The following is a 72,089-nucleotide window of genomic DNA, read 5'->3' on the forward strand; positions in this document are numbered from 1 at the left end:
GGAGAGTTTCTCCACCAACCGTGGTGGTCATAAGGCCTCCTCTCCATAGGAGACCTTAATCAAGCATAGGAAGAATCAAGGAGTTCAAGATCTAGGGAGGAGCTTGAAGGAAACTCAACATCAATCCGGGTCTCCAACAAGTCTTCCATCAAGTAGTGGTTGAGTGGTATCGCTCGTGTTGCGAACATATGTGTCAGTAGTAGTGGACGAAGCCTTGTGCTAGCCAACTAGAACTATTAGAACCTTGGATGTGGGTGAGACATTGATTTGTTGAGTGTATTAAAAGTTTACGATTGGTGGAGTTTCTAACATCTATAGTTGTAGCAGTTGAATCCAAGGTGGGGTTGTATGTTGAGAATTGGAGTTTTGATATTCTTGATGAGAGATTGGAACGTTGGTAATTTTCTTGAGTGTTTGTGTTTGCATGTTAACCTTTTATGGTTTAGGTAGCATGTGAGTTTTATTCTCTAAGTCTTTTGTGATGAATATGTGAGTTGTTTTGATTTAGGATTTTAGTGGGAAGCTTGGATATGAATTTGAGGTGTGAGTTTGGAAGGATTGAGGTATTTTTGTGGCCTTATATGTTGATACACAATTGTTGTCTGGTGTAGGGGATGTTTGCACTACAATTTTATTGTGCCAGTACAAGTGTTATATTGACAGAATTAGATTTTGTGGTCTTCATAAGAGTTGTAGCTTATTCTCTTAACTTTCTTTTGATATAGGTTTAGGCATAGCAAGGATAAAAAATGATTTGGATATGATGTTCTGAGGTGTTGTCATTGAGAGGTTGTTTAAGATGGTATGATGCTATGTGGTAAGGTTGGTTCATGTACATGCTATATGGTGTAAATGGTGATTGATTCGTACATGCTTAGGGATGATATATATGAAGGATTAAAGTAGGTATTCTAATATGATTTGATATGAGGATAGATGACCTTATGGATCAATTAGCGAGTGTTTATGTGTTTAGTAAGATTGACCTTAGGGTGTTATATTATCAAATTGGAGTTGAGAGTGAGGTTATATCCAAGACAGATTTAGGCTAAGTTATCTAAGTATGATTTTTGATTGTATGAAGTGAATTTTATAGGTCTTGTAATTTCTAGCGGAGACATAATATAGATCTATTTAAGGTAGAAGTTATGCTTAAGTGGGAGATACCTAAGTCAGTTAGTGAGGTTAGAGAGTTTTCTTTGATTAGCTCATTGTTATTGGAGGTTTATTGAGTAAATTTCTAATATATCATTACCTTTGACTAGATTGACTAGGAAGGAGTTGCATTTGTGTGGGATGGCAAATGAGAGATTAGGTTCCCAAATTCTTAAGGAAAGATTGACTAGTGCACCAGTGTTACCATTGGCCGATCTTAGTAAGCCTTTTGTGGTATATGTTGATGTTTCTAAGATAGGTTTGGGTAGAGTGTTGATGCAAGACTCATAAACCATAACTCCAATGTAGAAATTACAAAAGAAAAAAAACTAAGATTTTCAAAATAGTTTAATGGAACCAACATCCTAAGCTAGTCCTAACTACATCCTGTTGTCACATATCCTATCAGAACACGCCCAACTGAAGCCTAAGCTTCATCACCAACATCCTCATGCTGATGATCACCTGGAACATAATTTAAACACATACAAAGAACATCAAGGGAGTGAGAAACATCTCACTCGGTTTCAGGTGTAAAAATAATAGTTAGGCAACACACACAAATCATAACAAGCATAGCCATAACTACACATTAATCAGGTGCAAATTCAAATTATACATACAATAGTAACAAATGCACAGTCATTGATCATGCAATGATGTCATGGACTCGACTCGTAAATGCATGAATGTTGCGCCAATCACTATCACATATCACTGGTGTGTTGCCTAAACAACACACCTAAGGTAGTCTAGGAGTACATGTAGGGAGCTACCCATACACTCTCAACTAGAAAGATGTACTGCTAGGGTCTGGTCGGGATAGTGAAGCTGCACAAGTTACGTCTCGTGCTCAAAAACGGGCGGAATCGAGACATCCAGACCACACTATCCCCTAAGACTCCCTCAAGTTGTTACACAAGGAAGGCCTTCCCTAACGGTGTACTCCATATCGTACCCTTCACATAAATGCACATGATGCATGTCACATACATTCACACTTCATGGACTCATCACTTTACTTGTCATAGTTCCTCATACATCATGTCTCATTGTCACATATCATCATATTTCATATCTCATATTCATTTTTCACATTATCTCATTTCATCACGTTTCACATTCTCATAGTCATAGTGTTCATAATAGCACGTCATTCATGTCATGTCTCATGTCATTTGTTCACATTTCACATAGTCATACTCATAATTGTTCCTCATAGGGTTTCGCACAGGAACCCACAGAGCACTCTAATTCATATCAAAACTTATCTAATTTTGAAATCAAACACATACTTACACTCAACATCACACAAGGAACGCAATAGAACATTCAGAAAGCAAAATAGAAAACTTTCATATTTTGCCTGTTCCTAGAAGCATGCATCAGGCAAGGAATTGGGGGCCAATCCTGTTACCCAACAATTATTCTCACACCCTCGAGCGAGGTTTCTCACTTTCCCCTTACTTGGATAAGTAGAAGATGAAGTTAGAGAAGAAGCAGTGCCAGAGTCTGCTATTTATAGATGTCAAAAGTGGCCAGAACGACCCGTTTCAGATCCAGAATGGCCCGTTCTGGATTCATTCAGCATGTGTTAAATTCGCATCTAGAACGACCCGTTATTAAACCAGAACGGCCCGTTCTAGAGTTGAGTTTTAACTCATAACGACCATATTTGGAACGGCCCGTTCCTAACTAGGATTTATAGGCCTTTTTAGTAGTTTGGAACGACCAGTTCCAGTTTGGGAACGGCCCGTTATGGGTTACTAAATCACCCTTATTTGGGCTTTGAGCCTTCATGTAATTTGTAAAAATTAGGGTGTTACACTCATCACCCTCTTTGATTCTTATTTGAATCTTCTACCTTATGATATTTGAGACACTTGTTTTATCCATGAAAGATTTTATTTATTCAGAAAATTATAGTTTACATTTATTGTGTATTTATGTTGGGGTAGAGGGTGTCACAATGAGTGGAAAATTTCTTTTAAGACCAAATTTTGACTATATGAGTGGTTGGTAATGCCTTTGGTCTTACTAATTCCCCAAGTACATTCATGAGGCTTATGAATCATGTCCTAAGGGATTGCATTGTTAGATTTGTAGTTATTTATTTTGATGATATTTTAGTTTATAGTAAGAGCTTAAGTGATCATTTAGGAGAATTAAGGCAAGTTTTGTTAGTTCTTAGGAATAACAAATTATTTGCTAATGTAGACAAATTTAATTTTTTGTGTGGATAATGTTATCCTTTTAGGGTTTGTAGTTAGCAAAAATGGGGTTCATGTGGGCCCCAAGAAAATCAAATCCATCCAAGAATGGCCTATTCCTACTAATGTTAGTGAAGTTAGAAGCTTCCATGGATTGGCAAGCTTTTATAGAAGATTTGTTCCTAACTTGTCAATGTTAGCTTCACCACTCAACGAGTTAGTGAAGAAGGATTTGGCTTTTCTTTGGCAAGAGAAACATAACTTAGCTTTTCAAGAACTTAAGCAAAAGCTCACCCAAGCTCCTGTTTTAACTCTCCCTAATTTTACAAAAACTTTTGAGCTAGAATATGGTGCTTTAGGTATCGGCATAGGAGTTATGTTGTTGCAAGGTGGCCACCTTATTGCATATTATAGTGAAAAACTCCATAGGGTTACCTTGAACTACCCAACCTATGACAAAGATCTTTATGTTTTAGTTCGAGCCCTTCAAACTTGGGAACATTATCTTGCTACCAAGGAATTTGTCATTCATAGTAACCATGAGTCACTAAAATATTTGAGGGACTAAGGTAAATTAAATAAGAGACATAAAAAACAGGTTGAGTTTCTAGAACATTTCCCTTATGTCATCAAATACTAGAAGGGTTCAACTAATGTAGTGGTTGATGCTTTGTCTAGAAGGCATACTTTGTTGATAACCCTTGGTTCTCAAATTTTTTAGGATTTGATGATATAAAGGAATTGTACGAACAAGATTCTGAATTTTCTCACCTTTTTAAATTATGCGTTCAAAAACCTTGCCAAGGTTACTATATTTCCGAGGGGTTTCTTTATAGAGAAAACAAATTGTGCATTCCCCAAGGATCTATTAGGAAACTTTTGGTTAAGGAGAATCATGAAGGTGGACTCATGGGGCATTTTGGAATTGAGAGAACTCTTTTAATCTTAAAATAGAAATTCTTTTGGTCCCACATGAAAATAGATGTCCAAAGGTATTGTTCTAGATGTATAGTTTATCTTCAAGCTAAGTATAAAACTATGCCTCATAGACTTTACACCCCCTTTCCTATATTTATTTCTCATTGGGTTGATATTTCAATGGATTTTGTCCTAGGATTACCTCAAACCCAAAAAGGAATGAATTCCATCTTTGTGGTAGTAGACTATTTTAGCAAAATGGCACACTTCATTCCATGCCACAAGGTGGATGATGCAAGTAATATTGCTATATTACTTTTTAAAGAAGTGGTTAGGTTGCATGGGCTACCTAAGACTATAGTATCTGATAGAGATGCTAAGTTCCCTAGCCATTTTTAGAAAACTTTATGGTCAAGGCTAGGAACTAAGCTTGTATTCTCTACCACTTGTAACCCACAAACTGATGGGCAAAAAAAGGTGATAGATCTCTTGGTACTACGTTGAGGGTAGTCCTCAAAGGTAATAAGAAGTCATGGGATGACTACCTACCCCACATACAATTTGCATATAATAGGGTAGTGCATAAAACCACAAAAATGTCTCCATTTGAAGTAGTATATGGTTTCAATCCTCTCACTCTTTTAGACTTGATTCCTCTCCCCAATATTGCTTTTTTCATTCATAAAGAAAGATCATCTCAGGTTGAGTTTATTAAAAAAATTAAAGAGAAGGTTGGAGACCATATCCAACTTCAAAAAGAGAAATACACTAAATATAATAATAAATGAAAGAAAGAAGCTATCTTCAATAAGGGAGATTGTGTATGGCTTCACCTTAGAAAGGATAGATTCCCTTCTAAGAGGAAGTCCAACCTCAATCCTAGAGGAGATGGTCCCTTCCAAATCCTCAAAATTAAGATTAAACAATAATGCATATATCCTAGACCTTCCTGGGGAATATAGAGTGAACCTTAGTTTTAATGTGTTTGATCTATCTTATTTTATAGGGGCTACTGATAATGAGGAGGATGAGTCTTTGGATTTGAGGTCAAATCCTTTTCAAGAGGGAGGGTATGATGGAGGACCATGGACCAAGGGTCCCATTACTATAGCTATGTTTAGGAGGATGCACTACAAGAAAAATCTGTTAAGTCAGACGAAGCAATTCCCAACAAGGTTTTGAATGAGACAAATATAATACATGTTGTTATTTCTAACAAATGTATTAGTGTTTCAGAAAAACATAAGTATAGGCAATATGAAGAATAGAGCATGTGCCACTTCCTACACTAGACCAAGACAAAGTGTAAAAGCTTCAAGCATCAGATGGAAAGATCAAACGAAGCCAAGCCTAGCACAAAAAGGAAAATGATCAAGCTTCAGACGATATAGACCACAGACGAAACTTCTTCGAGTACAAGACGAAGATTAGTTGAAGCAAAGCATCACGAGGATCAGACAAAGCAAGTCAAATGATAGATGAAATATGAAATGTGCGCCAGACAATAATGAATCAAATATCAGACGAAGGTGTGTCAAGGACAACCTATAGCGCAACATAAGAACTCAGACGAAGGTTGGTCAAAGATCATAAAAAAGTAAACTAAATATCAGACGAAGGACAACACAGACTGAAAAGTATTCCAGACAAAAACAAAGTCTATCCATCTACAATGTTGACCAGACCAAAGAAAGTCAAAGCATTAATGATAAATGCTCAAACGAAGATCAAGACTTGAGATGCATATGGACTACCAGACGTAGACGAATACTTCCATGAAAGCATTTGAAGAATCAAGTCTCAAGGGACAAATCAGGCATCGTCTACGATCATATGAAAGCTGTCAACATGATCGCGTGATTAAAAGAAAAGAAAAAGAAGAAATACAAGCGCAAAAGCAAAAGCATGCATGTGTCAGAAAAAGTACATTACTTTCTTAGATAAAGACAACGCTCTACAGCTACGCGACCAGAAAAGGAAAAAAAGTTCCTAGGTCTCAGCTAAAGTCAGACACTACTGCTAATAAAATGAAGAAGACCACGCAATGTCTATAAATAGGAAGCAACATTTAATGCAAGATCTTGTGCATTAAATGAAAGATCGAACTAGTCATGAACGACTACATTCTGCTTCAACAAACATTTGCAATGGACAAATTTTACAAGACTATATATATGTCATAACTTCAAACCTAGAAAGGTTAACGTTGGTAAATAGTGATATCAAGCCCATGAAACAATGAAACCAGATACAGAACTTATAGAGTCAAATGTGCCATAGTGTATTTATCTCTGTAAACTGAGGAGTTCTAAATGTAACTTATGAACATGCACCTTAGTGAGTGTATCAAATATTTGTATCCTCTTTGTGAGAGTAAACTAAACACTCAAACCAAATCATCTATCTATCATTTGTAAAGCCTAAAGAGGCTAGGGAAAGAATACTTGTAAAAGCCTGGAGAGGCTTGTCAAAGAATACTCACTAAGAGCCTGAAGAGGCTGAATAAAGAATACTAGTGCTAATGAGTGAAGTTAGCGGGTCAAGAGTGGTCGACAATCCTCACTAAGAGCCTGAAGAGGATGAACAAAAAATACTAGTGCTAATAGCCAATAAGGAGTGGTCGAGAATAATCATTGAGAGCCTAAAGAGGATGAACAAAGAAAACTAGAGCTAATGAGTGAAGTTAGCCAACCAGGAGTGGTTGATAATACTTGGGACCAAGAGTGGTCGAGAATACTCACTGAGAGCTTGAAGAGGCTGAACAAAAAATACTAGTGCTAATAGACAACCAGGAGTGGTTGATAATACTTGGGACCGGGAGTGGTCAAGAATACTCACTGCAAGCCTGAAGAGGCTGATCAAAGAATACTAGCGCTGACGAGTGAAGTTGGCAGGCCAGAAGTGTTCGATAATACTCGGCAAACCAGAAGTGGTGATAATACTTGTGCTTCATTGAATATCTAGTGGAACCCTTCAATTGAAGGAGACTGGACGTAGCTCAGTTTGAGCGAACCAGTATAAAAATCTTTGCACTAATTTTTTAATGTTTCAGACGCAATTTCGTTTTGTCAATATATCATACTAAAAAATTTGTCCAATGCTTATTGTTTACTATAACTATCTTCATACGAAAAATACATTTGTTTAATTTATTATCTTAAGAAACAGTTTTCGTTTAAGAAACATTTTTCTTGTGCAGACGATAAACTCTCACACGCAAAAAGCTTTTGTTGAACCAATCCTGCACAGTTTCTATTAAGCATTCAAAATAGTATTTTTATTAGACGAAAAAGAATCTCCATGTGAAAACATTTTTAAAATTCCTTTGTTCACACACACACACACATATTCAACCCCCTTCTATGTATTTTCATCTAACTTCAAAATCAGGATTATCTACGGAAGAAATCTGTAGATAAGCATGAAAATCTGTAGATAAGTCTTAATTATCTACGGATTATCTACGACCAAAAATCCATAGGTAATAAGGTCGTAGATAATGTTACCTACGAAAAATTTTCTGTAGATAACCCATGAAAGTTGTTATCTACGAATATCCATAGATAACTTCGAAAATTTTTTGTTTAATTTTAATAAATTTATTAATGTAACAACTCTCATATTTGGCATCTATGTTATTTCATGACACTTCACTTTTCAACGTGTTTTGTTCTTACTGCACATTTTCTAGGAAACTTCCTAGAAGGTCACCCATCCCTATATTACTCCAAGTCAAGCATGTTTAACTGTGGAGTTCTGATGAGATAAGCTACTAAAAAGCATATGCATGTTGTCAGTATAAGTAGTACAAATTAATTCATTTAAGTCATCCTCAACTATATATACAATATCATACTTATACTATTTTTGGATCTCTCTTATTTTGGTGTGTCTAGACCGCTATAAAAATATAAAAAAAATTATATAATAATTATATTACCAATAATAATAATTATATTATATTTAATTAATCTTTACTTATATATATATATGTATGTATATATATCTATATACTAACTTGTATAATTAACAATGTACTTATTTATATTTAAAATTAATATTATGATACAATTTAAATTATTTATTATAAATTTAAAATTTTAAATAATAATTTATATATTTTAAAATGATAAGGGTTATAATAACACTGGTATAACTTTTACTATGTATTACACCGCTCAATAACTTTATATTAAATGTGAATTTTGTAAATCCAATCGTTAAATTGAAAGTTCATATCACTTTATATGTTTATATCAAATTTTGTTAAAATTGAACAACAACTTGAAGGTAATCAAAGTGTTCATATTTTAGTATATTTTGAAATGTATATATTACGTCAATTTTGTTTTACAAGAATGAAGTATCAAATCATCTTGAATTAATATAAAACTTTGTATATATGAGCTAAGAGTAAAAAGTTTTCAATTTAACGGTTGAATTTATAAAATTCACATTTAATATAAAGTTATTAAGCGGTGTAATACTTAGTAAAAGTTACAGCGATGTTATTATAATCCTTCTCTTTTAAAATATTATTTTTATAAATTAAATTTTAACTTTTAAATAAATTATTAATTAACTTAATATATTTATTCATCTTAAATCTATGATATAAATATCAGAAAATGTATTTATTCTTGTTTTATTTTCTAATTATCAACCATTAATAAAATACTAATTTAAAATTTTATCTAATTATATAATAATATTTTCATATTAAATTTAAAACCAGATATTAGTAAGTTATTTTTTTATCATCATTAATTTATAAAAATAAAAAATTTAAAATGATAATTTTTAATAATATTTATTTTTTACCAAATATTCTTTACATCACTTAGAGCATAAAAAAATTTTCCCTACATCCCGCCAAGGTTATCTACGGAAAGTTTATCCATAGATAACGTTATCTACGGAAAACTCATGAAAGTTGTTATCTACAAATAGTTTATTCGTAGATAACGTTATCTACGGAAAGTTTTCTGTACATAACCCACGAAAGTTGTTATCTACGAATTTTATCCGTAGATAACGTTATCTACGGATAGTTTTCCGTAGATAACCCACGAAAGTTGTTATCTACGGATTTTATCCGTAGATAACTAAACATTATCTATAGAAAAAATTTCGTAGGTAATATTTCGTAGATAACTAAAAATTATCTACAGAAAAAATTTCGTAGGTAATATTCTGTAGATAACTAAACATTATCTATGGAAAAAATTCCGTAGGTAATATTCCATAGATAATAACAGTTTTTCTTGTAGTGATGGAGGAAGAGTGGCTAACACAGAGGAGGTAAAGCCCAAGACACCTTTTAGTTAGGCTATGCCTTGAAGCCCAAGTAGATTAAGGTTTTAGCCCATGCGGGCTTGTACTAGCTTTTTTCTAGACCTTATATTTTGGTAATGTAGTTTATGTTTCCTTTAGGATTATATTAGGGATTCATTATTGTGAGAATTACATTACATGTCATTTGAGTTACATTTAAGGTGAATTTAGAGCACATGTGGTCGACCAAGGGTGGCGCACATGGAATGATCTAAATTCACCTATAAATGCAACTCAAATCACATGCAAATGTAGTGATCACATGGAGGCACATGAAATGCATAGTAAGCCAAGGATTTAGGACCCAAATTTGAATTTTGAATTCAAACTTGGGCACCTAAGTTTGAATAAACCATACCATGGTTTATTTTAACCTTAGGTTTAACCTAGCTTGCTTAGCACACTTCCTATGCCTATATATTCATTATGGTCGTGTAGATTTCTCACTTTGAGCATATATGAGAGTTTCTTACCTTGAGTATTCTCTCTAGCCGAAGTCCATTGTGAGAGTTCCCTTCTCCATTTCGCCTTGAGTTATCCTCTTTGTAGCTTTAGCCTTTAGGCCTTGGCTCCTCCTAACCAAGGAGCTTGGTTTAAGTTTAAGCAATACTTCTCTTCTTCTTCTTTGGTTCATCTCCTTGAATAGTCCTCAAAGATTATAAGAAGGAGTTGCGTGAAGAGTCCATGAAGGTTATTTTTCCTCTAAATAGTGAAAAGGTTATAAGAAGGAGTTAAATTCTATTTGCTCAAACTAGTTAGATTAATTTCATAAAGGTTAGTTTTTCTCTTAACAGTAAAAAGTACAGATCATCATTTAGTAATATTTTTATCTTCTAATCATATAATTTTGTAATTAGTACAATCTTAAATTGCATTTATTCAACAGTTATGTATACCAACAATAAAAAGGATTGTTTTATCTGGTATCCACTTTTTCTCTTTCCTATTTTATCCTCAATAACTAAAAAAAAAACTTTTAATAACCGTACAAATTATTAGAAAAAATTCTTTTTGATCTTCTCTCTTTTAGTGAAGGTACATAATACATCATTTTCCGCTAATATATTCTTAATATTGATACAATTAACAGTTAGATAGAATTGATTATGCTGATTTGAATCATCTAATAATAAATCAATAATATTATTAATTTTTTAATCATATAATTTTGTAACTATTACAATATTAAATCACATTTTTTCAAAAATTATATTTTACAATTAATTCTTAATTAAGATACGATTCATAATGCTATTATAATTTGAAACATTTCTTATGCTTATTTGAACCGTTAATAATAAATTTCTAATACTTTTGATTTTCTAATCGTATGATTTTGAGATTTTCTTTTTTAAACGTCAATACACTTATTATTAAATAGGTTTAAATATATTTTTAGTCCCTCAAATTTAGGGTAAATTTATTTTTGGTCTCTCAAATTTAAAATTTTTGTTTTAGTCCCTTTAATTTCAAAAAATGTTATTTTAGTCCTTATATTCAAATTTTGTTAATAAATTTATCAAAACATTATTGCATAAAATCTATCTATTGGTATTCTTATTAGTGAAAATATCACACTAAATTTAATTGATATTGCATAACCGTCTTAGTTTGTCACTTCAGATATGTTATTGGTAATCTAAGGGACTAAAACAATATTTTAAAAAAATTATAGGGACTAAAAACAACTATTTTAAATTTGAGGGACCAAAAAAAATTTTGTCTTAAATTTGAGGGACTAAAAACATATTAAAGCCTATTAAATTTTTATTATTATAATAAATGTAACACCCTATTTTCTAAAATAATGATATTATTATATATTATTATATTATTATATTTTAGTTAGAATTATTTTTATTTTTATAGGTGGGAAGATATTTATATTATTTATTTATTTATTATAATGGGAAGAAGAGAAATGGGTTGGGTTGACCCGACCCAATGAAATTTTAAGAAAGGGGTTGACCCGACCCAATGAAATTTTAAGAAAGGGGTTAAGCAGAGTTAACATTCTCTACCTCATTTTGTGTTCTAAAGGGTTAGAAGAGAAAAGGAATGAGAGAAGGGATCTCTGAACAGAAGTGTCTAGAACCATCTCAAACTGTGTCAGATTATTCCTATTGACACAACAAGGTACAAAGGGGGAAATGAGTGATGTGAGATTATAAAAGAGAATGGATAGTAGAAGAAATGCCTAAATTTCTAAAAAAATTCTATTTCTTTTCTGAAGCTGAAATTAACGATTCAATTAAGTTTTATATTTATTTATGAATGTGATTGTTATATTGTTTGGTAAAATTGATGATCTAGATGATAATTGAATTCATTTCAGATGTGCTCTAAGTTAGGGTTCTTATAAGTTAATAAACACCCTCAATTATACAAATGAGTAATTGAGAGATTTTACTTCTGGATGAACCTTAGTATTTTTGTAATATCTTTCTATGTGATTAACCAAATCAATTTCTATTTGTTGTGTTAGAAAGTAGACACTTGGGGTTATAATTTAGACTCTAGAATCATGTAAAAATGTTAAGAATTGATTGAGTTATTCGAGTTATCAAGTTTTGTGTTGTCAGCCATGCGAGGTGACCTTAAAAACATTTTTAGGCTTCGTATTCTTCACAAAAGTTGTAGACTTGGATGTTATATTTCCAATGGCGTTGGAATCACTCAAAAAGGATGTGTATAACTCAAGTTATGGTCAAAATAGTGAGTAGAGGTCAAGTTGTTAAGATTTATGGTGCCCAGCATTGGTATTCTATTTTAGTTTGCGTTTTTTTATCTTTTGGGACCCCTGTAGACACCCAATTTCTTTTTGGGTATCCAAAACAAGGAAAAAGAATTTGAAAGCTCAATAAGACACTTGAACAAACCAAAATAGCATCAAGAGGCCCAAAAGCACAAAGGGCTAAAATAGGAGCTCAAAATGGGTCGTTCCCAAACTGAAACGGGTCATTCCAAATCATCAAAAAGGCCTAAAAACCCTAGGTTAGAATGAGTCGTTCCAAATTGAGAATGGGTCATTCTGACCCAGGTTGTTATGCAAAAAATAACAATCTAGAATGGGCTATTTCAATTTCAGAATAGGTCGTTCCAAATTCAAATTTTGGTCATAACAAACTAATCTAAAACGGCCCATTTCGGTGACTAGAACGATCTTTCCAATTAGATTTGATTCTTATAAATAGGCATCTTGAGCATAGTTCAAGAGGATCGAAGTTGGACTAAAAATCTTGCCTATTTTTAATTGTATAGTTCAGAATTTCTCTCTCTCTCTCTTTCTCTCTCTCTCTCTCTCTCTCTCTCTCCTTTTTGTATTTGTTGAGTTTGTGAGGATATTTGTTAGTGAGAAAGGCTACCAAAACGCACCTACAAACCGCATTGAAGGATTTTTATTATAAAGTTTTCTTTGACGGTATCTTCATCAAATTCTTCTCTTCTTCTTTATCATTTTTTATTCACATTATATATATTGCCATAATAAAAAGAAAACATTCAGATATATTCGTCTCAAACGTGTAAAATTGATATGTAAATAATCATTAATAAAGGGCATTAAATATTTAAACTATTATTCTTTATTATACTAATTTCATCATAGGGTACCTCGATTTAGGACATTGAAAGGTGCCTAATACCTTTCCTACATGTAACTAACCTTCGAACCCAATTTTGGCTATAAAGGTCATTTTGGTACCTTTTAAAAATCTTTTCTTTTTTCGATGTTTTGAGTAAAACATCGATGACAATTCCTTCAAACTAACCGATGAGACTTTTAAAATGGAAGTTCAAACCATCTATGGGTAAGATTAGAATTTTTGGGGTTCCGACAACCCCTTTTTGACATGTTTGTGATACTTTATGATTTCTTAGTGATGCTTTATAATACTTATGATATGATTGAATGAGTTTGATGTGGGATTGTGAAATATGGTATTATATTGATGGATTATTTTGATGATGGTTATGAATTGTATGATGTCCAATAATTACTATTGTATTAATAGATATAAATGGTGTGTATTTGGCTGACTATATTTGAGTATGAATGGTTTGTATTTGAATGAATGATGTATAATTGTGGTTATAAGCAAATTAGTTAATAATTATGCATTAGCATGAATGAGGAAGAGGAATGTGTTTGGTGGCATTAGCATGAGCATTAGGGCATGTACATATGCATTACCCTGGCCTTTGTAGTGATTAACAGGGAATGTATTATGCTGACCTGTGTGGTGATTAACAATGTAGCCATGTGTGGTGGTGCCTGAGGAGATTGATAAAGTTCACCTATTGTGCGACGCTCTAAGTCAATACTTCTTAGGAGGTTGCCATATATAAGCATTGGTGTGAGCTTGAGCATGGTGCATAACAATATTGCAATGTGGTGATGTGGATAGCAGTGGATGGATTTGAAAATTGATAATAAAGTAGTGATTAGATATTATTATTGATTATATGTTGGTTGACTTTGTATTGGGTGAAAATTATTTCTTGTATCTCACTTATGAACGCTTATTTTTCTTACCCGTATGTTTTGTAGTTATTTTAGGTAATGATGATCTTGGTGGGTGGCACTCAACGTGCCAAGAGTTGAAGTTATGGGTTGTTTTGATAGTGTGACATCGGAACAATGAAATTAGATCAAGAGCTTATATATTATTTGAATATACCTTTTCTTTTCGATTTATAAACTATTGTAAAGTCTATATAACTTCGTTTCAAATTAGTTGAATGTTAGAAGTTTTCATGTGACCTATTTTACATGTAGTTTTAATTGAAATTTTCACAAAGATTTATATTATTTTTTGGAGGTAGAATGGGTGTCACAATAAGTTATATGATATTATTGCAATTTATATTAAGTAATTAATAGTTTAAAAATATATTTAATTAATAGTTATATATATATTAATTAGTTAATTAATTAATAATTAAGATAAAAAAAATTTGGTTTCAATGTGGGTTATAAAACTATAAAACAATAAACAATGGGTAATTGTTATTAATGATAAGGAAAAAAATTTGGGCCAAGACTATAATGACATAATTTGAAATTATGTTAAGTAATATATATATATATATATATATATATATATATAGGAGAGTTATAATTGCACCGGTGTAACTTTTACTAAGTATCACACCACTCAATAACTTTATATTAAATGTCAATTTTGTAAATCCAACCGTTAGATTGAAAGTTCATATCTCTTAGATCATATATACAAAATTTTATATATGATCTAAGAGATATGAACTTTCAATCTAACAGTTGGATTTACGAAATTCACATTTAATATAAAGTTATTGAGTGATGTAATACTTAGTAAAAGTTACACCGGTGTAATTATAACCCCCTTCATATATATGTATATATATATAGGATGGATCTTTTTACTCTAGGAGTAAGTCTACCTAGATTTACTCTGTTCAATAACTCATGTTCTACATCAAATTTCAACGATCCAACCGTTCAATTTAAAGTTCTTAATGCATAGATCAAATTTGAAAATTTTTAGAAAATTTGAAAATCATTTGATACTTCATTTCATTAATTTGAATCAATGTATAAAATGATTTTATGATTATCCGTCAATTTGAATTAATGAAATGAAGTATCAAATGATTTTCAAATTTTCTAAAAAATTGCAGATTTGATCTATGCATTAAGAACTTTAAATTGAACGGTTGGATCGTTGAAATTTGATGTAGAACTTGAGTTATTGAACGGATTAAGTCTAGGTAGACATACTCTTGAAGTAAAATGATCCTTTCCTATATATATATATATATATATATATATATATATATATATATATGTATGTATGTATGTATATATGTATGTATGTATGTATGTATATGACAAGTAGGGATGTGAATAAATGAGGTCATGTCAGGCTTTGAATATATAAGTTGGATATATTTTGCAAAATTAAAGTCTAAGTCTGACCTTACCTTTTTAAAGTTTGGTCTAGCCTATTTAAAAGCCTGTTTAAATTATTAATGTTAATTAGGCCAATAAATTTAATTTTTAAAAATCAAAAGTTATTTTTAAAATATAGTTTGCTCAATATTATTAAAATTTCAATTTAAAAAAATATAAGAGAAAAATTGAATCATTTTCTTTTGAAGGGACAATTCATGTGTAGTCATGTATGTTAATGTACACTCCTACTCAATTCGTAAACTTATAAATCTATAATAAAAAAATAATTGTATAAAAAAATATTTTAAATATTGGTAATTTATTATTATTTTATATAAATTTATTTGTTTATTTATAATTTTAATAATATATTACTTTTTATTATATTATATTATATAAATAAATAGGCTGACCTACCAAATCTAACAGACTTTTCTATATGCCTAAATTTGACCTTTTTATATAAATAGATTTTTAAAAAAATTTAAACTTGTTGACTTTTGTATTAAATAGGTTAAGCTAGGTCAGACTTTAAAGAAGATAGGCCATAGGTCCTTATTTAAAGTCTGACCTATTCTTATCCCTAATGAGAAGGGATATGAAAGTCTAACTAGACTTACTTGATTCAATAATTCATATTTTACATCAAATTTCATCGATCCAACCATTAAATTTAAAGTTCTTAATCCATAGAACAAATTTGTAAATTTTTTTAAAAAATTAAATTACTTAATACTTCATTTTATTAATTTAAATTGATAGATAATTATAAAATTATTTTACATGATAATTTAAGTTAATAAAGAAAAATATCAAATAATTTTCAATTTTTTTAAAAATTTGCATCTCAATCTATACATTAAGAACTTTAAATTCAATGGTTAGATCATTAAAATTTTATATAAATTATGAGTTATTGAATGAAGTAGATTTAGTTTAACTTACTATATTATATATATATATATATATATATATATATATATATATATATATATATATATATATTAATAATTTTATTAGTTTTAATGATATGCTCGATTTCAAATAAATAATAAATGTGTAGTCATTTGTATTAATTATAAACAACAATGACATAATATAAATTAATATTAATTGTACTACGAAGTATCTGATAACTTTAAATTACATTTAATTAGTTTATATATATTAATTATTTTATTAATTAAGAGATTGAAAATCTCAATTTCAAAAAAAGTAATAAATATTAAAGTACCTAGTATTAATGTTAATTAAAATTAAGTAATTTTTTTCTAAAATAAAATGATTTATTATTATTAATTATAAACAAAAAAAAAGTTATTGTCTTCGATGTCTAACACAATTAAAATTAACATTTTAATACATATTAGTTTACGTTGTTCAATTTTATTTGTCTATATATATGCATATTTTTATTTTTCTTTAAAAAAATTACATTAGTCATAAAAAAGAGTTATTGATAGATGCACAAAAACTTTTTTCATAATTTCTCTTGAATCATATTTCTTTTGGTTACATTAAATTGTATTTTTTTTTTCAAAAAAAAATTTACTATGCAAAGAAAAAATTTAGTTTTATTAACTTGTGATTTTATACAAAACTTAATGTTAACTATTACAAAGATATTACAAATTATACAAATATTAAAAATCTTTGTTTACATTTTAATTTATTTATTGACACATTAATGAAGAATATAAGATAGTTAAACGATAAATTTTTAAAATATTAGTATTAAGACAAATAATATTAGTTTAGAATACTTGAGAATATAATTTACATATTTATTATGAGTTTCTAATTTAGAAATTTAAAATATATTAATTAACTAATAAAATAATATACTTTTTATTTTAAATAATTTAATCTTTTATCCATGTACCACGCAGGTATAATGTCTAGTTATTATTCATTGATACTTTCTTATTAAGAAAAATTATCTACAAATTAAGATATTTCAAAATTTAGTTAATTTTCCAAATCATGTCATAAAAAAATCAAACATAAATGGGCACATAAATTTGACTTTATTCTCACTCGCACACTTAATTGTGGAGCTCTTAAGTCATGAGCTACCAACGTAGGCAGATACAACATAACCTAAAACCTTAAGACATTAGGTAAGAGGGTATTTCTCACTTATATATTACTCAATATGCTCAATTGTAACCAATTTGGGACTTCACTTCACACTTGAAGTGCAACACTCCCCCTCAAGTGTGAATTCTTTCCACATGGTTATGTTCCCCCTCAAGGGGTAGCCTTTCCTCCACGAGTATTTAAAGGTGACCTTACTTGCACTATCGTTGCAATTCAATAGCACAAGTCCTCTTCACACCTTTAAGGCGACTTACCTCTAGGGAGACTTTCAGTACAAGGGATGATCCCACTTTTGGATCTCCTGTCAATTCCATTCAGGATCCTTCTCTTGGATCCATCCATTGTCAATTCTATTGACTAATACTCGTCTGAGCCGATAACCTAAAACCTTAAAGCATTAGGTAAGTGAATTTTTCTCACTTATATATTACTCAACATGTCCAACTCTAACCAATATGGGACTCTCACACATAAACAAATCTCTAGTTCTTCTCATTCTAGTGTGTTTGGACTATTACATCATGGATCATTAGAATCATATAAAAAGCTGGTAAAAACATTGGAAATAACAAATTGAATAGAGGTTGTTTATTCTTTATTGAGCATCTTAGTAATCTCAACGATGTCACATTCTTCAACTCTTATAGTTGTTTTATGTCTTTACAACCTCTCTTTCTCAAAGGCTTTTAATGATGGATTTAGTTTGGAGATCATCCATCGTGATTCAACAAGATCGCCATTCTACCGTCCAACAGAAACTCAATTCCAACGAGTTGCCAATGCTGTGCGTCGCTCCGTCAAACGTACCAATATGCCTTATGCCATCATAACACCAGATTTGGGTGAATACCTCGTGAGCTACTCAGTTGGAACCCCACCATTCAAAATCTTTGGTATTGTTGACACAGGTAGTGACATTATTTGGCTACAATGCCAACCATGTAAAGCTTGCTACAAACAAACCGCTCCATTAATTATTCAATCCTTCAAAATCCAAAACATTCAAACCCTTCCCATGTTCCAAAACATGTCTTTCTGTGCAAGGTGCGTATTGCTCCAATAGGAAAACTTGTGAATATTTTATTAGTTATGCGGGTAGGGCATACTCCCAAGGAGATCTTAGTGTAGAAACCCTCACGTTAGGCTCCACTAATGGCTCTTCTATCCAATTTCCTAAGACTGTGATAGGATGTGGACATAAAAATTCAGTTTCCTTTCAAAAGATGAACTCTGGCATAGTTGGCCTAGGTAACGGACCTGTGTCCCTTATATCTCAATTAAGCTCTTCAATACGTGGAAAATTTTCTTATTGTTTAGTACCAATGCTTTCACAATCTAACTCATCTAGCAAACTCAATTTTGGAAATGTTGCTAAAGTTTCTGGGCATGGGACTGTCTCAACCCCAATATTTCTACGTCAGGGACAAGTGTTTTACTACCTGACAATAGAAGCATTGAGTGTAGAAAACAAAAGAATAGAGTTTAGAAGTCCTTCATGTAGATCTAGATGGAGAGGGAAACATCATAATTGACTCAGGTACAACCCTCACTTTTTTGCCACCTGATGTTTACTCAAAGTTTGAATCAGCAGTAGCACAAGTGGTTAAATTAAAGCGCGTTCAGGATCCAACTCAATTGTTTAGCCTTTGTTATAAAGCTACATTGGATAATCTAAATGCACCAATGATCACAGCACATTTCAGGGGTGCAGATGTTGGGTTAAATTCTATCAACACCTTTACTCAAGTGGCTATGCTTGGCTTTCCAATCAACTCAATCAGATGCTGTCTTTGGGAACTTGGCTCAGCAAAACTTCTTGATTGGCTATGACCTCCGAAAGAAAACAGTCACTTTTAGGCGCACAGATTGCACAAAGTATTGATTGGTTGTTGTATGTTTTACTTATAAAATTATACCTTTTATTTTCGTGATTTATTGAAAATATCTACAATGACTCAGAAGTATCATCGTTCACAATAATACTTTAGTAAAAGGATTAGTTATTTTCCGTAAAAATATACTAAATTCTTTTCATTATATGCGCAAATCAACTTGAAGCCATTACTAAAAAAATTTTATTTTCTTGCAAATTTTCTTGTAAAAAAATATTCGCAGAAATTTTTTGCAAATTTATTTGCGAAAAATAATTTATAAATATTTCTTACAAATTTTGCTACAATTTTAATAATCATAGAAATTTTTTCCATGGTAAAAATTTGCAGAAAATATTGTAAGAATTTTATTTTGTTTCTTGCAGATTTTCTTGCAAAAATAAATTCGCAAGTAATGTTTACTAAATGGTAGAAAAATTTTGCAGGTAACTTTTCCTACGGATTTTCCTGCAAATTTTAATCTGCAGGAAAAATAAAAAAATATTTTAATTTATAAGTTTAATATTTTAAAAGAACTTCAAGTCCCACATCGATTGAAAATAAAACAATTAAAAAGTATATAAGTTGGGATAACACTTACCTTACAAGTTGATTTGTATGGTTGAGTGTTAGGCTTCTAATCTACAATCTTAGAATTTAAAAGATTATGTATCACATGTTGGAGGATGGAAACAAATGCTTCGGATGAATTCATTGTGAGCATTTGAAAGTTGAAGAATTATTGATAGAATTTATAGTAATTTCTTTAATTTTTTTCGTAAAAAATATTCCTGTAGAATTTCTTGCGAAAAAATTTGCAGGAAACTTCCTTGCGATTTTTTTTCTGCAGGAAACTTTCCTGCGAATTTTTTTCACAAGAAAATTTCCTACGAATTTTAAAATTCAGAAAAATATATTATCCACGAAGGTATTACTTGCAGATAAAATTTCGCAGAAAAATTTGTAAGAACAACATTTCCTGCGAATTTTTATGAAAAATTTGCAAGAAAAATCGAATATAATAAGAGAAATTCTAGTAGTGAGCGCGTGCACATTATTTGTGCTCTAAAAGTCCTTAACGCATTTTTACCCAACAATCATTGCTATATCGATCAGTAACAATTTAATTAATGCGCCTTGAAAATCAATTGATGTATAGATGCAAAATTAATTTAGGTAGACTAAACAATGACTGCTTGTAATATAAACCATGACTAAGGTTAATTTTATAACTCAAATGGCCGACAAACTCAAAAGGGGTTGAATTGCAGAAATTTATTATAAAATTTTGAGTCAATTATCCTTCCCTCCCTATAGATATACAAATATTACCCTGCCTTTCTCTCTTATGTTAAAATTATAATCTCCTCTTTCAACTTAATTTTATGTATGACACTTTATCTATTATTTAAATAAGTTTTCTAAAATTATTAAAAAGATATTTTAATTAATTAAAGGATTTTGTAAAATATTTTAGAGGATTTTAATAACCATGAGTATTTTAATTAAATAATAAATATTTATGAAAATTATTTTGTATAATATTTATTAGAGAAATATGTATTTTTATGATATTTTGTTATAATAGATATTTGGAGAAAAATACGTGTTTGTGTTATAATTGTTTAATATTTATATACTTTATTTTAATTATAATGGTGTTGGAAGAAATATATTTATTTTATATATTATATATTAGTTAATTTTTTTTGTTTTGATTATTTGTGTTGAAAGAAATATGTTTATTTAATATATTGTATATGTATAAGTTTTAATATTGAGGGAAAAGAAAAGCTTTGGTTAAAGTATTTTTTACCACGCGTGGGTTAAGATTTTTCAAAGGAGGTTACAATAGTTCTTTTATTTATGCTTTTCATTTTCTATATTACACATACGCTCTAAACGGGAAGGATAACTAGAGCTCGTATGGGAACAAACCAGAGATCCACATCCTCCATCAAGTGTTCATCAAGGTATGGGGGAAGTAAATAATCTCGTTCTAGATGTGGGATAGTTGTTGAATAGTAAGATTGGCTCCCAATCACTTTTCTATTGTATGTGTTGTATGAAGGAGAAATCAATTTCTATCCCTTCCTTAAATTTTTTCTTCTATATGATTCTTCATTGCTCTAATTGATTATATTTATGTTTAATTCTTTGTTTTGAACTAATCTTGTGCCTTTTGGTGATTGTATGACAAGTTGAATGAGTGTCTAATTATGTGCGTTATATGTGATGTTTGAATTATATATATAATTAATTTTATATATTTTCAGTTGTTTGAGAATCTGTAAGTGACTATAGTTCTTATAGTAAACCCTTGTTTATAGAGCAAAGTGAAGATTGATGTTAATTATGTGAATATATGAAATTGAGGTTGGATTTGAGAAATTGAGGGTATAATAGAGTAGTATTAGGCTTTAATCTATGCTTTTACCTATTGGAATGGAAGAAGAGAGTTTGGGTGTGAGTTGAGCCTTGTTTTGAAAATTCTAGTATAAATATACTTTGGTATTTACATGATTTTTTTGCGTGTGATTCATAAAATTGAGTTTAGACTCAAGAATCATAAAAAAAAAATATATATTAAGGAATGACCGAGTTAAGTCACTTAAAAGATGAACCTTATATTCTACATGTGAAATGTAACATGTGTATGTTGTAAGCATTTCGAGTAGACTTAAGTGGTAGAATTAGGTTTTATAATCTTCATGAAAGTTGTAGTCTTAGATGTTAGACTTCAAATACCATTTAAATCACTTAAAAAGGAGGTATAGAACTCGATTTATGGTCAAATTAGTGAGTCAAGGTTAGATTGATAGATTTAGGTTGAAATGTTTCAATTTTGTATTTTTTTAAAAATAGTATATGGAAGAATTAGCTCTTGAGGTCAACATAGAAGTTGTATAAAATTTTCTTATCTTTCTATGAAAATTAATATCAAACTTGATAACATATGTATAGCTCTAGATAAAGGGTTTGGCCAACACGATGCCTTAGAAGATTAAGTTATAAAAATATAGTTAGTGAATGATGATAATGAATAATTTTACCCTTTAGATGCTTGATCTTATAAATGGTTTGAGGTACCTATAACAATATTTAGGAAAGAGAAATCATGAGAGAGAATAATTGTGAATAATTCATAATGTGAGTTGATTGTTATAATGACTTGACGTGTATCGGGTATTCGGGTTAAAGTGTGTAAATGTGTGTTTGAAATGTGAACGTATGACTCGTGTGTGATACAATGTGTTGTGTGTTGGTTATCTTGTCCAAGGAATCAATCTTGTACTAATTAATGGATATGATTAAATCTGAAATTGTGAATGTGACACCTTCTACCCCACATTCCATAATACATATAAATAATGAAAATTGTATAACATAACTCTTTATAAATAAAATCAAATGTGTCCAAGTAGAAAGCATCACATTCTTAACTTAATAAAACAACATAATCAATTGAAATTACAAGGAAATAATAAAACCAATGTTTTCCAAAATAATTCAACAAAACAATATCCAAATCTAGTCTTAGCTACGTCACGATGTCACATGTCCTATCAAAGCAAAAATCAACACTAAAGCCTAAGCCTTACCACCAACATCTTCAACCTCATGTTGATGATCACCTGCATAACAATCAAGGAAAACAACACAAAGCAAAGGGAGTGAGAAACATTTCATTCTAGCTCACAATGTAAGAATGCAAACCGGATAGTCAAACCCAAACAAGGCATACAACAATACCTAGTCATGCACACTTCCCACTCTAGCTCATGACATGAAAAAAAATAATGAATAGTCATACACACTCCATTCATACAATAGCATGATATTCAAAAATGATTACCACGGTCAATACAATAACTCATTTATCATCATTGACATAATTACCCATCCATGACACACTAATCATAATTAATTCATTTACATACAAGTATGGAATGCAAATGACATGGACTCTTGATTTGCGTGCATGTGGTATCAATATCAACATATGAGTAGTGCATATTAAACGACTTGTCGATTTACATACATATGATGCATGTTAAATAGACTTGATGCAATAACGTACACATGTTCTCACTTCACATATCACATATTCCTCAATTATCATAATCAATTCAATAATCCATTTACCATCACTTATGCAATTACTCATCCATTACACACCAATCATAATTAATTCATTTACATGCAAGTATGAAATACAAAGGACGTGGACTCTTGATTTCCATGCATGTGGTACCAATCTCAAGATATGCATAGTGCATATTAAATGATTTGTCAATTTGCGTGTATATCATGTATGTTAAATAGACTTGATGCAATAATACACACATGCTCTCACTTCACATATCACATATTCCTCGATTATCACAATCAATACAATAACTCATTTATCATCATCTACACAATTACTCATCTATGACACACTAATCATAATTAATTCATTTACATGCAAGTATGGAATGCACATGACACGTACTCTCGATTTGCATGCATATGGAACCAATCTCAAGATATGCATAGTGCATATTAAAGATTTTTCGATTTGCATGCATATGATGCATGTTAAACGGGCTCGATGTAATAATATACACATAATCTCACTTCACATATCACATAATTTTCATATCACCTCATATATCCCATGTACATTCTGAAATACATTAGCTAGGCATTAGTAAAAGGGTGGTATCAAGATCACAAAGGTAAAACAACCAATTAATAGTCAATGTCCAACATCTAGTTGAGCCACCAAAATCTAGCTAAGCCACCAACATCTAACTAAGCGAGTTGACATATCTAGCTGAGCAAGCTGACATCTAGTTGAGCGAGCTGACATCTAACTAAGTAAGCTAACATTTAACTAAGCAAGTTGAGCATTCTTGCTGAGCAACGAATTATCTAGTTGAGTGAGCTGAGCCCCCTAAGACTTCTCCCTAAGCAACCAATCACCTAGCTGAGCAAGTTGAGCCCATTGAGGCTTCTCGTTGAGCGACCAATATCTAGTTGAGCGAGCTAAGCTTCATGGAGCTTCTTGTTGAGCGACCTTGCACATCTCTCTAAGAGAGAATGCAATCTTTCTTCATGAAAATCTCATCTCCTCAGCGTCTACAAGTTACCCACATCCAATTTCATGCATAAACACATATACAATCAATAAAATTACTCTATAACATGCAATTAACACTTCAAACCACTCAATTTATACATATCAATCAATAGTTTCACAAATTATCACAACAAGTTCCTGTTGTGAATATGATGAATCTATTGAACAAAATAAAAACACAGCCAAGGCAAAGAAAAGCAGAAACAGAGTAAACAAAAACAGTGAAAGGGAAAGAAGAAAATCACACGGAGAACTTTACGTGATTCACCCAATACCAATGGGCTACATCCACGGATGGCAACTGATCTTTTCTTACTTTATTCAGTATTCAGAATTGTGTGTGTGTAATCTTTGTTTTACATTCTAAGGAATATATATATATATATATATATATAATCCAAAGAGTATCCAACGGACCAAACAAGATTACAGCTAGGGTAGGTTCAAAAGCATAACTAACAATCCTCCACCTTGCATTTGAACCTCCTTAGTAGAGAAAGCATCAAATTTTATTACCAAGAAAATTTCAGTTGCCACCTATCTTAGAGAGCTATTTCCAACAATCAACATTGAGCAAGTTCAGGCAGTGAAAGAACTTTATCTTACGGACAATTTTTGTGAACATGTTAGTTGGGTTGTGAAGAGTGTTAATTTTCTGAACCTTGATTCTGCTCTCTGGTCTGATGAAGTGGTACCTTACATCTATGTGCTTGGTCCTTTCATGATGTACTTGATCTTTAGCAAGACAGATAACACTTAAGCTATCACAAAAAATCAGTGCATGCTCATGTTTAACACCTAAATCAGATATCAAACCTTTTAGTCATATCCCTTCTTTCACAACTTCAATTAAGGCCATGTATTCAGCTTCAGTTGTAGATACTGCAACTGAAGATTATAGAGTTGCTTTCCAGCTTACTAGACAGTTTCCAAGTGTGAAATCATATCCAGTGATAGATTTTCTTCCATCTAAATCAGCTGCATAATCTACATCAGGGTATCCAGTTAGGCAATAATTTGTGTTTTCTCCATAGATTAGGCCTATATCAGATGTTCCTCTCAGATATCTGAATATTCTTTTAACCACTTGTCAGTGCTCCTTCTATGGTTGATTCAAGTATCTACTTACAAAACTAACTGGCATAAGCAAGATTAGGCCTAGTTCATACCATAGTATACATTAGGCTTCCAACAACACTTGCATAGGGAACTTGTAAAGCATTGTTCTGTTCAGTTTGGCATATAGACTGAGCAACATTCTTCAATTTTTCTTTGACTAACATCGGTGTACTCAATGGCTTTGCATTATGCATACCGAACCTATGTAGAATCTTTTGAATATAATCTTTCTGACAGAGAAAGAGTTTCTTTTGAGATCTGTCTCTGTAGATTTCCATTCCTAGGATCCTATTGGCAGCACCTAAATTCTTCATGTCAAATTCTCCACTCAAAATAGCCTTCAAATTTTGAATTTCAGATTTGTTCTTGGCAGCTATGAGTATATCATCTACATATTGTAGAAGATAAATCATAGAGCCATCCTCCACCTTCTTATGGTAAACACAACAGTCATATGGACTTTTGTTGAACCCTTTATTGATCATGAAAGTGTCAAATCTCTTGTACCATTGCCTAGGTGATTGTTTCAGACCATAGAGTGACTTTTGTAGTTGAAACACAGTCTTCTTTTCCTAATTTCACAAAGTCTTCCGGTTGCTTCATTAAGATATCATCTTTTAGTCTTCCATGTAAGAAGGTTGTCTTTACATCCAATTGCTCAAGTTCTAAGTCTTGACAAGCTACAAGGGCTAGAAGAACCCTTATAGAAGTGTGCCTCACAACGGGTGAGAAGATTTCATTAAAATCCAAACCTTCCTTCTGACTAAAACCCTTTGCGACTAAACGTGCTTTGTATCTTAAGGGTTCAACTCCAAGGATTCCAGGTCTCCTTTTGAAGATCCATTTGCATCCTACTACATGTCTTCCTTTTGGAAATTTTACTAACTTCCAGGTTTGGTTTTTCTGAAGTGATTCCATTTCTTCCTTCATAGCAAGGATCCATTTATCTACTTTAGTATGATCCGTGGCTTCCTTATATGTGGTTGGTTCAGATGTATCAACTTCTTCTGCTACATGCAGTGCATACGTCAGCACGTATTCAAAACCATACCTGGTAGGAGGCTTAGATATTCTTTTAAGCTTTTGATAGGCTTATGTATCAGATTTAGTTTGAAGGCTTGATCCTTGAGGACTTGAGGGATCACTATCATCAACTTTGGATTGTTGCTATTGTGACTCTTAATTAAGATCTTCTGATTTGTCCTTATCTTGTGTGGTTTCTGAAGCGTTATCATCCTCCACCTATTTGAGAACTTTCTGATTTTTACCTGAAACAGTAAACTCCAAACTTAGGTGAAGCATGTGAGATTCATCAAATATAACATCTTTACTTAGAATAACCTTTCTTTCATAAGGTGACCAGATTCTATACCCTTTAACTTCATCACCATATCCCATGAACAGACCCTTCTTAGATCTAGGTTCTAACTTACCCTCATTAACATGATAGTATGCATTGCAACCAAAAACTCTAAGTAAGGAATAGTTTGCAGGTTTATTTTGACCATACCTCAATAGGTGTTTTACAATCTATAACAGTGGATGGTGATCTGTTTATCAAATAACAAGCTGTGCTTACTGCTTCAACCCAAAAACTTCTACTCAATCTAGCATTTGATAGAAGACATCTAGCTCTCTCCAGTAGAGTTCTGTTCATTCTCTCGACAACTCCATTTTGTTGTGGAGTGTTTCTCACACTGTATTGTCTAGCAATACCTTCAGCCTTGCAGAAGTCATTGAATTCTTTTGAGCCGAATTCTAGACCATTATCAGTCCTCAATCTTTTGACCATTTTACTTGTTTGTTTCTCCATCAAAATCTTCCATTCCTTAAAGCATTTGAAAGCTTGATTTTTGTGCTTCATAATGAATATCCAAGTCATCCTTGAGTAGTCATCCATGATTGAGAGAAAATACATGCCTCTTCCAAGCGAAGGTAATTGAGAAGGTCCCCAACAGTCTGAGTGAATGTAATCCAAAGTAGATTTGGTTGAATGTCGAGCTTTTGGAAACTTGATTCTGTGCTGTTTACCAAAAACAAAATGCTCACAGAACCTAAGTTCTTTGACAGTATGATTTCCAAGCAATTTTTGCTTGCTTAGAATCATCATTCCCCTTTAATCATCATTCCCCTTTCACTCAAGTGACCAAGTCTTGTATGCCATAGGTAGGAGAGATCAGGTATGTTCTTTTCAGCAACAGAAACAGATTCTGATATAGAACTAGTTGATCCTTGAAGCATATAGAGATTTCCCTTCTTAAAACCTCTCATCACAACTGTAGAACCCCTCTTGATCTCCATTACCCCATTTTTAACATTGCACTTAAAGCCTTTAGAATCAATAACTCCAACAAAGATAAGATACTTTTTCAGATCTGGAACATGTCTTACTTTTGTAAGAGTTCTGATCACTCCATCATGCATTCTAAGTTGGACTATACCTATACCAACTATTTTGCAAGGCATATCATTTCCCATGAAAACTCATCCTCCTAATCTCTCTTCATATGTGAGAAACCAACTCCTAATAGGGCACATATGATAAGAGCAGCCTGAATCAAGTACCCATTAGTCAACTAATTGTTGGTGATTGTCAACAATTGAGAGTACAAGCTCATTATCTGATGAGGTAGTAGAATCTTGGACAGTTGCAATAATTGGTTTCTGAATTTTCTTCTTTGGACAGTTATTCTTCCAGTGATCGGGTTCTTTACAGTAATTGCATATATCTTTTGGGTTTATGTGATTACCCTTTGACTTTTTCTTGCCCTTGTCTTTCTTCTTCTTGCTATTCTTTGAAAGATTAGTAACAACAAGTCCTATGGAATTTGGTTCCTTAATACTTGCAGAAGCTTTGTGTCGTAGTTCCCTCAAGTGTAGACTTGATTTTACTTCCTCTAGAGTGATGAAATCCTTTCCAACACTTTAGAGAGTTCACAAAACTCTCATATGAAGGTGGTAGCGAAGCTAGAAGGATCATTGCAGAATCTTCATCTTCAATCTTGACATCAATGTCTCTGAGTTCCATCAAAATTGAATTGAATTCATCTAAATGTTCCTTTAGTGGAGTACTTTCCTTCATGTGCAAGCCAAACAAGGAACGCTTCAGCAGTAGCTTGTTACAGATGGATTTTGTAATGTAGAGCTTCTCAAGCTTTAACCATAGACCACAAGCTGTTTCTTGATCTGCAACTTCATAGAGCACTTCATCTAACAGAGAAAGTAGAATCAAGGAATGAGCTTTCTCTTCTTGTTCTGCAAGATCTTCCTTCTTTATGGAGGTTGATTTGTCGGACGATTCAGTTTTTCTCTCTTTCTTTTCAGAAGTGGTAGCTAAGGGACCCCAAACTCTTTGTTCCTTTAGCAGTGCACGCATCTTGATATGTCAGAGGTTAAAGTTGTTCATACCATTGAATTTTTCAATCCTGATGGTGTTCGTCATGGTTCTTAATCATTTTCTTCTTTTTTTTTCACAATAGCAGCGGAAGCCAGAAAATATCAAATCAGAGTTACATTTTGAAAATGAGATTTAGCCCTTTCTTGATTGCTACCTGTGCACTGATACCAGTTTGTTGTGCATATGATGAATTTGTTGAACAAAATTAAAACATAGCCAAGGCTAAGAAAAGCAGAAACAGAGTAAAGAAAAATAGTGAAAGGGAAAGAAGAAAATCACACAGAGAATTTTACGTGGTTCACCCAAAACCAATGGGCTACGTCCATGGATGCCAACTGATCCTTTCTTACTTTATTCAGTATTCAGAATTGTGTGTGTAATCTTTGTTTTACATTCTAAGGAATATATATATATATATATATATATATATATATATATAATCCAAAGAGTACCCAACAAACCAAACAAGATTACAGCTAGGGTAGGTTCAAAAGCATAACTAGCAGTTCCCTTAGGGTTTCCCATAGGAACCAACTAGAACTTTAGATCATTCAATTACAACCCAAAACATATAATTGATCATACAATCCAATAATTCATGACATTAATTATGAGAAAATAATAGAGTAAAACAAAAAAAATTAGGGGAAACTCCTCATACATAAGCATACATCATACGCAAGATTGGGGTCAATCTCACTACCAAACATACAATCTCACACCTGAGCAAGGTTTCTCACGCCCCCTTACAATGAAGTTATGAGAATTGAATGTTGCAAATGAAATATGTATGGCAAATCATTAAACGATAAATTGTTTGAGTATGTACATTGATATCTTGATAAAGTGAATGAGGTTTTACCTTGGTATATATTCATGAGACTATATGTAAATTCACATACATTTATGAATGCATATTGTTGTAATATGATAATGCATTGAATCTTGTTTGACATGCATCATACACGTGATTGAGATTTAACCTTTGAGTGGTGGCCTTTAAACAACAATTGATAGTTTTGAGCCTTCGGGCAATGGCCTTTAGGCAATAGTTGACAGTTGTTAGCCTTCAGCTAGTGGCCTTCAAGCAATAATTGATGGTTGTGAGCCTTCAAGCGATGGCCTTCAAGAAATAATTGACAATTGTGAGCTTTCGGGAAATGGCCTTCAAACAATAATTGATAGTTGTGAGCCTTCGAGCGAAGGCCTTCGGGAAACAATTAATAGTTGGGAGCCTTCAGGTGATGGCCTTCAGGCAATAGTTGACAATTGTGAGTCTTCGGGCGATGGCCTTCAAGCAATAGTTGACGATTGATTTTACTGGTGCCACATGCATATGAACCTTGAGGTTCATGTCCATTGCATCATATGTATATGTATACAAGTAAATTTATATGATGACTTGTATTGGTTATATGATTCATGTATTATCAGTCGAATTGTATTTTGTTGTATCAATACATATGTTAGTAGTCTGTTATTATTTATATTTTTGTCTTTTTGCTTGTGTTTGACTATCTGGCTATATTCTACGCCGTGAGGTAGAGTAAGATGTTTCTCACTCCCCTTGTTTTGTGTTTGTCTCTATTGTATGTTCTTGCAGGTGATTAACTTCATACGGTTGAGGATGTTATTAGTGAGACCTAGTCCTTGCAGTTGGGCTTATGCTCTAATAATGTGACATCAGGGTTTAGCTAGGATTTGTTTTTCTTTGAGTTATGTTTTGGTACAATTGTTATTTTAAGGTATTAGATTTCATTTGGTTTTGTTTTGTTAAAATGTGGCACTTTCTATGTTGAATATTTGGAATAATTTTGATAGAATTTTCTATTTAATTTTATTTATTCATGTGTTATGGTATGCAGGATAGATGGTGTAATATTTACACTAACATCCCCTTAGAGATAAGTAAATTACATTACTTTCTCCTGAGAGATAAGAGTATTAAGCTCTCTTCCGCTCTTATATTAAAATATATAATTTAGTCCATTTAACTTAATGTCATTCATGTAAATTACATTCTCCTCTCCTAAGAGATGTAAGTATTACACTATCTACCTTACATATATTAAAATATAAAATAAATTACAATTTTATCCCTTAGAGTTTCAAGTATTATATTATCACTTTCTTATTATATTAACTTAACTTCGCTAAATAATTATCATTATAAGATTTCAAAAAATGCTTTTAATTTAATTATTTATAAAAAAAATAATTTTAATTTAATCATTCATAAAAAAATATAATTTTAATTAAAACATATTTCAAAATATTTTTAAGTTCATTTCATTCATTCACTAAATCAAAAAATTGTAAAATATTTAATTAAATTTAAATTAGTTTATTAAAATAATAAATAAAATAAAAACTATAAATTAAATTATATATTATATTTTTATATATACATCAATATATATTATAGAAATTAACACACACACACACATATATATACATATTAAATTTTTAAATAATTAGTATTATATTTTTAATATAAATATATTTATTTAAAAATTATACATTTAATATACATATTTTAGCATTACATTAATTAAATATAATAAATAATATTTTATCATAAGACATTAATTTGTTTATATATTATTTAAATATTTTATTTGTAATATCAATTAAATAATATATTAATTTAACATATATATATAATTAATACTATATAATATCTTATAACTTGTATTTGATTTTATTATACTTATATATATTATTTTTATTTTGATATGTAACTTTGAAAATATTTCATACAAATAATAATGAAAATATTTTATTTAAGATATATAGTTAATTTTAGTAAAATTTATAATATTTTTTTAAAATAATAATTAAATATATAAATTAAGATATATTATCAAAGTGAAGTATGTTTAACATTTTAAGGGGGAAAATGTAATGGGTAATGTGTTATTCATTACAACCTATCGAATGAGAAAATCATAATTTTTAATATAAGAAGAGAGGACAATGTAATATTTGTATCTCTCAAAGAAGGAAAGTGTAATTTACTCAAAATTTTACTCCCTTAAAATATTCAAACATGATACACTTTAACAATATATCTCTTAATTTACATATTTAATTATTATTTAAAAACTTATTATAAATTTTACTAAAATTAACCTTATATATCTGAAATAAAATATTTTCATTATTATTTTGTATGAAATATTTTCAAAGTTACATATCAAAATAAAAATAATATATATAAGTATAATAAAATCAAATACAAGTGTTAAGATATTATTTAATCAATGTAATTAATGTAATATTTTTATAAAAATTTAAATAAAAATAATACTTTCATTATATTAATTGTATGAATTATATATATTAAATTAAGATATTATTTAATTGATGTTACTATATAATATTTTAATAATATATAAATAAACTAGTGGTTTATTGTAAAATAATATTTATTATATTTAATATAATAATGTAATGCTCAAATAAGTATATTATATATATAATTTTTAAATAAATATATTTATATTAACAGACTATGATAAAATAAAATATAATTCTTATAAAATTATATTCATATATATATATATATATATATATATATATATTAATTTGTTATATATACATATATATAAGTATACATATATAATTTATTTTATAGTTTCTATTTTATTTATTATTTAATAAAATTAATTTAAAAATAATTAAATATTTTATAATTTTTCAATCCAATGAATCAATTACGACACTCTCTATCCCTCATGCATAATACTATAAAATATTTTTTTTGAAAAGAATATTATGCTAAATAATTCCAAATAAAGGTAATAGGTATCACATTACAACATAAATCACATTATAATTCAAATACAACATGTTATGATTATGCAATAAATTGACTTTCCTAACTATATACATGTGGTGCCAATAAAACACTTTATCCCTAATCAAAGGTTGGGTAGTCTAGGAGTACATGTTGGGTCAAGTCATCATAACACTCTCACTAGAAGGACATCCTATTAGGGTCTCATTGTGATAGTTGAGCTGCACAAGATACACCCCATGCACATAATGGGTGAGACTAGCGCTTCCCAAACCAAACTTTCTCCAAAGATTAATCCTCAAGCTTTTACACAAGGAGACCTTCCCTAACGGTATATTTTGCATCGTACCCATCATAGAAATACATAATGCACATGATGCATGTCACACAAACTCTGTACATGGTTATGCTAATCACATTCACAATACACATACATTGTTTCTTATCACATTAGTCACATCAATGCTAGGCCATCCACCCAAACTTTCACGCTGATAAGATATACTTAGGTTTTTTCACATGATCACTTACACATATCGTATATCATATATCTCACAATTTCATTGGTTCACATCAACATCACATGCATTCTCAATTTCCAACACTATGCATATAACTCTTATCTCAATCATTAGTTCATAAAAAAAATTATTAAATAATTGGTTCACACGCATAAAGTTATGCTAACGAATCAAAATGAAAACATGAATCACCAATGCATTCAAAATTTACAATGAGTACAGATTTATAGCAAAGATCAAATCTACACAATTAAAGCACATATACACACATGAAAATTAAGTCTAGAAACAAGGGGTGCACATGACGAGGCACACCTTGCAAATTAACACAGATATGAGTTCTATGATTTCTACAATTTTAATTCATTAAATGAGCATCTATAATTTAATTAATTCTCATTTTTAATCATGTAATCATAATTATTTCAATTCACTTTCCAATCAAGGGTTTACATACATCCTTAAGATTCCCCAGGAACCCATAGGCACTCACAAATTCACAATCACATCATTGTCACAACACAAGCATATATCACATACACATTTTATTTGAATCACACAACATTCACACATTGCAAATTCATACAAGGTTCTCATTTAATCCCTCACGAAGCACATACATAGAACTTAGGGATGGGGGCTAATCTCACTACCCATCAATTACTTTACACCCCGGAGTGAGGTTTTCACACCCCCTTACCTTGATGGATGGTAAAACCTTGGTATAACTTTCTAAGATCCCTTTTGTGACACCCTCTACCTTTGCATGCCATAACATATGAATAATATAAACTAAATAATTAACCTTGACGTAATAAATGAACTCAAAGTCATACAAATATAGATAATCACATTTTAACATAAACTAAACTTAGTAGAAAAACATTTGCAAAGGAATTAACATGAAACTACTTAAAGTAAATAACATGGATCAAATACTAGCTAGTCCTAACTGATCCCTGATGTCATGTATCCTATTAGAGCAAAAATCAATGTTGAGGTCTAGGCCTCAATACCATGTTGATGATCACCTACAGAAATCACATAGAAACAACACAAAAGGAAAGGAAGTGAGAAACATCTCACTTTGGCTCATGGTGCAAAAATGCAAACCGACTAGGCAAACGCAAACAACACATATAATAAGATATAACACGAACAATTACGCATCATCATATTTAACTCATTCATAGCATAGTAAGAAACAAAAGATAAGATTATAATGCATATGTAATGGACACAAACTACATGTTATCATACATGTGACGCCAATAAAAACATCACATATCACACTTGTGTATTGCCACTAGCAACACACTAGAGTAATCTAGGAGTACATGTCGAGTCACATCCTTTACGCACTCTCACTAGAAGAATATACTACTAGGATCTAGTCGGGATAGCTAAACCATGGAAGCTACATCCTATGCTCATGAGGGCAAGACTAGGACTTTGAAATTGAGTTATTCCTAATGTTGGCTCCTAAGCTTTTACACAAAAGACTTTTCCTGGTGGTGTATTTCATATCATACCCTTCGGAAAAATAGTTTTATGCACATGATGCATGTCAAACAAACTATGTGCATAATATTTCACATGATCACATTAATTCATTGTCAATTGATCCCATATTATAAAATCATCAATCATTCTCAATATAGAAATTAACAATTCAACTATATCAATTAAATATTAGCAATCAATGGCATAAGCGATCACATCACTGCAACTCATACATGGCTCACAAGCATATCAATAGCACATTCATATACTACATTTCCATACCTTAATCTTCTATGATATCCCATGGTCTGTAACACCCTATTTTTATAAAACATAATATAGGTATTTTATTAATAATTTTGATATTATATTTTTATTAATAAGAGTTGATTAATATTTATTTTATTATTATTTACTATATTTGTGATAATTAAATATTTTGAATTTAGTAACTATTGGTAATTATTTTATATGAATATATATATATATATATATATATATTGTAAGGTTTTATTATTAAAGGTTATATTATTTAATTATTTATAATAAGGGAAGGGAACTTATTTTTGATAACCATGATTCACATTTTTTACTAAAGGGTTAAAAGGGGGTTAAGTTTAAAATTAAAAAATAAAAAAAATAAAAAATTTGATCAATTTTACATTTTATGTTTTTTTTTCACAAATGCATTTGCGCTTTAGAGTTCAGAGAACCGGAAGGAAGAGGAAACCACCCCAGAGTTAATCATTTGTCCTTTTCTGGTCAACAAGGTAAAGGAGAGTGAGAAACCTCCCTCTGGGTGTGGAATGCATATTAGGTAATGGGATTGACCCTCAATCCTGTGTTTGTTGTATGTTCATATATGAGAAATTTTCTCCAATTGTGTGTTTCACTTTTTGTTCTTCTTGTATTTAATAATTGTATGAATTGCTTGAATGAACGATTAATTTCACTTTTAGAATTGTAATTGTATGATTTGAGATCTCTATGGGTTCCTATGGGAAATCTTAAGCGAATACATTAGGAGTTATATGAGAAGATCGTTGAAGATGTAATTGTATGAGTAAATTGTATTGTTTTTAATGTTTATTGCATGATTTAGAACACTTTCACTGATTGTATGAAAAGATGGATGATTGGATGTAAAAACGAAAATCGCAAATTGTAGAGTTTCTGATTGGAGAAAACACACTAAGGGCCATTTTTTACGCTAGGTGTCAAGGTAACAGAAAGCTAGTAATGTTATATGTGATCCTCAAGCTAAGCGTGAGCCTCAGGCTTAGCGTCGCCCACGCTGAGCATGAGATTCCACACTTAGCGTGGCTCAACTAGAGACTTAAAATTACTCTTTGGAAGCCTTGCATTGAGCGCCCAATCTAGGGCTGAGTGTCAGTTGTTCTATTATGCTTATTTCCTTCTTTGTTGATGAACTCTATTAGTGCAATGTAAATCTTGTGCTACTTCTCTCTTGTGATCTATGATATGCAATGATGTGAATTTCTTGAGTTACTCAATGTTATCCTTTAATGAATGTAATTGATGATTATATGATGTGAGATAAATTGATGGGGCGGGACAATATGATAATGTTATATGATAATGAGACATGATAATGTGGTATGAGAATGCATAGAGTATGGATTTACATGCATCATTTGCATATATGTTTTTGAGGGTACGATATGGAATATATTGACATGGAAGGCCCCCTTGTGTAAAAGCTTAGGGATTAGTCCTTGGGGATAGCTCAATTTGTAAGTGTCAATCTCGCCCATTGTATGCATGGGATGTATCTTGTCTGGCTTAGTTATCCCAAACAGACCCTAGTAGTACATACTTCTAGTGAGAGTGTGTAGAGGGTGTGACCTGACATGTACTCCTAGACTACTCTATGTGTGTTGCTAGCGACAATGCATTATGTGATGTTTTACTGGTGCCACATGCATTATAATATGTAGTTCGTGTCCATTACATGTGCATTTCAATATTATATGTTAATTGTTTTTATGTCATGGGTGAGTGTAGTGTGATATTGTTGTTAATATGTCTATGTTATGTACATATATCTGTCTTGTTTGTGTTTGACTACTCAGTGTACATTCCTACTCCGTGATCCAGAGTGAGATGTTTCTCAATCCCTTCTCTTTTATGTTGTTCTCCTTAGTTGTTATGCATGTGATCATCAACATAAGATTGAGGGTGTTGGTGATGAAGCTTAGGCTTCAATGTTGGGCTTTGCTCTGATAGGACATGTGACATCGGCGTAGATAGGTTTAAATTAGGATGTTGTTTATATTAATTTATTTTAAAAACCTTAGTTTATTTCTTTTATAAATTTCACTGAATATGTTACTTTGTTTAAGTTTACCAATGTGGTATTTTTTATCTGGACATGTTTGTGAAGGAATTATGTTATTTAGATTTTATTATTTATGTGTTATGGTGTATGGGGTAGAAGGTGTCACATGGTCCAATCACCTTAGCTAGAGTTATATATATATGTGTGTCTGTGTCTGTGTCTGTGTGTGTGCTACTAAGTTGATCCTAATTTTATTAGAAATCTAAAATAATTATTTCCAACTTCTATGATGACCTTAAGAGCTAATTATGTCATCTACTATTTTAAATAAATACAAAACTGTGACATTTCAGCCTAATTTGACAGTTTGACCTTTGCTCACTAATTTAATCATAACTTGAGTTATAATCCTCCTTTTTCAGGTGTTTTAACGGTATTTGAAGGTTAACATCCAAGACTACAACTTTCAAGAAAATCACAAAAAGCCAATCTTTCACTTAAGCGAGACAATCTTTCGCGTAGGCGACATTAGCTCACTCAAAGCAAGCATTGAGCAAGATCAACTCGCTTAGAGCGAGATGAAACTCAATGGAAGTGAGCACCACCTGAAACTCTCTATCAGGTCAATCCCACTACCTATCATACACTCTTACACCCAGAGCATGGTTTCTCACTCCCTCCTTACTTGGATACTCTAGAGTGATTTCCTTCTTACTCATATTCATCAAACTCTAAAGCACGTATGTGAAAATAGAGATGTAAAAGGGGTTTGATCAAAAAACTACTTTTTTAAAAATCCTAACTTCTATTTAACCCTCTAGTTAAAACATATTAATCATAGTTATCCCGAAAATCTATTCTCGTATTTAATAAAATATTATAATATCTTTTAATAAAATATCATATAATATATTACATAATTAAAGCAAATATTAAACAAATCCAATTAATAAATAAAATACAAAAATCATTAATAAAATATTTATATTATATTTTAAGAAAAATGGAATGTTACACTTTTCAATTGTCTTCAATTCTCCTTCTTCTCCAAATCTTGAGACACACAATCATATTTTTGTGAGATGAGACAAACCTAATTTTACTAACGTATTTAAAAGAAAATCCTAATCTTTACTCTCAGGCATAGCCCGTCGACAAAAGTCCAACTTAGCTAACCTCACAAATTTCAAATTTTAAAAAGATAAAAATCATTCATCTCTTATTGTGTCTCTTAGAATATATTATTCCTTAATTAATTAATTAGAAAATCTTTTAAAAGTTAAATACATAATTATCAAAACAAATAAATTAAAAATATATCTTTAAAAATAATAGATAAATAAACTATTATCTTAAAATATCTTTCAAAATATATTATTATCCTAATTAATTATTTAAAAAAATCTTATATATAAATACATAAGATAATATTTTTTCTATTTTATTTCAAATACATAAGATAATATCTATTCAAATATATAATTTCAAAATATTTATTTTTCTTATCTTAAAACATTTTTATCTATAAAACCTCTAAAATAACCAAAGTCATGATATCTAATCAAAATATGTTAAAACATAAAATATATTTATATCTTTAATAATTAATATAACAAATAATTTTACAAATCTTTCTTTAATTAAAAAAATACTCATAATTATTTAAAAAGTCTTTAATGTAATTATAAAACTTATTTAATTAATTAAAATATCTTTTTAATATTTTTAGAAAATCTAGGATGTCACAACTCTCCCCCCTTAAGAAATTGCATCCCTGAAATTTTACTCACAAAGGAAAAGAAATTGATAGAGGGAAACACATGACTACATGGGACAATAGCAAAAGCGTTTGGTACTCGATAAGCAACTTTGCTGACTCTTTTTTCAAATATAGGTATGACTCAATAAAACGTGGAGTAAGCTTGCACAATCATCTGCCAACCAATTCCAGTTCACAATCATCTGTCAACCAATTCTAGTTCAAGAGTTTTTGTTTTTCTCAAAAATGCACGATCTCTCATAGTAGACTCAACTATTTCCTCTTCATGTGGTATTCCTTATATCTTCTAAGAACAATCTCTCATCCTTTCTTAGTGTGGTTTAACCTTTTAACAATTTATTATACCTCTTCAAGTCCTAATACAAGGTTCTCTCTAGGTTCTAACTAGCCCAAGGTATTCCATGTTTCCACTAAGTACTCTGATTATCTTGGAATCTTAGAACGTCACTTATATATCATTTCAATAGCATCCTTCTATCTTGATCAAACTCTAAACTGAAACTTCCAACTTATACTTCTAAAAACATTACTACCAATCAATTAATTCATCTTACCTTAGAAAAAGGTACTTATTTATCATGATCACTAGCCTACCTAGCGATAATCCATACTTAGCTTCATACTTGTCTCTTTTCCTTAATCATCAACATAAACACTTCCAAAGATGACTCACAAAGCATAACAACTATTTTCTACAAATTCCTATATTTCTTCCTTAAGTTACCAAAACACGTAGACACCACAAACATCACAAGGTTTACTAGAATTAGGGAAACTGCAACAAGTATGGTATTTAACTTACACTAAGCTTATAGTAATGGTTCATACACCTAACTTCTCCCTTAAGGAATAATTCTAATCCACTTATAGAAAACTCTATCTCTCCCCAAAAGGTAACTAGACACGTCTCAAAAGGGATTCTTTAACTAAAGGGATCTCATTAAGCTAACTTATTTTCCCAAGTTTCAAGGAAAAGAGATCATGTATAATTGAAAACTTCTATTAAATAATTTTAACTTGGTTGATATAGTCATAACTCCACACTCTTACTTTCATCAAAGACAACACTTTATCAAAATAGACTAATAGGACATGGTTGAAAGATGACCAGTCAATATCAAGGATGATGTCTTGTTGATTAAGAGACAAATAGATTAAATCAACTATAGAATTTCAACAAGCACTTGCAAAAGAACATTAGAAATACAAACAAGACCACTAGTTGAAGGTGCATCAATCAAATAATAAATTAGGGGAAGACAATGTAATATTCTAAATTTTTTATATATCATTATAATATTTTTAATTTTATTATTATTATTATCTTATTCTTAAAAGAATTAAATCTCTAGTTGTAATATTTTAATTTTTTTAGTACAAAGTTTTAAATTTTAATATTTTAATATTTTCAATATTATATTTTAATATGATAAAAAAAAATGGTAAATTTCTAATGAAATAATATTAGAATACATATACATGATGTATTTGTGAGTATTAATTATACGTATTTTTTTCTTTTCTTTGTTTATTTAATTTCATAAAATAGATTAGACATATTACAATTTATATATGAAATGTACAAATATTGTAACTTGCTTCAGTGGTTTGCTTAATTATTATTTTAGTCTCCGGTCACATGCTCGAGTCCTACCATGGTTCTATAAAAATTGCATTGAATGAATGGATAAGTCACTGTATGTTATCTTGCTGCCATTATTAATAAAACTAAACCAACTAAACTTATCTTGTGAAAAGGGGAATACAAATCCATAACATTTTGAGTATTAAGGTAATGGGGAGGAGACTTTTATCTCTCTTAAATTTTTTTATTTCCTATATGGTGATATTTATTTTATGTTTGTCTATATTTAATTAGAGAAGTTTCTCTAACCTCATTTTACTTGCTTAGTCTGTGATACTTTTCACTCTAAATAGTCAAAAAGGTATTACCAATTTAAGTTGTTTCATTATTTTATGATATTTACAATTGTCATATAATTAGTTTAATATTCTTAAACACATCTCATTCCTATAAACTGTTATACTAAATTTAAATAATTAAAAATATTCTAAATCATTTAATTTAATTATTTTTATATTATTCTTAAGCTCATCTTATTATTATATCATCATTCTTTATAATTAAAGATAAATGTTAATGGCAATAAGAATGAAACTTTGAATTAATTTGTAGTTGGAGATTTGACATTGAGAATTTAAATGAGTAAAGAATTTAAGGTAAAATATCGTTGTGATAATTGAGATTATGATAATGCTCATTTATCATGAATAGTCACTACAAAAACAATTCAAATTTCACTATAAAAAGTATATATATATATATATATATATATATATAAATTATATACATAATTTTGTACATTTTATTTATTTAATTGTATTTATTAGATAATTGTTCTCACTTCTTTTTTTTTGTATTAAAATTAAATTAAAAATCTTGCAAAATAGATGGATTTACCAGCAATACCATATCCTTTCAATTCCATTATCACGACCGTTTTTTCATGTATGAGTTGTGGTATTGATGTAGCTACAAATTTCGTTACCTTTCAGGGCATAGGAGTATCATCATTTGTATTTTCACCAACCTAGCAAACTCTTGTTATTATAGATGGTCAAATAGTAGTTACTTTCTATTTACTCACAGCCAATCACGTTAACCCAATAGTAAATCTATACCAAACTGGGATGTAAACCTATTAGTATAAATGAGAAGGAAAAAAATTGTATTAAAATAAGACTTTTTCTTCATGATAGTTGTATATGGTTTCAATCACTTTGTGGATGAATATATAACTATGGTATAGTTTCTTTATGAATGAAAATATGATTATGGTGTGGTTTTTACCTAGTAAGGTTTTAACAATTTATATTATAGATAATATAAATTTTTTTATATAAAATTTTATTACAAATTTTGAAATGTTGTAATTGCTATATAGGTATGACTTGACGTGTAATTTATTCTATAATAGCTAGAAAAATCAGCACTACAAACAATTGAAAGTTTTTACAAGCTAATAGGGAACATGAAGAAATAAGTTGTACAAGAATCAAAGATAACAAAATAGGTTTTTTCATGAAACAACTATCTTGGATTAAAACATCAAATTTTAGAGGCTCAACATCACATGAAAAAGGATTTTCTAGCAGTTTGTAGTTGATTAACATAAAGTGTCATATATCGCTACTCGTACCTATGCTTGCAACACGAACAACACCACCCACAACCACTACTTCTTACATAAGAAGTATCAAAACAAGCAATCATAAGAATCAAGGAAAACAATCATATTACAACACACAACAAAACACAAATTAGAGTAGACATGAAAACACAATCATACACAAGTTTGGTTTGTATCAACCCGACTCTGATACCACTAAATGTAACACCCTCTATTTCTCATGCATAATACTATAAAATAAAATTTTCTAAAAAGAATATTATATTGAATAATTCCAAATAAAGGTAAAAGGTATCACACTTTCAAATTCAAAAACTAAATATCTAACTATTACAAAATTAAGGAAATGTGTTTAAAGAAATAAGTTATATTTCCTATAACATTCCAAAATCCCCAATAACACAAGTATCATAGCTTTCCCTTCCATCAACTAAATTCCCCCAAAAAGAAAGTCTCTTACAAAGACACATAGAAAGAAAACACAAGAAAAATAAGAGAGTGAGAACATTACACACTCTAGTTACTGGTGTAGAATAAGGTCAATTAGTCACACACAAACAAAAATACTTAAACAAAATATTAATGACGTTATTCGATCCAGATACAAATATAGAATGACAATCAAAACACTACTCCATAGTTCACATTTTAGCACATTACAACATAAACCACATTATAATTCAAATACATGTTATGATTATGTAATGACTAGCCTTTTTCTAACTATGCATATGGCACCTATAAAGCACTTTATCCCTGTCCAAAGGATGAATAGTCTAGAAGTACATGTCAGGTCAAGCTATCACAACACTCTCACTAGAAGGACATACTAATAGGGTCTCGTCAAGATAATTGAGTTGAGCACAATACGCCTCATGCACACAATGGGTGAGACTGGGGCTTCCAAAACAAAACTATTCCTAAGGACTAATCCCTAAACTTTTACACAAGGGGACCTTCCCTAGCAGTGTATTATGCATCATATTCATCACAAAAACACATGATGCACATGATGTATGTCATGCAAACTCTATACATTGTCATGTTAATCACATTTACAATACACATAAATTGTTTCTCATCATATTAGTCACATTAATGCTAGGCCATCCACCCAAACCACACTCCTAAGATATACTTAGGTTTATTCACATAATCACTTACACATATTGTAAATCACATATCTCTCAATTTCATAGGTTCACATCAACATCACATAGATTCTCAATTTTCAAATTATGCACATAATTCTTATCTCAATCATTAGTTCATAAAGATTATCAAATAATTGGTTCACATGCATAAAGTAATCCTAAGGAATCAAAACAAAATCATGAATCATCAATACTTTCAAAATTTACAATGAGTATAGATTTATAGAAAAGATCAAATATACACAACTCACATGCATATACACACATGAAAGTTAAGTCCAAAATCAAGGTGTGCCTGATCAGGCACACTCTACGAATTAACACAGAGATGAGTTCTATGAGTTTTACGATTTTAAATTGTTAAAGGGGTATTTATAATTTAAGTAATCCCCATTTTAATCATACAATTATAATTATTTCAATTCACTTCCCAATCAAGGGTTTAGATGCATCCTTAAGGTTCCTTCGGGAACCCATAGGCACTCACAGATTCACAATCACATCATTGTCACAACATAAGCATATATAACATACACATTTTATTTTAATTACAACATTCACACATTGCCAATTCATATAAGGTTCAGGTTTAATCACTCACCTATATGCACACATAGAACCTAGGGACTGAGGATCAATCATGCTACCCCATAGTTACCCTATAGTTACCTTAACACCCCTCTAATTTGACATCTCAGAAAGGGCTACCCATGGAAGATTCTGACTTATGAAAGATTCTGACCAACAAGAAATTGTGTGAAGTGTCACTATGTGAAATGTCGTGAAGTGGAGTCATTAAAAAGTCAAATATAAGGGTTGTTAAAATGGTATTAGAGCCATAACACATAATATATAATACCTCTTTTTCATATAATATAAGTATTTTATTAATAATTTTGATATTTTTATTTTATTAATAGGACTTTTAAATATTTATTTTAATTATGTAATATGTTTTAAAATATATTATATGATATTTTATTAAAAAAATAACATAAAATTTTATTAAAAAGGGAATGGATCTTCAGGATAATTGGGGTTAATATGTTTAACTAGAAGGTTAAAAGGAAACTACAATTTTTAAAAGAGGAGTTTTCTAACCAAACTCTTTTTATGTCTCTATTTTCATGTACGTGCTTTAGAGCTTGGAGAACAAAAGGAAGGAAATCACTCAAGAATCGTGCATCCATCATCTTAAGCTTATCCAGGTAAGGGGTGAAAAACCTTATTATAGGTGTAAATTTGTATATCGAGTAGTGGGATTGGCCCTAATCCTATATATGTTGTGTTCTTATGTACTAGGGGTTTTCCCTAATTGTAGATCAAAAAGAAGTCTAAAGAATCAAAAGACAATCTTGAATCTCTTAAGGTGTTATAATTTTTTATGATAAACAATTTTTTTAAACAGATTAAAGTTTTATAAAAACACCTTTTATGACAATAATAAGAAGTCACGAGTTTCTCTAAAAGAAACTATTTTAGACGAAACAGATGTTATATTTCATCTGTAAGACGAAGTGCACTAGACAAAGTGCAAGATTTGGATTAATACTATATTTATTTCTCGTTAAAGAGACGGATTATTCTTTAAGAAAAATTAGTACTTTATTCCTTAATGGATCAAATGAAAATCTTCCTCAATAAAAATGAAAGCTTTCAAAAAGAGAATGTCAAATTATTGTCAGGATAGAAAGAGAAAATCCCGAATATCACAGACAAGACACTAAAAAAGACTATTTTGCACCAGCCCCAACTGCTTTGTGTTAACACCACTCTACGACACTCAGAAAATAAAAGAAAAAAATGATAAGTAGTTGCTTAGATCAGATAAGGGATACATGTATCTCTAATCAACAACTAATGTTTGCATTAAACACATCAACGATAATCCTTATGATCAGTCAAAAAGACAAAGCAACACATGAAGAAACATGAACATTTAAATTTGAACGTTGCTGCAACGATTATCTTCTTTGAAGCTACTATATAAAGGTCAAGCCCTCAAACAATAAAGAATAGAAAATGCACAATGTGAATGAGGATGGGCATAATATGAATGATGAAGTAAGAAGAGTGTACAAGCAAAACAAAAGAAAGCATTAAAAATAAAAGGCATCATAACATACACATTTTCTTCTATTCAATTGGGTTTTACTTCAATCTTCAATTATGTGATTTCATCTATGTTAGGATATGATCAAAGCACCGTTAAAAACTTTTTATACCATTGGCCAAAAAATTAAATTGAACTATTTATTTTTACCATGTGTTACCTTTTTGGGTCACACATTGAATTTTCTTCTGTTTCATTAAAACTCAAGCTAACAAGAAAAACAAATTGTTAACCAACACCTCTAAGATTTAGAGAACAATTGGTCATGATGAGATGAAAAGATTCTAAGTTCAGTTAGTATGCATTAAACCCACATAACAAGGACTCTAACTTTGGTGTGAGTATGTCATATACACAAAAAGTTGTAGGAAGGCTAGATGACCTAAGCATCCCTAAAATATCGTGCCCCTCTAAAAAAAATAAAAATAAAAATAAATAAATAAATAAATAATTATGTAACAGAGGAAAGGTGCAAGCTATACAGAAATACAACACACCATTTAGTCCAAACCAATGAGGCCAAGACTTGACTATTTGACTGGGGTATCACTACAACACAAATCTGACGTAGTCTTTGACATGAGTGGCATTACTACTACTACACAAATCTGAGTCATTATTAACATAATTCGACACTCACCAAAATGAGTAAGTTCATATGCCGAGATACATACTGTCAAAGGTTTTGACATAAGAAACATAAATATTATTGATTACATGCATGCGTGAAACAGGTGATCAGGATTCTGTCATGGTAGACTTTAACGGTTGCCTTGATTTTGATCCAGACAGTTGACAATTACAGAGAACATTTGCATTACCAGCAAATCCATATATAATCAATCAAATGACCAAAGCATAGCAATAATCAGTGAAATAATAAAGGAAGGAATTACCCTCGCATTCCTGGGGAACTTTTTTCTTCATTGAGAGGCTTCAAGCACCTGATCTCCAGCATCAGCAAGCTCATTGTTAGAAGCATTCTCCGAAGTATCTATGCAATCATTGTTTTTAAATTGGTCCTTGGACAGGGTCTCAAACACACAGCAAGAATTCTTAAGCCCTTGGTGAGAAAATTGTTGATTACTGTTCAAGTCCTCATCTGGCAAGCACCCCATGAGAAAGTTCTCTAGGTTAGTTCCTTTGCTTTCAAATTGCATCTTAGCAGAAATAGGTGATTCCAGTTTGTCAGGATAATTCCGAGTCAACTCCAAAGGCCTATGAAAGAGCAAATGAGCCACAGTTCGATCAATGGGATTTGTCTTCGTTTCAACATCAGCAATCCCATTCCCAGTACATCTGTGATATGGTTCATACACGGAAAAGTTAGTGTCTCAGAAAGCAAATCATGATCATGATATTCAATAACCAGAAGGCCAATTGATTAGTGGGGACAGTACGATCGTCTTTAATATGGTTAACCAGGACAGACACCCCTATTAAAGTCATAATTATATAATCAGTTTTAAGACAAGTATACATCTCATTTCAACAAAATTAAAACCAGCAATTTACTTAGCCTAGTTCATGAGCCATTAAAGTCAAATATATATTCTATTAATCTTTTGGCTCCTGTGTCGTTCTTGCATCAAATCAAAGAGAAACTCCAAGATAAATAAATAATCTGCTATGGCACTAACAGCTGGAACCTGTCATTAAGGCACATAAATGCAACATTTTCCTGCTATGCCAAATCCCACCCTAGTTTCTCTATTTGAGACTTGGATCACATCAACCCAGCATTTCTTGCATGGGAGCAACAAGAAAAAATCCTCCTTGGTTGGATCCAAATGTGTCTCTCAAGTTTGGTCTCACTGTCACAGCAACTGTCTGTTATCATCGTTTTGACCAGCAATTTCAACCCACCACACCCCCAGGTCAAAATGTTTCTGTTTGATAGCCTGTTAGTCACTTACTTAGTTGTCAATCTATTAGTAATTGGAAAGTTTGTTTTTTCTGTTAGTAATTGTTGATATTTTTTAGCTAGTTGGGTGAGATAAAAAATAATCGTGGATTGCCAATAAAAAAGAGAAGAGGCGGAAAACGAGGGATATCTTGTCATTTGTTAGAGGATTGAGCCTTTGGGCATACCCAGGGCTAGTGTACAGCCAGACTGCATAGGCACCGAGGCTACAAAGCATAGTGGGATGTTAGGGACCAATTACAAGGTATGAGACTTGAGTCCTAGACTGGAAGTATGGGATTTCAGTGTGGGGTTAATAAGGCCTTAAGCTCTCCAACCACAACAACTAGCTTTTCTGGTGTGGTTCTCCCAAGGTTCTTATCAACTTCCTCAGCATGGCCTTCAGCATCTTATATTAACACTGGTCAAGGTCACCCCTACATGCCACAAGTCCACAACATCTGAATTCTCAGAAGATGCCACAGCACTTACCTCAACAATATTGTTCACCTCGGGCTTTTATTGCCAACTCAGGCAATGAAGCCAACCAAACATGATATTGTGCCTCTAGTGCCTCTTTTCACGTGATCCAGCAGCTAACCCCATTCAAGGGCCCAAATCAGATTTATGTTGGCGATGGTCAAGGTCTTTCAATTTGCAATTTTGATTCCACATATCTCCCTATTTTAACCCTATAATTTCCTTAGCACTTCATCATTTGTTACATATTTCTAATATCACAAAGAAAAGGAAACTGTATTCTTTTACAAACCTTATCTGATTTTATTTTCTCTCCTGGTTTTATGTCATCTTTTTCTCCATCAGTGACACACTAATATCTCTTTAAATGTATCGATTTTGTATCCTACCCTTTCCTGTGTAGCCATATGTCCATCTTCACAATATCATTTCTGCTACTCTCAATTTTTCTCGTGTTGTTTCTTTAGAGCTCAACAGTCACTACCACAGACAATGGAGGAACTTATAGTTGTATGATAAAACTTATCTTTGAGCTTGATAGGCATTTTTCAGTCATGAATAGTACCTTTCTCCATTTTAACCACTCAATTTGTATTGTGCATAGCATCATTTTTTCTCTTATTTTGTAATATTAGATCCCGAATACTTAAAACTTAATCAAGTGGAGTGATATCTTCAATTCTTTTGGATAGTTGAAGCAACAAGACCTGAACCAGATGAAGATACACCTATTCCTCTATTCATAGAACTCAGGTTACCCATAAAGTTTGGAGGCTCCAATTCTTTTGACCCTAGTTGAACCTGAAACTATTGTAAGAGGGCCCAAATGATAAATGAACCATTTTGACCATGTGAGACTGACATGTTCCTCTCTTCTTCATCTCCAATTATTTCCCGTTCAATAGCCTGAGCTAGTGACCTATACCTTCATCATGTGCGACCTTGTTTGAGGATTAAATGTCCTAACCTGTATGTAGATGTCGAGGTGTAACCACCCATGAAATATCAAAGATATTTCTCTTGTATTAACTGACTAACTTAGGATGGGGAGTTCAAATTCTGCAATGTTTTCATCAACACTTTCCAATGAAAATCCCATAGTTCCTCAAAGGCTCAAACAGATATCATAGCATCTCCCTCCATAACGATCAATTAAATCACACTTCAGCTTCAACTATGTAACATGGTCCTCACCTCTGCAGTTTTCCTCAACAAATTGAACCAATGAATCGTGTGACCATCCATACTTCAATGGGAAAGCTTCACCTTGATATCCTTTGAAGTGCCTTTAACCTCAAAATAGGTCTCCACTTGTAATCCAGTCCACAGGGTCATCATCACCATGAAACATCGACCTTCTTTGTGGCCATACAAAACTGATCCAAGTTAACACCACCACTCAAAAACATAAAACATCCACCTCCTAGGGAACTACATCCACCATGGAACCCTGAACTGAATCCTCCAGCGTAGCAACCATAGCTTTAAAGTTCCAACACCTCAACCTTATCTTCCATCTTAGGCACAATCGGCATGAGGAATTGAAACAACTGGTAAGTCAGACCCAATGAGAGGTACATAATATTAAAAAAATAAAAAATAAAAAAAAATAAATAAATAAAAAGTGTATATTGGTACCAAAATTTGAGCAAAAATGAAACTCAATACAGAAAGTCAGAAATATCTCTCATAAACCAGAGCTCATGGCTCCTCTAGTCCCCTCACAATAACAACTTTCTTTTCCCTTGGAACTACCTCAATCTTTCTCCACTCCACTCCTAAGAAACTTGACACCTCAGCATCATCTAATAATTTCCGCCCGCTCTCCCATCTTTCTGCCTCTGGAAGTAAACCATCCAAACCTTTGGTTTCACTGGACTTGAATCGAATAGTTGATTCTTTTCCTTTCCAGCCACATTATTTGACTCAGGCACAAAATCCAGTATCCCATCATATTTCCAATTACTTTCCTCAGATAAATTGTTCTTAAAATTCTGAATTTATCCACTAGAAATGAAGAAAGAATGATGCTTAACTTTCAAAAATAAGAGCTTGACCGATGAGATGAATGTAAATAAACAAGTCATGAAATTAAAGTAGCTATGCTTCTTAATAGTTTTCCAAACCTGTTTTGGCTACTTCTTTCTTCTCTTGCAACAACTTTATGTTCTTCTGTGCTACAGTTGTTTGCACTGCTTGTATCACTAGCATAATTCCTCTGCATTGCATTTTGTGCCAACCGGAACAAGCTATCCCTGATGCAGAGTCTTATTTTGACATCTAACTGTAGAAAAAGTTTGCATCAGGACTGTAGCTATGCTGCATTAATATAGAAGAAAAAAACTATACAACACAGCTTAAACCATTATGACTCAACCTCACCTTTGATATAATATCCTGAAGCATGTACAGCACAGTGTCTTCAACAAAATGATCATCAATTGCCGAGGAGATTGTATTAGAATCATCTTGCTCAGTTGGTGGATCTAGAGCTGGAAGAGTTCTTAAATCTTCAATCTCAGGATCTGCCCCATCACAAACTTGACTATGCATTTCTATGTCACATTTTTTATTCATAGATTTATTATTGCTAGGAATTTGATGGCCAAATTCTTGCTGTTGTTTCTGAATAGCAAGCATTGCCTGCATTTGCTGCCGCCTCCTCAACTTTTCAATTTTTTCCTGGGGAGTCATAATGAGAGGCTTGACTAAGTCCACAGGCTTGCTCACAGGATTCATTACACCAAGTGACGCTTCATACCCAGAAAGCAGATGCTGTTGCATAAGAACTCCTGACTGTGCCTGTGGTAGCATTGACATAGAACTGATAGACGGATATGTATTTGTAAGGCTCCCATACGCAGGAGATGTCACATATGTATTGGTTATGTCCTGGTATAGTGTTTCAGGTCCTTGAAGCTGGTTCTGTTGCCCAAGAATTGAAGAGGGAGAAGACTGTATGACAGAAGACACCAGCTGATTCTGAAATTTTCCAGATGTGGTTGATGAAGGAGACCAGCTACTATAAAACTCCTGCAATGTTTTTCCCTCTTGTTTACCTTGTGATTTTTTCCGAGCTTTGAACTGATTCTTTTGCCCAAAATCCTGAATAACAACTAAAAGATTAAACAGTTTGTTTACTTTGAGAAGGAAAAAAGATGACTTCCACAGGCAGCACATAGTCACGCTGAGGAAAGTAAGAAACCTATGAAAACATTGATAAACAAAAAACATTCACATAGGATAGAAAGACACAACAGATGTGTAGTTCTATAAAAAGAGCAGACAGAAAATAAACAATTCAAACCAAGAAACACATCCTCCATGTAAAAATCATTTGCTCCTAAAAATGCCAACAAACATATTCCAAATTTCCAAGTAACTTAGCAGTGAAGGAACACGTAACCAGTAACCACTAATCTCTGACCTCACAAAGCACAAAATAGATTGGACATAAAGCCTTATGCTGCCTACACATCTCTAAAATGTTCAACTGTGAGCATGAAACTAAAATAGGAGGTAGTAAAGTCCAAGTCATCAATAAAATATTTTCATTCATAAAATTCCTTGTTTGGAATATTAAATTTACCAATAGATATTTGCATTGTTTAAGAAGCTGCAAGGGTGGTAAAAGAAAGGTAACAAATGACTAACTTGTCTAGCTAAGCTAGTGGCAAAAATTTCACTAGTCTAGGGTGTTTATGATCAAGGATTACAAAGCAGTGGTGCAAGACCATTTGAAAAATGGGCACATGACTTCTAAATGCAAAACAAAAGCAAAATTACAGCATCACCCTCAAGACAATGAGCACCGCCATGTTCTTCAACAACAAAATCATTTGAAGTATCAAGTACAAACAAAAGGCACAGTTCAAATGTAATAACATTAAAGGATACAGTAGATACATCCATAGAACAAGTTTTCCCAAGAATAAAATGTCCAGAAGACCCAACATAAACTGAAGGCCTTCACTGTTGATGAAAAATGCATAGCATATCTGGGTACCTTCTGATAGGCCCCTTTAAGATAAGTAATAAAAGAAGAATAGAAAGGAAGGAGAGCAAGGCAAATAAAAGGAAAATGGGCCTCCAAGTCAGCACCTTCAGGGGGATGAGAGGGATGAATGACGGAAGACACAAAAATGAGTGGGAAGGGATGTGAAAGAAAGATAGAGTAACAGAAAGGGACACGTGGAGAAGAGTGAGTGGTAAGGAGACAATGTGTGGAATCTGTGGTAATCATGAGAATGAGTATTAGAGGAGAGAGGGGAGGTAGTCTTTTTTGGGCGATATTGGTTTGGGTGGTTACAAGAGCAAGGAGGTGGTCCTTCTCTGGAGTTAGCTTCCTTTTCTATTTCCAGGAATTCCATCGTAAGGAGCAGTGCTCCATTTTTCCTTTTTTATGAACTCTGCAGTATTTTATTATTCCATTAAAGAAAATTTCAGAATTCTTTTCTCTTTTCCTGAGTCCATTCCTATTACCTTCCCTTGAGCTTATCCATGAACTTGAGCATGAAGCACCATTGAGCCAGCAAGGTTCTGTTGATGTGAGTAAATGATTTACTTCCGCAGTTGAGTAAGGAAACAAGGCTCAGTGAGATGTAAGCACAGAAAGGACATGGAAAAAATGGACCGTGGAAATGAAAACAAAACCAACGGAAAGAATAAATAGAAGGAATTTCGTAAATTCCATTTTTTAGCTGTAATTTCAAATTACCGATTTCGAATTTTGAAGCTAATAATAATTAATCAAAACAGCTGAGAATTTTTAAGATCTTATTATATATATCCAGAGTATTTTTACTATTTTATTAGACTGGGGGGGGCTGCTCCATGCAGAGGTCAAGTAAGCCACAAGCCTCAATTAAGGCTTACAAATAACCTACCAACGAAGGACTGATAATAGGAATTGAACACCTTTAAACCTTCGTGTTGATGAAGTTTGATCCTACCAGTTGAGCAAACCCTCATCAGCTATTAGATACTAACCCGAACTCATGCATTCCATACATCCAATGCTTTATTCAAACAAAGCTAAAGATAACATTAAATAAGTCTGTAAATTAGATAATAGAAACACAATAACCAAAATCTTTTTCCCGCTAGTTGGGATCAGCAATATATATCAAACCAGGAAACAATTATCAAACACTACCATTATACTTTTCTAAAATAATTTGAGCTATACCTTAACAGTAAGTCCTTTTGCAGTTGGAACATTTTCAGAAGCTAAGGTTGAGGTCACAGGAGTGGTCCTCCCTACCATATCCTGATTAGTTTGTAGGGTAAGAAGTTGAATTAAGTAATTTCATTAGTCAACTAGATAAAATGTAATAAACAAGATAGTATTGAAGCAGGTTAAGACAACAAGATAATTTTTAAGGAAATAGTAGTTTATGTGCAACTTAAGCTGTGACTTAGGGATTGTAATTGAGGAGTTAGGGATTATCATTTATTAAAAAATTCAGAATTTTGGGTTTATTTGTTTGGGTCTTGGGGTATCGTATCCCAAGTTATAATATCTTTTACTTATATTAGGATTAGGACAAGGATTCCTTGAGGCTTAAGTTTGGGTTGCCTCACATGCTGAACTTTGAAGATTAAGAGTCTTTGAGTATCCCTTAAAAAACATGTAATTTATCTTATGATATCAGCTTATTATTGATATCAAAATATTGAAAATTTCAATTGAGTGGTTTTGAGTCTTTGTTTCCATTTTACATCACTGGTCATTCTCCAATATGGTAAGACATACCTGCTGCTCCTTTTCAGGAGGGATAACTCTATCTCTTGCATACCCTACATTGTATGTGTTTGCAGGAGCATTCTGAATATCATGATGAGATGAAGAATCACTGATCCTCTTAAATCTGGGGGAAAATGATTGATCATTCTGTTGAGCATATTCTGCTTTAATTTCCAAAGGCTCAGATCTGTTCCTTAAAGCACTTGCTGGGCTTGGTGCTTCCAAGAGTATTGGTACTGTACTGCTACTGACATCTTTGGAAGACCACAGCTCATCAGAATTCTCGAGACTTACATTGCCAAATATAGGGTCATCATTGCTGCAAGATCATCACTTGTGAGAATATTCAGTCAGACGTATACCATTGTAAACAATGAAAGCTCACAGAACTGAGTATAAGGACAGATGTAGTTCAATAAATATTTAGTGTTAAATAGGAACGTTAGCACTTATGTTCAATGGTATTCATCATGTATGCAATATAATTAATGCAAGGAACTATAAAATACCTATAAACAATATCAAAAGTTGGCAGCATGAAAATGCTCAATGAGTGAAGAACAGGAGATTTTCATAAATTTGACATCGTAACATCATCCTTTTTTCATGTTGTAAATGTTACCAACAAACTATAGTACATTTTTTCTAACTATCTTTATTGTTGGGTGAAATTAATGTGGAACTTGCTAAATATGTGGGTCCCAGTGCCTATTTAGTGGAACTTACTCCCTATATATTATTTCCAGAATTCCTCTTTTCATTTTTAATGTTACCTAGACACTCTTATTGCCACTACAACTGTGCATAGATGCAGACATGGCTCCATCTGAGTTTGAAAGAAACAGGGCTAAGAGCACTTATACTCAGATTGATCCATGAGAAAGCAGTTGTAACACAAGTTTTCAGAAAGAGAGGAGTTTTATCCATTATGATTACTGGTCAAGTTCAGAAAATATCTAATTAGAGTCAAGTTAACTATTACCTCCGAAAATGCATGTACCACATAAGAATAGTACAGATAATATACTTTACCTGAAAATTCGATCAAGGTCATCAAAGCTTCCGATGTTATCCCAGGCATAGTTGGCAAAATCACCTTGCTTCTCTTCGTCCTTTTCTATCTGTGTAGACTCTTCTGTCACAAATATAAATAATTAGAAGTGATAAACTATAACAACATACTATACATGTTTACTGTTTTTCATATAATGATGAACACAGAAGAAACCAAAAGACATACATCTTCACAAACAAGCAAACACACTGACATAAATGTTATCTAGTTTACTCATAATTCCACCAATAAGCAACCTCTTTGCTGAAATAAATTTGCTAATTTCACCTAAATTTTTAGATACTTCAGCACCCAGGGAACCCTGATCAGTTTTAGCTGCACTGGATAAAGATAAGTCGTTCCATGACTTTGTTCCAGATTCTGTGGGAGATTGTCCCTCAATGATATCAAGTTTGGAACTGCTTCCTTGCTTTCCTTGATGAATTTCAGCTTTAGCCTCTATTGTCTTCTGCTCAATCAGTTTAGTGACAGAATCTTCTTGATTCCATCCTTTCTTGTCACGAAGATCTTCACTTGCCTCTGGATAAGGCACAATATGATCATCAGTCTCGCCCTCCTCACCCCATACAATGTTAGCAAGCTGAAAACAATCCATTGTAAAACGTATAAGAAATATTGATGAGGCAAAACCCAACAAGAAAGATAAAAGACTTCAGATGCTACCGATAGAGAAATTCATAGACACAAGTAATGAAGTAAATACTATGGCAACTCTGTAAGAAAGCTTTCTGTCACTTCACTTTTTTGTAGCTGCAATGGCCATAGCAGTTTACAGAAGCCAAAGTCTTTTCTCTTTCCTTATAGCTCAGATTTGAACCTCTAAGACACAGCACAACAAATGAGACCAACCGTTGGTCAAAGTACCCAATATTTAATTTTCAACAACCATTGCATAAACATTGTATTTTATTACAAGAATTTCACAACAAAGCTAAAAAAAAATTGCAACAACACAAGACAACATTTTCACCTTAATTTCAATTTCGTATAATCATTCCATACTCAACTCTCAAACCACGAAAACACACCCCAAAGGAATGTTTCTAAAAATTATTATACAATAACAATAACCTAAGCACGTTTATTAAAAAAACCTAACAAACCAAAATACGTATATATCAAATATCAAATTAATTACCACAAACAATAGGAAAATTTGAAAAACTAACTAACCTCTTCGTCGTTCCAATCAAACATTTCTTACATGCGCAGCACAACGGTTAAAAAAGCGAAACGCGGAATCAAACACAAGAGAACGAATTATTTCACTCATCGCCGAGAAACCCCGAGAAGATTTCACAGAGAAAATCAGCACAAAAACGCGAGCATGAAACCAATCAGACGCAGGCGAAACGACGTCGCCGCGGAGGACTCGCTCATAACAGTGACGCAAAGCGGAGAAAGAGAAGAGAGTTTTGAAAGAGAAGAGGTTTCAAAGTTTTGGGTAAAACGGCGACGGAGGGAGTATTGAGTAGTGAGTAGTGAGAGAGAGAGCGCACGTGACGTCACGCGAGGGGTTCACGAGTGGAGGAGGAGTGAGGCGCAGGGTCGACACGTGTACGCGTGTGTATCTAAAGTAGTGGCTCTGAGAGAGTCTATCAAATGCTGCACCCTCATTGGTTACTTAATACTTTCTTCTCTCTCTCTAATCTCTATGGTTGTGTTTTGGGTTTGGATGTGTGGGCCCATTGGGCCAGTCCAATGTCCCATATCGTGGCTCAGCTAGCATTAGAGGTTGCTTTCGTTGGGCCCACAGGCTCGTGTTTATCAACTGCCTCATACTATTATTCAATGATTAAAACAAATATGAAACTAGATATTCATTAGTTAAATTAGATGATGTGTCTTTAAACCTCAAGCGTGTGGTTCAGCGGTAGGGGTTGATCTACGCTTAACCAAGGTCAGGGGTTCAAATCTTGCCTTGTGTATGCAGCTGCGTTAAATATATATATTTGAGACGAACAAAAAAAAAAAATCATGTATCTTTAATAGTTATATATAATTAAAATATTAAAAGATTATGTATAATTATTTAAAAAATATATTAAAAATATATATATTTGAGAGATATAATAATTTATTAAAAATTAGAGACTAAAAATAATTACATATTTCTAGTACTTTTTATAATAGATATATATTAATTTGGTAGCTTTTTGAAAAAGGAGAAGCCAAGAATGAGTGATGAGGTGAGGACAATGGAATGAGGAAATATCGATACATAAGATTATTTTATTTTTTTGTTTTGCGTTACGACAAATATGTGTTCTTCGACGGAAATGGTTTTTCGATTTTTTTTCTTATATTGTATCTTCTCACATCGTGTTTTTATTTTTTAAATTTAAGCGTCTTTATCAAGGAGTTTACTCAATTGAATAATGTGTGAATTATTGTAAATTTTTTTAAGTATTTTAATTTATTTTTAGAAGAAAAAAATATGCATTCAATCAATTCTTGTGTGTAAAATATGAATAGTTATTTTATGTGAAAGTTTTTTTAAAAGTTTTTCTTTGGCAAGAGAATTTTTAAAGATTTTTTTAATAGTATATTTAATTTGATTTTTATTTATTATAATTATTTATGAATTGAATTTAATATTTTTAAATAATTTATAAATAAATAAAAAATAATATTATCCTACAATATAAATTATTTATCATAAATCTAAAATATAATTTATATATTTAAAAATATCTATTTATTTAAATTTTAAATATAATTTTATATAAACATAGTATTTATTTGTATACCTAACTTATTTTAAATTTTAGTTATAAGCATTATATACTAAAATACTAGTTTGTTATAGAGTTTTCAACTCTAAAATTTTTGTAGTGGAATAATCAATCTATATAAGGTTTCAAGATTTGATAGACTATCAAATCTTGAAGAACATTTTATATATTTGCGGTTAGAGCCAGAAAAGGAATTTAGACTGAACGAAGGCAATACTGTCAAGCCTCATAAAGATTGAAAGTTTATGACCTACCATCCTTGAGACCAGATCCTTAAAGATAAAGCTGAAGGAATCAAAACTAAGTATGTCTTCAAAGATAATGCACCCTACGCCTTAGTATCATAAATTGAGCCTAACATATTATAGAGGAAGCAATCAAGGATAATGATTGGATTTTGGCAATGAAAGAAGAACTTCATCAGTTTGAGAGAAACCAAGTATGGACGTTTCTTCCAAAGCCAAAACATCATAGGAACCAAATGAGTGTCCGAAAACAAATTTGACGAGAAAAGTAAAATGGTAAGAAATAAAGTTATATTAGTGGTCCAGAAACATGAACCTCTTTATGGGGTTACAACAATCCCTATGCATATATAAAACAAAAATTAGTACTATAAATTATAAATCCCTAAGTGTCAGTCAAACATTAACGTATTCATAGTTGTATTAGAACAAACTCCACAAAAGCACCATTTCTTGAATGGCCAACCAATGTGCTCACCCCCCACCCTAATCTTGACTTTCTCACATACCAAGTATGATCATAGTAGTCTAACACATAAAAAAACAAAGGTAAATATGTGTAAAATGATTCAACATATAAGATAGCAAGCAATGGGCTAACTATATAAACATCATCAACTTCAACTAAGAAATAATATAATTGTTAAGTCAAAAGACAATTTTGGATCACTCAAGTTTTAATGATAACAAATGAAAAATTTTCTTTTGAGCAAAGTTAAATATCTATAAAGATATACCATATCAGACGAAATGTGAAAAATATATATCGTCTATAAGATGAAGAAAATCAGGCAAAACATATAGTCTCTATACATTAAACGTATACTTCTAAGTGAAACGAACATTAAGTTTCATTAAATGTTTTATTTCTTAATAGATCGAACAAGAAAAAAGCTTTAGAACTCTTGAAATCTATTAAAGAATGAAAAGACAAAATATCCGTCAAAAATAAAAAGCAAAATCCTAGATATCGTAGAAAAGGCTTTGCAAAAGACTACTTTATGCTAACTTTAACTACTCTACGTTGACATTGTTTCTGCCATACTTATTTTAGAAAGAAATAATGATAAGTAGCCTACAAGATTAGATAAGAGATACAGGCTTTGCTGAAAGGCATATAATGCTCGCATTAAATGCATCAACAATAATCTCTAAGATTAGCAAAGAAGACAGACGATACAACTCATGAAGCAAATTATGAGTTTAACTCAAACTTATTGCAACAGTCATCTTCTCTAAATCTATTACAAAAGGATCAAGTCTTCAAACAACGAAGCAAGTGACATATAGAACAAAATAGATAGAAGTGATACATATCAAGAAATTTGTATAGAGAATCATACAAAAATATACAAAGTAGAAAAACTACAATGAAACATTTATTATAAATCTTGTATATATTTCTTTGTAGATTACTTGTACTTTCATTATTGATTACATCACGTTTAGAAGAGATGAAACAATTCTGTAATCATCCATTACCTTTGTTGTAAGGGTTGAGCCTAAAGAGGCTTGTGTGAATGAATACTTAGTATTGAGTCTAGAGAGGCTTGTTTGAAAAAATTCTTAGTGTTTGAGCATGGAGAGGCTTGGTTGAAAAAATACTTGGTGTTAAGCCTAGAGAAGCTTGTTGATCAAATAATACTTTGATAGTTGCTTGAAGAAGCAAGTCAAAGACTACTTAGGATTGTTTCAGAAGTGGCTTTGTAAAAGAATACTTGTAACTTTGTGAAAGTTAGTGAAACTTAATATGGTTAGATTGAGAACTGAACATAGTCTCATTAATTAAGGTGAACCAATATAAAAATCACTAGTGTTTCATCTAACTCTTTTCTAGTGCTTCGTTTGATAAGTTATTTTATTTTCACTGTACAAACATGTGAGTATTTGATACACACTATTTAACCCCTATTCTAGTGTGAGTTTTTTCTCCACAATAACAACTTAATTTCAAACAACACAGATAATTAACTCAAGAAGCAACTTCATAACATATAATACAACTTAAAAACTTTACATCTCAGTAACAACTTAACAACATAATACACAACCCAACAACTTTACAACATAACATATAACTTAACAACTTTATGTGTCATCATGCATTTAAACTAAGAGATCTCTTACAACACTGTGAATAGTTTGACCCTATCAAACTACAACATCTAACCTTTTATGTTTAAGTTAATTCAACACAACATCTGGCATTTCAATGCCAATTCACCAACTATTTTAGCTTCTCAAATGTCACTACTTAAACTAGGAAAATCCAATGCTACTATTAGGAATAGGACAATTTGGGTTTGGGTCTACCATAACATTAGTGCATCAACTAAGTCTATATGGAATTAACCCACTAATTACTTTCCAAATATTGCACTCTTTTTCAACACTCAGTTAGGGGTTTTGGTTTTAACCTTGTGCCTTACTCTATTGGTCACTTCATAAGTAGTATGGTTCTATCTGACCCTCATATTGTATCCACTAAAAACCTAAATTGACAACTTCCAAAAATAATGTTTCAATTCAATACTCAATTCTATCTTTGAAGGGTTTTTCATCTTATTAGGCTCGTAGAATACCACAACATAGATCTTCATAGTGGGATCTTTCAACTTATAAAACAACTCATCCTCCTATGGTCCTAAATTCAACTTTATAACTTAACGACATGTATCATGCATTAATCAACATAGAATAGTTCAACTTCAATTACAACTTAATCAACATACTACATAAAAACATTTGGAAACAAAATCCAATTTCAACATATATCAACTTGATATATATCAGCTCAACATTACACAACATGATTTATTCATCATAAAGCAACATGTAACAATGTTCAACTATCAACATCTCACATCAACACTTCTTATAAAAGCACAAGAATATATCAAATTCACAAAATAGGGATCTTGTTGGGCAACCAAGTCTTTTTAGAGCTCATCACTAGGTAGGCTATTCTCCCTCAATGAGTAAAACTCTTTGTGCCATTCCTTATCAGGTGGGCTCTAGCTCGTTAGGTGAATAAACTCCACTAGACCTCATCACTAGGTGGCCATAGCTCACTAGGAGACTTTAACTCCTTATGGGTCTTCTCGTTGGATGACCATAGCTTGCTAATCGAGTAAAACTCCCTATGGGTTCTCTCGTTGGGCAAATTATGCCTCGTTGGGTGAGCTTCCCAATAGACTAGCCATAAAATCATTTTCTCGTTGGACGAAGATTCTAAATCTAAGAGAGAACACAATTAAAGGTAGTTGTTCATCATCCATGCATTCGTGTTGGGCATGAATAGGGGTGGGTATATGGACTTGAGTCCGCGGACCGGTCCGTAAGTCCGCGGACTTCACGGATAACGGGCCCATGTTTTTTAATCTGTATAATCATACGGACTTTTTAGGTCCGGCCCGTTAAGTCCGCGGATTTTGCGGATTTAATCCGCGAGCCCGTGGATTACCCGTTTAAATGTGGACTTACAAATATTTTATGTTTGTTTTTAAGATATTAATTAAGACTTTGATGTTTTAAGGTATTTAGACTTTGATGTACTTGGACTTACAAATGTTTTATATTTGTTTGGTTGTGTATTAAGACTTTTAAAGTTTTAAGGTAGTAAGGCTTTAATATTTGGTTAATAGTTGGTATGCTTGGACTTTAAATTTTAAAGGCATTGAGACTTAAATATTTCTATTAGAAATTTAGAATGTGTAAATTTTTTTATTTAAGACTTTGATTTATTATTTACAATGTTTGATGTTATTATTAGAAGTATATTTATATCATTTTATATGTTTTTTTTTCCTCGTGTTTTCATAGGTTAAATAAAGGAAAAGAAATTCAAAATCTGAGTCAATATTCATTTAAACAATTTAGATTTAATTGGGCCCGCGGACTTATCCGTTTATCCGCGGGCTTCACGGGCCGGATACGGACTTGAAGATATAAGTCCATTTATTTCGCGGACCGGATTTATCCAGCCCGTTAAAAATGCGGACTTCGCGGACCGGGCCTTAAACGGGCCGAACCGGTCCGCATACCCACCCCTAGGCATGAAGCTCATCTCGTTGGGCGAAAGGTAGAGTTCCACCAAGGAACATGCCTTCTCTCAACTTTTTCGATCACCACCCACTATGACTTATTGACCAAGCTCATGATGAAGATTTAGTTTATATTTTGATGATTCCAAAGAGTGTATCTCATAGTTAAGAGAGTGCAAATTGTATTGATTTGTTTTTAAGCTTTGATATGCATGTTTGCTTTGTGCATTGTGAGTAACCTAGTCATATATCTCTTGTTATATAATGATTAATGATGAAAAAGATTTTTAAATTGGTTCTCAACTTGAAAAATCAAGAATTTGAGTTTGTTACTCAAAATAATCGATTATCCACTTAGAATAATCAACTATTTACTTTATTTTTCTCATTCTAAGAAACGCATTGTAATAATCGATTATCACTATGTAATAATTGATTATTTCATAGTCAATGATCTATAATAATCGATTATCTCATCAAATAATCGAGTAAAGTGTTCTTGAATGGTTTTCAACCTTACCGAGAACAAAATAATTAATTATCCATGTAAATAATTGATTATTTCAAATAAAGTTATTTAAATATCAATTTTTGAACTGAGATCAAGAAGAACTGAAAAAATTGTATGTTTATGATAATCCTTGCAAAAAAGACTTTATAAAAATTTGTTCTCTTTATGAAAGAATCATATGATCCTTTTGGAAAATTTTAAGAAAGGATTCAAGAATCATCATCCAACTTGAGAGAAAGGCTAAACTACTCTGATATCGATTCACTTCTTTGAATCTAAAGATAGTGGAAAAATTTCAATCGGATTGATTGAGAACTATATGCAAGTCATAGTGGAAGTGGCTAAACAAGTATAAATCTTATGTTTGATTTTTCTTTATCCCTACACTTCTTATTTGAATTCTTGCTTATATTGTTTGAATGTGTTAAGTTTATTACATCTAAATTTTACATATCATATAAGATTCACTCATGGCATGTTCTTGAATATAAAATCAATCTTAACATCCTATCCTATATAAACTAAATCAATAAACTTCTTTGGAAAAGTTTATAGAAAAGCTTTGAAAAATGAAAATCTTGAAAATAATTTTTTAAATATCTAATTTACCCCCCTCTTGGATAAAATCATTTTTCTAACAATTGGTAACTAGAGCAAGGTTCTTGAAAGTTAATCATTTTTTTAATGACTGGTAATAATCTTTCATATGGTGAATGAGTCTTTATTCATAGACCTCAAGTGTTTTAATGGTGAAAACTATCATTACTAGAAAATAAGAATGAAATTTTCATTGAAGCTATTGATATCATAGTTTTAAAAACCAGACCGGTCATCGAACCAGTTAAGGTACTGGGTCAGTGGGTCAAAGGTTGAATCAATGGGTCACTAGTTGAACCGCATGACTCGGTTTTTATTTATTTTTATTAAAAAATATTCATATTAAATATATTTTATACTTATAAATTTTAATAAATTCATATCTTATTTTAAATTTCAATTTTTCTATCTTATTTAAAATTATTTTTATTTTTATTTTGTAAAAAATATATAAAAAAATTACATGTTAAACTGTATATTAATACAAATTAAAAATATAAATAATATGTACATATATAATATGCTTGCAATTGATATCACAAAATAATATATGTAATATCCACATATATATTATATTATTAAATATATAATATAAAATTAATAATATACTATAAAAGTTATTTAAGTTGTATATTATATAAACAAATACATTAGAACAAGTAGTCATTGTTATATTTAATAAGAATCTTTGTTCTTCCATTAAAAGATTCAATTTTCATTATTATTTTTGTGGTTTATGGTCCCTTAAGAAAATTAAAAAAAAAAAAAAAAGTGGTTGAACCGGTTTGACCCACCGGTTCACTGGTTGAACCGGAAAATTGACCGGTTCAATCCGGTTTGAAATGGGTCGACTGCATAACCGATCCAACTTAAGGTTCGGACCGGCTGGACCACCGGTTCCCGGTCCAACCGGTCCGACCGGCCGGTTCGGTCCAGTTTTTTAAACACTGATTGATATAGTCATATGAGAATGGTCGATATATTTCTATGACTAAAGAAAAAGATGAGAGTGAAAGGAGAGAAAAATATTAGAGTGAGTGGAGTGATGATGAAAAGAGAATAACACAATATGACTATAGAGCCAAAAACATTATTACATCTACATTATCTCATGGGGAATTCTTTAGATTATCTCAATGCAAATCATTAAGGAATTGTGGGACACATTGTAATTAACACATGTGGGAACTAGTGATGTTAAGAAATCTAGAAAATATACACTAGTTAGAGAATATGAGATGTTGAGAATGAATCAAGGTGAAAGTATATATGATTTTCCAAAATATTTTACACATCTTATTGTTAATTTTAATAACTTATTTAAATTAATTGAACACATAAAAAATACACTTAGAAAGATCAATAATTTTTCTAACAATTTTAGAAACCACAAAATAAATTCATAAACTAACCAATAAATTTTCATCCTTAACACCACCACATACACCTTAAAAATAAAATTCACATGCCCTCTAAAAATTATTTTTAATTATTTCCTGGTACATTAGTTAAACATAAACTGACACTATATGTTAAGTATTTTATCAAGTAATTCTTCACATCACTAATACCAAGGTATCACCATTTATTATATAATTGAAACATTTAATTAATTAATGTACTTGATCAACACTAACTATCTCCTCATAACATTAAGCTTCTTTCTCATGTAATGTCATATAGATCAAACTTATATGTAATCATGCATTGCCTCAAATGCAAATAAAATATATTATAGTCACCAAAATAAATATATAGTCACATATAACCAATATCACAAAACATACCACAAAAATGCTCAACACCACATAAAGTGATGTACGCTAAGACCATCATATATAATTATATTGATTTTAGAGTGAGTTTCATCTCATTCATAAAAATTAGTAACACTAGCTAATATAATATACTAATAAATAAATTTTCTCACTATGGAGAGATTTCTTAAATATTAATTATTTATATCATTTTCTAAATAATACCTCATAATTATCATTATCACCTCTTGACCGTAGCTTTTTTCATTTTCATAAATTGATTTAGTCTCCACAGACAAAATAAAAAGAAATAGGCATATAATACATACCTCAACCTGATGCACACACAAAAATAAAATTCTGACAAATAATCCCATATTTTCATCAAAGCTTTTCCACCATTGAAGGGAGATATCACTGTTGCATAGTGCCTCTAGATCTCCATAAGTGCTTATGGGAAATATGCATTAATGCAACCACATGCATGTAACCCCTTACCCCTTAAACAGCACGTGCACACACTTCAAGTCTTCAACATTTTTATTGCCAATAATGACGTGTCTCGTGGTCAACATATATTTTTCAATAACCATAACACAAAGAAAATTATAAATATTCCACAATGATCTTCTTTTGTAGATAAGGCAACAAAGCCATTTGAAAATGCATTTCATATCGTTGACCCACCGACAAAATGCATTTCATTTTCATTGTTTTTTATCATATGGAAAACTCGCTATGCCATCATTTTGACGACAATAGGAACACCTCAGATGAGTTGTACCCAAATGGTTGAAGGTGAGGATTAGGGCTGGGCAAAATTAACTAAACTTAACTAAAACTATTAAATAACTGAATTATTTTAAACTAAAAAATTAAAACTATTTAAAATAAAACTGAATTAAACTATTTTTTAATTCAGTTTTAAAAAACTGAACTTATTTAAGTTACAGTTTGGTTAACTATAAGTAACTACACATTAAAAAATAAAAGCACGCACGGGCACGACACAGGTTGGCTTGGCTCTTGTACGCATGCTATTAGGAATCCGAAATCCCTAACTCACACCAGCCACCACCCACTGCAAGGTAAATGCGAAAATGTAATCTTCCTTCACAGTCACATGTTCAAAATAATGCTATTTCTAGTGAGGGTGGAGTTGAGGATGGCGACATAAAATTATTTGCGCGTGTTTGATTTGGGTGTTAGGCCAACGAAACACTTATCTACCATCATCCACTATGTTCTCTGGCATGGCCTTGACTTGCATTTTACAATTACTTCTTCTTTAGTGTCATTGAAACCATGAGGACCTCATTCATGAGCTTTCTATGAATTTGATCAATGTGTTGCGCGTGTGTGCTTCTAATTATGAGTGTTTGTTTGAGTCTTTTATTTAATTTTATAAGGATAATTACTGGGGAAATCAACTTATTCTTCTCATGTTAAACAATTCTTTTTTTGCGAATCTGAGTTTTTAATTGTACATGTTAGTTTGATATGGTTTGTAGATGTGTGTAGTCTGGGAACCTCTGAAATTTATTTTCTTGAACTGCTTGTGATGGTTTCATTGTGGCTATTTCAATTTATGATGCAGATACTTACTGTAAGTGCAACTTTGTTCTTTGTTGCAGGTTGAGCAAGATGGATTCTTCCCTGCAGATCTGCTTTTCCTAGCTAGTACGAATGTAGATGGTGTCTGCTACATTGAGGTTCATTCATTCATTTCAATTTGAAAAAATGAGTGGTCTTGACATTCTTTAACAGTTACTACGGTTTATTAATTCATATTTTTGGGTGGTAGACTACTAATTTGGATGGTGAAACCAATTTGAAGATTAGGAAAGCATTAGAGAAGACTTAGGATTACCTGACTCCAGAAAAGGCATATGAATTTAAAGTTTCACTTTTTCTATAAAAATTCATCTAGGTATCCCTTTTTCCCTAAAATTTCATCTTAATTTTGTATACAAGCTATCTTGATCCCAGCCTATATAGCCCAAAACATTAAAAGGTAATATATTTTCCTTTATATTGTGTGTTATATAGTAGTAATTAGTAATATATTTTTCTTGCATCCTTGTTTTTTGTTATCAGATGGAACTTACATTGCCAAACACCATTGAAACTCTCACACCAAATGTTTCTAGAATTAATGATGTACCCCCTTGTATTGATTCATCATCGACTGGGCAAAGTAAAGGTCGGTCAAACATGTGGGAACATTTTACTAAACAAAAACCTTATTCTGAGAAGAAGGCTAAATGCAATTACTGTGGAGATTTGATTAAATATTTGGCTGGGACAAGTGGCATGAGGAATCATTTGATAAGATGCAAAGAAAATCCTAATAGAGAAGTATTCAAGAGGCAAAAACTTTCATCATCAACTATAGAAAGGGTTAGTGTTGGCCCTTCGCCAACTATTTCTAACTTTGACCAAAATGCATCTCGAATGAAGTTGGTGAAGATGTTTGTGAAGTCTGAGCTTCCTTTTCGATTTGTGGAAGATGATGACTTTCGTGACTTTGTATGGTCCTTGCAACCACGATTTGAAGTCCCATCCCACACCACATTGAGGCGTGAAATGTGGGAACTCTATGAAGAAGAAAAAGCAAAGTTAAAATTTTTTCTATCAAAACAATGTGGGAGGGTTTGCTTAACTACAGACACATGGACATCAATCCAAAATCTAAACTACATGAGTTTGACAGCGCACTTTGTTGACAATGACTGGAAGCTTCAAAAGAAAATTTTGAATTTTTCTCAAACAACGAGACATTCAGGAGAGTTCATTGCTAAACTTGTTGAGGCTTGTTTGAATAATTGGGAGTTGAAGCGGGTCCTTAGTATCACTGTGGATAATGCTACAGCAAATGATGTTGGGGTCCAATATCTTAAAAGGAGGATGTTATCATGGAATTGTCTTGTCTTAAAGGGAGAATATGTCCATATGCATTGTTGTGCACATATATTGAGTTTGATTGTGAAGGATGGTTTAAAAGAGATCAAAGATTCAATTTTGAAAATTCGAAATGCAGTTAAATATGTGAAGTCTTCTCCAGCTAGATTTGCTAGATTCAAGGCTTGTGTTGAGCAAGAGGGAATTTCTTACAAAGGTATTGTTTGCCTTGATGTTGAAACCAGGTGGAATTCAACTTACTTAATGTTAGAGGCAAGCTTAAAGTACAAAGATGCCTTTGTCTTGCTAGATATGCAAGACAAGAAATTTGGTGTTGAAATGGCCAAAGGTAATGGTAGTATGCCACTAGAAGAGGATTGGGAATATGCGAGGTTTGTTCTACCATTTTTAAAGATGTTCTATGACTCTACCATGCGCATTTCTAGTACTTCATATGTCACCAGTCATATGTACATGAAGGAGGTGTTTGGAATTGGTAAAAAGATTCGACAATATTCTGAGAGTAATGATGTGAGCATAAGGTTGATGGCATTGAGGATGAAGGGAAAGTATGACAAATATTGGGGAAATCCTAATGGAATTAATATCTTATTATTGATTGCTGTTGTGCTTGATCCTAGGAGTAAGTTGGATTTTGTTAATTACTTCATTGACTATATATTTGAATCTGATATGGCTAGTCAATTGAAATCAAAATTGTTGTCATCTTTGAAAACACTTTATGAACAATATCAAGGTGTTGAGGAGGGTTCTCAAAGTAGCCAACAAGAATCACAACTAGATGATGAAGATGATGATCCTCATGGCATGAGTTTCTACCTAAGAGCTACTGGACGTAGATTTGATTATATATCAGAGCTTGATAAATATTTGAGAGAAGATCCTGAACCTTATACAAAGTTAGTTGAGCTTGATGTTTTACATTGGTGGAAAGTCAACTCAACTAGATTTCCTATCCTTGCAAACATGGCTCGCGAGGTGTTGGCCATTCCCGTCTTTACTGTACCATCAGAAAGTGCATTCAGCACAGGCGGAAGGGTGGTTAGTCCTTATCGTAGTTGCCTAACGCCTAAAATAGTGGAAGTACTTGTTTGCACCCAAGATTGGTTGAAAGGAACACCTTTCTCTATACTTTTTGATGAGGATCCTAAAGAGCTTGATAAATTTGAGCAAGGTGAGTCTATATTAAAAATCTATATATTTTTTAGTTTATATTTTAAATTTTTGAAAATGATAGAGTATTTTATTTTTTTGTAGAGATAACCTCTCAAGATGAAGTGGAACCTTCAAGTGTTATTCATTTGGATGATTGAAGATGTGCTTGATAAGTTTTATTTTATGATACAACTTATATTTGAAGATGTATTCATTTTTTGATTTTGTTGTTCATGGGAGAACCTACATATTTGAACATACAACTTATAGTTTTATTTTTTTTTTGTTTATGAGAAACCTATATAATTTTAGCTTGATTTCCATTTAATGATTCTCAAGACAAATGCTTCACAAATTACAGTTTTTTTTTTTGTTTATGAGAAACCTATATAATTTTTTATTTTGGCTTTGAGTTCTCTCTTGTACATAATTGGGGCTTTGAGAAAATTATAAATATTCCACAATGATCTTCTTTTGTAGATAAGGCAACAAAGCCATTTGAAAATGCATTTCATATCGTTGACCCATCGAAAAAATGCATTTCATTTTCATTTTTTTTTATCATATGGAAAACTCGCTATGCCATCATTTTGACGACAATAGGAACACCTCAGATGAGTTGTACCCAAATGGTTGAAGGTGAGGAATTGAGGATGTGGTTGTATAGCTCGGTGCTGTTCATGTCCATGGCGGAGGTGGCATCTTCATATCCTTGATGTCGCCAAACAGAATGAATGTCGCGTTGAGGATCTCCTCCACTAACCATCCCATGTACAATGTGTTCTCCTACACGCCTTGCATCATCGCCATTGTTAGGGTTTCGAGGTAGAGGATGTGGGTGTGTAGGCATTGGGTGTGAGTGATGTGGCGGGTGTGGAAGAGAGAGTTGAATAGGGGTTAGGGTTTTGCAAGGAGGCTAGCTTCATCTGCCATAAAACTTAGATTTTTATGCTAAGTCTTTAAGATTATTGTCCATTGCTATCCATCTTTAGAATCGATCATAAATAAAAGTCTTCTTTTTATCTAAATAATTATATAATTGTAAAAATAAAAATAATTTAATATGTTGTGATAACACTATCCTTAAATATTTATCCACGTGATATATAAGTTTTTTGAGATATAATACGTCCTTGCGAATAATAATTAGACTAATAGAACTAGTAAGTTTTTAAATGAGAATAATTTATAAAGTATGAAAAGGAGATGTGTGAGAGATACTCTCAAAACATTGAGAATATTATGTTTATATTGAAGAGAAATTGTTTCTCAATATCATTTTTGATTAATTCATAAGAAAAAATACAATCAATTTTTGAAGATCGGGTCAAAATATAAGATAAATTAATTCTAAAGAATATATTTATTTAATAAAATAAAATTAATTTAATTTTTTTTGAGATTATAATTAAATAAACATATTAATCTTTTTGAAATATTACTAAAAAAATACAATATAATTCAGAAAAATAATAATTAAAAATAAAGTAGCAGTATTAAACTAATTTAATTTATAGACCAGAAAAAATATTGTACACCACATGATTAATTTAGCCATTTTAGTTTCGTTAATTGGAAATAACTAATAACTATATTTGATCCATTCATAATTCAGAGAAATAGTAATTAAAATAATAGACAGGGAAAATAAGAGATAGCCTCCAGCGACTCCACTGGGGATCGAACCCAGAATCTCTGGTTCCGTAGACCAGCGCCTTATCCATTGGGCCATGGAGTCAGTGCTCGATTAGTTGACATCAAGTATTTTAACAGTTATTTAGTTTTGTCTAATGTTTATTTCCTTTCTACTACGCACCACACACGCTGCTGGTTAAGTTTGAGGACAATTAAAAGTTCATAAATTTCAATATAAAGTATAATATTAATTTAACTCAAATTGTTTTTATAATATACTAGTTGATTAAGATATTATATCTCTATATTTTATTAATAAAAATATTTAAAAATTATTAATATTTATTAGATTAACTGGTACTGTAATTAATTTTTAAACTTTAAAGTCTCAAGCTTAAGTTTTGTATTTATAAAGATAGTTAATTTTTTTGTTATTTTATATTATTTAAAAATTTAAAGATAAAATTATCTAAAAATGTGTACACCGAATAAGATTATCGTCTTTATATATGTATAGATAAATTTTTAATATTATTCATAATTAAATTATAAAAATTAAAATTAAAGTATATTTTATAATATATATATATATATATATATATATATATATATTAGAATTATTATTCAGAATTTTATTTTAGTATATTGTGAATAATTTTTTTTACTTAAATAACATTTTAGTCCTTATAAAATAGGGTAATTTTGTTTTTAGTTTTTTAAATTCGTTCTTGTAATTTTTTCATTTTCATCTTTATCATCATATTAACAATTAAATCTAATGAAAAAATTAAAAAAAAAATTAAAGGGGTATAAATTAAAAAAATCAAGAAAATTATAGAGATCAAAATAGAAAAGGACCAAAACAAAAACAACTAAAATTTGAGAGAAACAAAATGAAAACCTTTCATTTTTGTGTTGCTACGTTGTTTTTTATGCGTTTGAAAATTTTAAGGATTAAAGAAATCTTAGAATTTTAGATGTTTAGAGTTATTCTATGTTGAGGTCAAAGTTGACCAAGAACTGTGGAAGATATATAAGGTTTTTAGAGAATTTGAACATCTTAAGTTCATCTCTCTGAGTTTTAGGAAAAAGTTTTAGAGAGACAAGTTTTATAACCAAGGAAAACCTTCTCTTCTTCTGAATTGACAAGATCATCCAAATCCTTCCTTGGAGTAGAATTTTTATAGCTAGAGTAAAGATTCGAGCTGAGGAGCTAAGAATTAGAAATAGAAGTTGTCATATGACGAGTTTCGAAGGTTGTCATTCTTCCCTTTTCCCTTGATTTTTGGAGTGATTAAGGTATGGAAAGCTTATAGATTGTTTCTTTTGTGTTATATGCATTGATTTCTATGTTGTCTTGCCCCTTTAGGGGCAATTTGAGTTGTGTTGATGAAGTTGAAGTTGAATACTAGGTTTTGTTAAAAAACTTGTTTCCTACAATTTGATTTATTGAGTTGTTCAATGGTTACATATGTTGTGTTTCCTTTAATTTTTAAGTTATATGAAGTATGTATAAGATGAATTTCAAGTTGCATATGTGAATCATGAAGTATGGTGTATGGATTTGAAGTGAAACGATGAGTTTTCTTCAATGAAAACCCTATTCTCCTAGCGAGATGATGTGGCACCCAACACGTTCATAGCTAAAGAATAACTATCCAAAATAAAGGTCTCACTTAGGGCGTTGCCTAGTGAGAGAATGATTTTGATGGAAGACCATCCTTAGAGCTTCATGTGAGA

At 31.5% G+C, this 72,089-nt stretch overlaps 1 protein-coding gene, 1 non-coding gene and 1 pseudogene across 4 annotated transcripts; 1 reads left to right on the plus strand and 2 right to left on the minus strand.

The window, feature by feature from the left end:
• Positions 1-17,704: 17,704 nt before the first annotated feature.
• LOC145950913 (aspartic proteinase CDR1 pseudogene) lies at positions 17,705-31,067 on the plus strand (annotated as a pseudogene). Its single transcript, XR_014428742.1, has 2 exons — positions 17,705-21,496; positions 30,768-31,067. The product of XR_014428742.1 is annotated as an aspartic proteinase CDR1 pseudogene (transcript).
• Positions 31,068-46,044: 14,977 nt separating this feature from the next.
• LOC109799146 (protein LNK2) lies at positions 46,045-56,286 on the minus strand. Of its 2 annotated transcripts, none has more exons than XM_020359674.3 (8): positions 55,923-56,286; positions 55,017-55,329; positions 54,707-54,806; positions 53,684-53,993; positions 53,117-53,197; positions 50,311-51,033; positions 50,055-50,212; positions 46,045-46,844 (listed from the first exon to the last, which is right to left on the minus strand). In XM_020359674.3, the coding sequence occupies exons 1-8, from the start codon at positions 55,944-55,946 to the stop codon at positions 46,469-46,471; spliced, it is 2,085 nt and encodes a 694-aa protein (XP_020215263.1). In that variant the 5' UTR covers positions 55,947-56,286; the 3' UTR covers positions 46,045-46,468. The 2 variants fall into 2 exon arrangements, with proteins under 2 accessions (XP_020215263.1, XP_020215262.1); XM_020359673.3 differs by having other exon boundaries at positions 54,707-54,809; positions 55,923-56,285.
• Positions 56,287-70,379: 14,093 nt separating this feature from the next.
• On the minus strand, positions 70,380-70,452 carry TRNAR-ACG (transfer RNA arginine (anticodon ACG)). Its single transcript has one exon. It is a non-coding gene; the product is annotated as a tRNA-Arg (tRNA).
• Positions 70,453-72,089: the final 1,637 nt, after the last annotated feature.

Source organism: Cajanus cajan, chromosome 8 (assembly GCF_000230855.2).
Source record: "Cajanus cajan strain Asha chromosome 8, NIPB_CcT2T_4, whole genome shotgun sequence".
NCBI lineage: Eukaryota > Viridiplantae > Streptophyta > Magnoliopsida > Fabales > Fabaceae > Cajanus > Cajanus cajan.

Excerpts from the sequence above, each read along its gene's own strand:
- LOC109799146 (XM_020359673.3), bottom strand. The coding sequence starts at position 55,946 with ATGTTTGATTGGAACGACGAAGAG. Across the intron at positions 54,810-55,016 it reads TGAAGTATCTAAAAATTTAG|AAGAGTCTACACAGATAGAA; the intron begins GTGAAATTAGCA and ends TATTTGTGACAG. Across the intron at positions 51,034-53,116 it reads CAAAAGGACTTACTGTTAAG|GATTTTGGGCAAAAGAATCA; the intron begins GTATAGCTCAAA and ends GTTGTTATTCAG.